General features: G+C 38.7%; 2 protein-coding genes across 3 annotated transcripts; one reads left to right on the top strand and one right to left on the bottom strand.

Moving 5' to 3' along the window:
- The first annotated feature begins 5,812 nt into the window (after positions 1-5,812).
- On the top strand, positions 5,813-8,244 carry LOC120539751 (nodal homolog 2-A-like). Its single transcript, XM_039770133.1, has 3 exons — positions 5,813-6,176; positions 6,749-7,551; positions 7,711-8,244. The coding sequence occupies exons 1-3, from the start codon at positions 5,906-5,908 to the stop codon at positions 7,861-7,863; spliced, it is 1,227 nt and encodes a 408-aa protein (XP_039626067.1). The 5' UTR covers positions 5,813-5,905; the 3' UTR covers positions 7,864-8,244.
- Positions 8,245-25,544: 17,300 nt separating this feature from the next.
- On the bottom strand, positions 25,545-37,906 carry LOC120538830 (eukaryotic translation initiation factor 4E-binding protein 1-like). Of its 2 annotated transcripts, XM_039768354.1 has the most exons (4): positions 37,843-37,906; positions 37,546-37,701; positions 26,926-27,096; positions 25,545-25,951 (listed from the first exon to the last, which is right to left on the bottom strand). In XM_039768354.1, exons 2-4 carry the CDS (start codon positions 37,676-37,678, stop codon positions 25,920-25,922), a joined length of 336 nt encoding a protein of 111 aa, XP_039624288.1. In that variant the 5' UTR covers positions 37,679-37,701; positions 37,843-37,906; the 3' UTR covers positions 25,545-25,919. The 2 variants fall into 2 exon arrangements, with proteins under 2 accessions (XP_039624288.1, XP_039624286.1); XM_039768352.1 differs by having other exon boundaries at positions 37,546-37,895.
- Between the last annotated feature and the right edge of the window lie 34,183 nt (positions 37,907-72,089).

Below are 72,089 nucleotides of genomic sequence, written 5' to 3'. Positions count from 1 at the left end.
GATTTGTATATTTTACACGATTATTTTTCATATTACTTTTGACAAACACACTAGCTTGCGCGCCCGTTTCTGCATGAACATTAATAATTTGTAAATGTGGAAGATAATAAGAACTAACAAACATTTACATTTAACTTTTGAAATAGATTTTCACAGAAGATTGAGTTTAGATTGGATTTTAGAACATTAAAACAGTTTTGCTCAGTGACTGATTATTCAAGAAAGGTTTCAATGTCTACTTTCATCTAAGCCCCTTATTAATGTGTTCCATGAACTTTATTTGCAGTTAATAAGTATTCGTGGAAAACCTTCCATCTGTGTCTCCGTTTTCATGTCTAAGAAATTTCTTATAAGTAACAGGTGGCAGCCACCTTATTAAGTCCCTTCATAATTTCTTAATTTCTGTTTATTCAAACTGAAAAAATGTAAGCTCTCCCGTTTTTCTTCCCAACGGCCCTGAAACCTGTCTAGCAGCTCTTCTATCTCCAGTTCTGATATTTCTTTCTTGAAATATGAAAATCAAAAACTGCGTGCAGTTCTCCAGATGTGTCTCTCTGGCCTCGCATCTCGCACATCCTGAACGGAACGCAGTAAGACCTCCAGTTATCTCAGTCTCTATAGTCGTATGCAAGGCTTTACATAGGTGCCTGGTAATACACTTTATTCAAAAAAAAAAAATAGCTCTTGTGTTATATAAATAATTTGCGTGATTTGTTTTAAAGCACAGGTTTGAGCACAGGTTTAATTGAAAATACTATTTTGACATAAACTAATTATAAATAACTTCTGTGTCCATTTGACATTACGTTTCGTAGACGAAGGGAATTTTAGTACTGGTCTGGTACAAACTATGCACGGTGGGGCATCATTATCTTTAAATTTCGGGTATCTGTCGCCCCTGTTTAACTCTGTACCCCCTTACATGAACCTGAACTACTTGAACCCGCACTCCTTCATCAAGTTCGTCTCATTCACCCCAAATCAGCAGACTTGGGAACGAGAACGCAGAGAACAAAGACGAGAGTCTCGCGCACCCACCGACACGGCTTCACTTTTGTACTGGAATCCTGTACAAATTTGACATTAGGACACAGCAATCGGGAAGATAGATATGAAAGGCACTAAATAGATAGATAGATAGATAGATAGATAGATAGATAGATAGATAGATAGATAGATAGATAGAAAATGCACTATATAGATAGATAGATAGATAGATAGATAGATAGATAGATAGATAGATAGATAGATAGATAGAAAATGCACTATATAGATAGATAGATAGATAGATAGATAGATAGATAGATAGATAGATAGATAGGAAAGGCACAATATAATAGATGGATCGATAGATAAGAAAGGCATTATATAATAGATAGATAGATAGATAGATAGATAGGAAAGGCACAATATAATAGATAGATCGATAGATAGGAAAGGCACTATATAATAGATAGATAGATAGATAGATAGATAGATAGATAGATAGATAGATAGATAGATATTAAATTGCACCAACGGGGAAACTTGACTTCTCACAGAAGCTGAAAAAGTAACTAAATTAATATATAAATACTATAAGAAAAAAAAATAGATAGATGAGGCACTGTATTTTAGATCGTGCTGTGCTCTGCGTTCTGTGAAGCTGACATGCGTCTGATTCCTTTTGTATTCTTGCATCGTCGAACTTTATTTCTGACTCGTCGGATCGAAAAGAGAAGCTGAAAAACGTCAATGCTCCGAAGACAGGTGTAGCACAGAAGTAGAGTAAATGTACTGGTACTTCGCGTCAGTAATGGCGAACTATTTTCCCTGCAAGATAAGCACGCTCCGTGACAGTAATAAAAACTGCAATCCAGATTAGGCTACTGTAGAATGAGCTGCTTTTTAAAGTTGTGAGGTTGAAGGTCCGTACATTTTGGGCATCATGCATGTGTTTCCAGTTATAAAATTTAATAGAGTTACACATTTTATTGGTCTTTGTCTGGTGTTTATACTGGAGCTGCGAGATTAGTTAGCAGAAGACGTTGGAGATGCTTTAGCAGACATTGCTTTTTCATTAAGGGTCGCGAAGTGCATGTTGTTTGCCGAATCTGTTGCAAGGCAGGGACCAACCCTGGAAGGAACTTCAGGCCCCCATTGGACACTTTAATGCACAAATCTACACCGCCCAGCTTAAAGCCACCAGTTAGCTTGAAACTGGAAAGAAACAGTGTAGCCGGATAGCGTTTACATTAATGAACTGATTAAGGTTGTATTTAAAAAGGTTTTATTAATTATAGAAAAAATAAAAGTAAAACTTCTCTGTTATATAGTAAAAATGTCCCAACTTCCATATCCGCTGTGTTTAAATGACTGCAGTGACGTGTCTTTCTGGTAAAACGATATATAAAAGTTATGTCTATAAAAAGATGTGTTTTGTTTTCAGACGCACATCTCACTTTATAAAGCAAGTAAGGTTTAATCTTTTGTGCAGTTCGTGTAACTTCCAAAATTTCCGCCTGTGTTCATAAGGAAGCAGTTAATTATTCTTTGTTAAATGATATTCTTTATAAATAATACATGTATGACTGTAATACATACTATTTAGCTTGTAAAGGAAGATTGCTATGCCATATCCACGAGTGCACGGTTAATGATCTTTTAACGGAAATCTACAAAGCACAGTGGAGAGTTATTTCCATCTAAATTTCCAACAATAAGAGAGCTGGAGGATTATATATTTCGAATTAGTTTCAGTCATTTAATGAGTAAATCAGATAACATCTGATCAACGTTATTTGAAGCCGATTTAATAATATAGATTTAGACCTGCTGTGATTTCAGAAAATGTGACTCGCAATTTAAAAGAAAAGACTTGTAAAAAATAATATTTCTTGGACAGAAATAATTGAAAAACAGACTTCCAAAATTTCGCAAAGCACGCCGCCTGCCGTTTGTCTATATTCGGTTCTAAATTATTAATCTCTAACTTAGGAGACACTCATGTTAACAGAGAAGGGGGAAAGGTAATAAAGTTGAGACCATATACAATTAAACCCCTCTTGCCTTTTTGCGATACAGTTGGTGAGTCTCTCTCTCTCTCTTTCTCTAAATATATATATATTTATGTGTGTATGCATATACATATACATACATATATATATACACATGCACATCATATACAGATATATATACACACGCACCCACAACAGCACACAAAGACACTCAAAAGAACTTCGATGAATTCTTCCATCAGCAGCAGGAGCAGTAGGCAATGGTGAAACGATTATACCACGTGGATTTTGATTAAAAGACGCAATTGTTTTAAAATCTTTTAACATTTTCAATAACTATCTTAGATTAAATACAAATTTGATTACAATTTATAAAATATGCTATACGTATTGTTCTTATGATAAATATGTGCCTATAGAAAGGTGTTCTGTTACCACAAGGGTTACTGCTGCAAGCTGGCATTGGACATTAATGTATAATATTAACATTACTTAAATAAAGTGTGAACTTATCAGGTGAGTTGCTTTCATACTACTGGATAACTAGTATCGGTAATGCAGAGTGAAAAAATAATAGATTTCAATGTGCATATAAGTGGCCACGAGGTGGCAGCAGATCTATTAAATTTTCTCCTTACATCTGCCAAACTTCACAGCCTCCACTCGTCACGTGGTTCGAATCCAAAGGAGGGCGGCGCTTTGTTGTGCCGTTTAATTCCGCGCTTCAAAGGGACGATCCACTTGATGTTCCGATGTACGCAATGGTCCAGACATCTTCAAGCAGGGACCAAAGGCGTTGTTTCGACTGATGTAACCACCTTCAAACATACTGTCTCCCTATGATGTGCAGTTATGTTCCGTTTAATGTCGCATACTCACACTATTGTCCATTAAGACGTTCTGTTTAACTGAAACAAATATGATAAAGATTCTAATTTAAATTATTGAAATAGGTCGGGTACTCTTTAACTTCTAACACAAACGTTCCGTCTAATTGCTTTAGCTTAATTAAATGTTGACAGATACATTAAGTAAGAACAGCACACAGTTTGATTAAACGCGATAAATATTATTATAAGGATACATAAAGATTAGTGTAAGAATATATTTAAATAAACATTGTGCAGAAAACGTTTATTTAATATTTCAAAAACAAACACAGCTTTTACATCCCTTATCATAAATTAATAGATAGATAGATACCCTTATCATAAATTAATAGATAGATAGATAGATAGATAGATAGATAGATAGATAGATAGATAGATAGATAGATAGATAGATAGATAGATAGATTATTAATCCCAAGGGGAAATTCACAACAATAACAGTTTGAGAGAGACAAGTTCATGTGATTAAAAGAAATACGCGTCACGCAAATGTTTACAATTTGCCGTTCTTCTCAAAGAAGATTCAAAACGATAATAAACAGAAACAAAAACATGAGACAATGTATGTTTGTGCCCAAATCACCATCTGCATTTAGGTATTAACTATTCATCCGTCAGTCACTCGCATTTCCAAATTCGCTTATTCCATTAAAGGTCGTCAAGTAACGTGAGCTGTGCTCGACATTATTAGGCAGCAGTCCTGAAGGAAATGTCCGTTCTTGGCATGGGACACTTTCAGAACTGTCACAGGTCATAATTTTGCAAGCATGTCGTGGGGATGTGGGAGCAGTAAGGCGAAAGCCACACGTGTACACCAAGAAAAGGCGCAGACTCCGGGGAGCTCTTAAAAATTCTTCAGGGTGATACCATAGGGAAACATTTCTGGTCCCCATAAGAACAATCCAGAAGATTGTTCCAGAAAGAACCTTTATTTATTTTGATCAGTAACAGGCTTCATACATAGCCATGGTTAGATGATAACAGATTTGTTAAATACCAGCGGGTTCCCGAATTGAAAAGGTTTCTCGCTGCACACAAGATCGGGCTTTCTTGATCTGTCAGTATCCTATAAGGTAGCCTCTACAAACGTTAAAGATTTCTGTTTTGTTCATCTTTAGGTATTTTCAAAGCTCGAAGAACCAATTTCATATGCAAACAACACTTCTCAGAATGAAACAGTTCTTTCTCAAGCAATTGGCCTATACGAGGACCCACACAAACCAGTAAAGTGCAATTAAAAAAAACGGCATTTCTAAGAGTGTATAGGTATTTTATTTCCCTTTTGTGTACTGAATTGTAAAAACAATCAATATTTTATTTAGCGATTTCGAGAAATAATCGTGACACAAGCAGTACTTTTTAAACAGGATATTTAAAATCCGTGAGTATATTTTCGTTTCGTTATGTATTTGCTTGTTTGTTTATTTAATATACACTACATTTTCTTGCCGTTCATTTTAAACATCTGCGCAATTCACAATAATGACCATTTAAATTTTATCCTGTATTTAATTTCTTTATGTGACAATTTTATTCCCGTTATTTATTTTGCAGTGCCTGAGTATAAATTGCAACCCAAGTTAAGCATAAAAACTGATAGGCAAAGCAAAGTACAAAACAGTGACGAGTTGTCCATGAAACTAAACGGAATTACAATTACAAATGACAGGCACAGCGTCCTACAGTGGGAACAATGACAAAAAGTCACCAATACAATCAGACAAACTCGAATCAGAGGCGAGCAGAAGAGAGCACTTGGAGAAGAAAGGGCAGCACTTTGCAGACAATGAACTTGGCAGCTCTGACCTTTGATGGGGAGAGGGTCACATCAAAGGCTTGTTTGACGGGGCGTTCATCAAAGCGCGCTCGCCTTCTATATAGAGCCCAGAGTGTCCTGTCAGAGCCAGAAGCCGAGTGCAAGCCGAGCAAGCAGGATCACAGAGCGTCTCTCTCACTCTCTCTTTCTCTGTCTCTGACTCCCTCCTTCAAAAACTCGTCTACGCAGAGAGGTCGGAGAAGATGCTGAGCAACCGCCCCAATGTGCGATGGATCCTGCTGGGTGCCTTGATCAGCATGTGCGGCGCGGAGCCGCTTCAGCTGCCTGGAGGGCATGCGACCGGGCTGAAGAGCGTCTTGGGATATAAGAGTGCGCATCACCTGCCCAGGTACCCGCTTTACATGATGCAGCTGTACCGCACCTTCAGACTGGGCGAGGACAACAGACCGAGAATCGCCGAGGAGAGTGCGGCGGTGCGGGAGGCGGACTCCGTGCTCAGCCTGCGGGCAAAAAGTAAGTGAGCTTTTACTGATGATTTGATCTGCATTATTATTATTATTATTATTATTATTATTATTATTATTATTATTATAGTACTTGAAGTGTTGCTATTGATATGCCCAGTAAGCCCACCGCTTAACCTCCTTGTCATTAGCCACCGTACCCAATAGGGTCTTATCAAATCTTTCCACAGCGGGACTGTGTCAGCAATGCGTATTGAACATTAAGGACCCATTTTGTGTATTGAAAGGCTAGACGTCTGTTATAAAAGTAGGCTGTGGGCGGCAGGGGGGGTTAGAGGTGAGGCTCTGGAGGGCAATACACATCCCATCGTTGTTTTGACACATGGCATGCTGACTGTCCCCTTTTCACTGCCTTGCTTTTTTTACCATCTGCTAGTGTTTAGAAGAATTCTAGCCTTCCTCTTGAGCTTTGTAACAACTGCAGATTACATCAGAACAGGCTCCCTTATTTCTTGCTTTTCATTAAATCTAATAATGTCTACTTATGTGTCTTCTGCTTGTGAGTTTCATTCCCTTTATTTTTGTTTCTAACATTTTTGTCTTCTGTTCTGCTTAATCCAGGTTGCTATCAGATTGGGGACAAATGGAGTTTTACTTTTGACATGTCGTCTATTTCACCTAATGAGATTGTCCAGATGTCTGAACTGAGGATCAGGATTCCCCAATTTTCCAACTCAAAGAATGCCACCATGGAGATTTTCCACTCTCAGGAACTTAGCTGCTCTGACTCAGGATGCAAAGACCGTCTTTTCCTGGGCAGCTTTTCCGCATCACCAAGTCCAATGGATTCTTCTTGGAAAGTGTTCAACATAACCTCGTTGCTGAAGTACTGGCTTCTGCAGAGTGCCAGCAATCCTGATAAGTTTCAAGTGCCTCCTCACAAAGACTCTTATGCAGAGGAATCCCAGCCGGATGATGGCTCAGCGAGGCTACAACTGCTGCAAAATGGAAAACACAAGGTGTACCACAACACTGAGGACCGGGTCATGATGGTCGTCTTCTCCAAACAATCCAAGTCCATGAACTCCAGAGGAGCGCCGACTCTCATCCAAACTGTGGAACACTCAAAATTTGTAATTCTGGACAAGGCTGCATCTGAAGAGCTTTCAGGTCGTCGGCACAAAAGAAACCGCAAACAAAGAGAGAGGGTGAAAGCAGCTGGAGCTGTGGCGGACACTCCACAATCGGAAGACACTGTCGCCAAACCGTTGTGCAGAAAGGTCGACATGTGGGTGGACTTTGAACAGATTGGCTGGAATGACTGGATTGTGTACCCCAAGAGATACAACGCCTTCAGGTGTGAGGGAGAATGCCCCAGTCCGGTGGATGAGTCCTTCAAGCCAACCAATCATGCCTACATGCAGGTGAGTCTATATTTCTGTATGTTCAGTGGGGTTAGCCTACAAATGATAAATACGTTTATAACTGTGGGAGAGTAGCAAGTCTCTGGTCTTGACTACTAAGATGTATTTTGCTTTTGCCAAACAACTACTAACTCTTGTCTTTCTTTTATTATTTTGCAGAGCTTGCTGAAGCTGTACCAGCCGAACCGAGTGCCATGCCCATCTTGCGTGCCCACTAAACTCAGCCCTCTCTCCATGTTGTACTACGAAAACGGAGAGGTGACTTTGCGGCATCACGAGGACATGATTGTGGAGGAGTGTGGATGTCAGTGAGAGAAGCAGAAGCAGGACAAAGGAAGGAAGGCCCCAAAAAAGAAAGCAACTCGCAACACTTGAGAACAAAGCACATAACATTTGGAGAGATTAACACAGGAACTGTGTGGTAGACAGCTGCACCTCGCGCTTTGGTCTGCTGCTGTGTTAATTCAGAACTTTTGTTTTTTTTATATATAAATATATATACTAGTTTTACTGTAAAGTGTCTTTTTATACTGAGTAATGATTTAAGTTTCATTGAGTATAATGATTTTGTAAAAATATATATTTTTGTAAATAAATCCATTTGTACATAAAATGTGAAGGGACAACCTATATAAATAATATAACGGACCCTAGTAGAATGTGAATGTGAATTGCAGTTGAATGTGTAAAATGAATAGCTTAGACAACATTGCCTGCAAATAAATTCTCTTTTTTTTTTTTGTAACAGTGTATTCTGCTTGTTTTAGTTTTTCTGGGGTGGATGGGCTGTATACTCTCCTGTATAATATCTAGAATGGCTGATTGTCATTTTTTAATTGGTATCTCCAGGAGATCTAACTAATAGTGAGATGATTCACCAATTCCTCTATGTGGTGCCCGATGGATGGTTCATGCCTGTTCTTCATAATCGCTTTAAGAGCAAAACAATGTGGCCTGTTACTGCTTGCTTTGCCATGCCTGCCTCTTTGTCACACTGACCTGAGTGTGGCAGTCAGCTGAGGGCAGGTCCTGGAACCTCAGCCTGGGGACCGAGGGGGAGTCCTGTTTATTTTGACACAAGTCTCTGTGGGGTGGCAGGAAGTGAAAGTGCAGCGGACAAAACTTGAAGAAGATTCTCTGACAGAGGCTGAGAGACCAGTGTGTGGCACTGAGCTCGAGCTGCCATGGTCCTGGGCTCCATTTAAGAAAAATAAAAATAAAAAAGCTTGGGAAGGGTAAACAATTACACTGAAAAGACAATAAATTACTAGAGTGTCCATTCATGCTACCCCATATTAGTCAATATGCAATCAAAATTGCTTCTTCTATGTAGTTGTTTTTAAGGCTGTCTATCTATCTATCTATCTATCTATCTATCTATCTATCTATCTGTTGCAACTTTTTCATTTTTTTGTAATGTATGCATTAACTCAATTGTCTAATACAGGGACACATATGCCTGGAGGTTTTTAACCACATCAAACATTAGAAGCGATCCATTCCTGAAGAAACATGCCAATCCATTTAACTGGAAATAGTATACATAAAAGATTTATGACTCAAACTAGGGATATCATATATCACCATCTTCATCATCATCTCATCATATCTCCTTTAAAAGAAGTAATGAAATGGGTAGTTCCAAAAGTAGCTTTCTCCATTTGTTGTTATCTGTTGTGCGTTGATCTTCATTCCCATCACTGTGACAGAAAACATTTGTAGTTGCCTATGGAAAGCAAGTAGATCAAATAAAGTATGGGTTCCAGTAATAATAATAATAATAATAATAATAATAATAATAATAATAATAATAATAATAATAATGCATTTTATTAATGTATATGGCACTTTTCCCATGCACAAAGCGCCTCACAGAAATTCAGAAATAACAATTGGGCACAAACATTGGATATAAATAATATCTGCATAAATACTAAATACATCCATCCATTATCCAACCCACTATATCCTAACTACAGGGTCACGGGGTCTGCTGGAGCCAATCCCAGCCAACACAGGGCGCAAGGCAGGAAATAAACCCCAGGCAGGGCGCCAGTCCACCACAGTACTAAATACAGAATATACAAAATATCGAAATAGAATAAGCTACAATAAAGCAGAATAAAAACACAAAAAATATGATTACTACAAGGAAGTTCCAAACAAATAACATAATTTGTGATACAAGTACAATTCTTCCTGGGCATCAGGACAGAGAGGGTAAATTGAAAGAAGGTCAGAATAGCAGAGTAAGTTAAATGCCTTCCTGAATAAATGTGTTTTATGTTGTTTTTTATATGAATGAATTGAGTCGGCTAATCTCATTAATTCAGGGAGGTCTGGGTGCTATTGAGCTGAATGCTCTGCCACCCATGGAGTGCAGGTTAGTTTGGAGCACAGCAAGATTTCCAGAATCAGTGGACTTTAGTGGGTGGACAGGAGCCTAGTATTGGAGGAGGTTATATTTATTGTAAACTCTAAATTGAAGAGAAATGTCCTCCTGCAAAGTCCATTAGTGATCCGTCATCAGCTCTCTTGAGTAACTCAAATCACAAATGGACAAAAGGGACTGACTAGCACTGTTATCAGCTGGACCCTGGCAGGCAGTGCTTGATAGTCAGGGACGGCAAACAGCCCAGTTAACTGTCCAGAAAATACAACCTGATCTTTCTAGGAAATGTCAATGCCTTGTATTGCCAGCCAGGGGAAGCAGCATTCTGTTTTCATTAATGGAAAATTATGCAGTATCATTGACAATTTTTGCCAAGCTGGATAACAGAGTTCATTAGTATAAATTAAATCTCACACATTAGACCATTAGAAAATATTTTGCGAGAACAGGCCATTCAGTCCAACAAAGCTTACCAATCCTATTTACCTAATTTATAGTTGCCTTACTGACCACTAGGCTACTTGGTAGCTTATTACATGTTCTGTGGTTCGCTTAATGAAAAAAAACTTCCTAAAGTTTGTGCAAAATCTTCTCTTAAGAAGTTTCCAACTGTGTCCCAATGTTCCTGTTAACTCATTTTAAAGTAAGAGCTTTGATCCACTGTACTAATTGCTTTAATAATTTAAAACACTTCATTCATGTCATCTTTCAGTCTCCTTTTGCTTTAAGAGTCAGAATCAAATATATTGACCAAGTATGCATGCATACAAGGAATTTGACTCCAGTTGTGGTGACCTGTAAAGGCTCAGCTCTTTTAATCTTTCCTCATAATTCATCCCCTGTAGCCCTGGAATCAGCCTAGTCGCTCTTCTCTGGACCTTTTCTGCTGCTATGTCCTTTTTGTAGCCCGGAGACCAAAACTGCACACAGTATTCCAGATGAGGCCTCACCAGTGTGTTATAAAGCTTTAGCAGAACCTCCTTGGACTTCAGGGCATTATACAATGAAACATTCTCTTAGCCTTCTTCATCACTTCTAAACACTGTCTATATGTAGCTAGTTACAGTGAATAACTCTTAGACCTCCTATTGTGTTTTCAAATGTAATATTTCTATTTCCTATATGCAATACCCTACACTTACTTACATTGAATATCATTTGCCATAAATCTGCTCGTGCCCGTGTTCCATCCAAGACACTCTGTGATGATTCAAATGATTACAAATTATCTGCCATCCTAGCAAGATTGGTATCATCTGCAAAATGAACCATTTTGTGTTTTCTCTTCATATCTAGGTCATTGATGTACAATATATTAAAAACAGCAGTGGCTCTATTTATGACCCCTGAGGAGCACCATTTTCAGCGTCATCTAAATCTGACAAGGTTTCTTGCACCATGACCCTTTACATGTTTAAGCCAATTTTGTTCCCATTTGCACACTATGATCTGAATTCACACTTCTTTTAGTTTGATGCCCAAACTCTCTTGTAGGATCTTATCAAATGCTTTTTGAAAACTACGTTAAGTAATATAAGTACCATTCTGATCATATACATTTGTTGCTTCTTCATAGAATTCCAGCATGTTAGTAAATTGTGACCTCGTCCATCTGAACCCATGCTGACTGTTTAGTAAAAGCCTTGTACATGCCCTGAGCTGCTCGATCTTTCCTTTAAAAATTCCTTCCATTACCTCTGATGCACCTTAGGCTTACTAGCTAACCATTACTTGCATCTTCCCAATCACCTTTTTTAATGTATATAATTGTATGATATTAGTCATTTTTCCATTCTTTTCAAGAATATCTTCAGTACACAGTGACTTTCTAAAATATACATCAATGGTTTACATATGCACTCGCTAACCTCGTTAAGCATCACGGATAAATATTATCTGGTCCTGGTGATTTGTTAGATTTTAGACTGTTTAATCTAAGCAGCAATTCTCCATCCACGATCACCAAATCACTCAGTACCTCCTAAGTGGTCCCTGTTACTGATGGGATGCTATCCATTTCTTCATATGTGAAAACCTCAGAAAATGCAAGTGCATAGGATCCATTTTGTCATTGTCTGTACATCTTATTTCTTTTGTAGTGTTTATGATAAGCATTCACATCTGTCTTGAATGTTCTTTTGCTACTAAAGAACTGAAACAATCTCTTTGGGTCTTACTTTATATTTTTTGAAATATTTCTCTCCCACTGCCTTTTAGCTTCCCTAATATCTTCTTTAATGGTTGCCCTTGTGCTCTCATACACTCCACAATGGAGTTATTAGTCTTACATGCCTTATACAGTTATTATTATTATTTTTTCCCTTGCTGCTTCTTTTTTATCTCCCTTTTTACCCATTGTGGAGTTTTCGTTAATTTCTTTCTAAATCCAAATTTGGAACAAACGTCCTGCATTATATGTAAAATATTTCAAAACCTGTTTAAATGCTTCTTGACTGTCTCCGCACATACAGTATCTCAGTTTACCTTTTATAGTCTTTACTGCATCTGATCAAAATTTGCCCTATTAAACATAAACTTAACAGCTTTAGTTTGTATATCTGTGCTCTGTCTAAACACTGTGAATTGTATTATATTACAGTCTAAATCAGTGTTTCCCAAACTCGGTCCTGAGGACCCACTGTGGCTGCAGGTTTTTGCTCCAACCAGCTTCTGTTCTTAATCGGACTCCTGGGCTAATTAAGTGAACTGTTATTTCCCAAGTTCTGTGTTTTGGGAACAATATAGAAATAGAAAACTAAGTTTCGTAAAAATATATATACAGTATATATTCAAATGAACCAAGCAGTTATATAGGAATAATGTATTTTTTTCTTTTTAACAATATTTTCATCTTGATTTTCATTCTGCTTTTCTAGGTGTTCTAATTTCTTAATTAATCCATTATTTACTAATTAGTAGGTCTGACGCTAAAGTAGTTGCAGCCTTTGATTATTCAGTGTTGTTTGCCAGCGTGTCTGTGCTGCTCATTTCTAATTGTCATTAATAAGATACAACGAAGGGGAAAAACTGCACAGAAAAAGGGCAAAATATAATGAAATCAACAAAAGAGAGTTAAGCATTTAAATCTATAGCAAAAGCAGAAATATGTCTATAATACTAGCTAATTAAATGAGATCAGTGCTATCTGGTGTTGTCACTGATTAGGAAGCTGGTTGGAACAAAAACTTGCAGCCACAGTGGGTCCCCTGGACTGAGGTTGGGAAACACTGATCTACGGGGTCAATCACCTGTGCGCCTACCAAGTTAGCCTAATTTCTATTTGACTAAGATGGAGGTCATCCAACACAGGACTGATTTTAGTTGCAGTTTGATCATCCAGGTGTCTTGCCCATAACTGGCTTCTCATTTGCCTTGATAGATAGATAGATAGATAGATAGATAGATAGATAGATAGATAGATAGTATTGTATTTAACCCAAGAAGGAAATTTAGCTTTTACTAGAAGCTCAATAATAAATAGAGTCAGTAATTTAGAGAGTTGTGCTCAATCCAAATAGGCTGCTGAAGGGTTTTTTCTGGGTGCTCCAGTTTCCTCCCATTGTCCAAAGCAGGTTCAGTGAGCTGGAGCACTAAATTGACCTTAGTGTGTTTGGTCTGTGTGTGTGTGTATGTGTGTCTGTGTGTGTGTTTGCACCACAATGGAGTGGCGCCCTGTTCACAGTTTGTTTCTGCTAGGTGAATTAGGCTTCAGCACCTTCTGTGACTCTAGTCTGAATTAAGCAGATTATATATTGACATGACATCCTTATATATAATTTGATGCTATCTGTATGTATGGTTGTTCACGTCAATACCCCGTATGTATGGTTGTTCACGTCAATACCCCGTATGTATGGTGTTTGCATTCAATACCCCGTATGTTTGGTGTTCACGTCAATACCTCGACTCAATACAAGTTAGATCCATGCAATGGGACTCTGCCTCTGTAGTTAGAACATAACGTGGCAAACGCGGACGCAGTATTGCATGATTGGCTAAGAATATCCAAATGCTTCAGTGACGCCACTGGACGGCCAAGTATAGTGAGTCGGTGTTGATTCGATCAGATAACAGTAAGTTTGGTTGGTTTTTGGAATGTTGGTTTGGTGGGGATTACTTTCCAGGATTAACATCGACAACTGACTTAAACCCTTCGACAGCTGCGGAACCGTAAGTAATTTAGAACGTATCGCCATTTGCTTGGTACGTCAAAATCTGTCTTTGGGCAGTTCAGTTTTGGCATCCGCTCTTCTGACATCTATTGCCAAACTGAGTAATGACGGCTGGGTATTAACAACGGTCATTGTTTAAATTGTAGCCGATCTCAGATCTAAAATGACCACGCCAACATAATTATTACTCTGACTCTGATTGGAGTCGTAAAATACGGTTTGTTTTGAAAATTGGTTTGCCGGAAAAAATCAAATGAGGTGCGCAGAAGAGCTGAGTTCACGTCTCGCAGCCCCGTTTAAACGGGAAGCTCTTCATTACATCAGCCGAAAAGGTCTATTTTAAGTACAAATCAGTGTCATGATAACAAAATCATTTCAAGTACTTAAAAAACAAATAATTCTTTGCAGAGAAAGTATGGATTTCACAAACGTAGAATTTGGAGCTGATTCAATGGGGCTCCCAGTCACTAGTATTATAATAAAAATACAAAAAAATTACTAAAAAATAAAGAAAACTAAAAAGAAAAACCATTTGATTTGGCTAAAGATAAAGAGGGGGGCAGTCACAGTCACCTTGAAGCATTATACAGGTGTATCGCTGTTGGAGCCCCGAGTCGTGTTTCTTGGCACACTTCTTCTAAAACATTAGTTGTCTGAAAGTCCTCAGTGACAGTGTGCCACAGAGAGGAAGGATGTGCAGCAGTGTTCATTGTTCTGCTAATTCCACTTGGTTTTCACTTCATTTTCTTCTCTGCTGATACCTCTGAAGGCCTGACCTTTTAATTAGCCTGTTGATTTGGTGGGTCACTCCTGAAGTGACGTTACCATCCCAGCTCACCACAGCATAGAAAATCACACTGGCCGTTACAGAGTTGTCTTTTCTATGCTGAGAGAAGAGGGTTCAGAAAATCAGTTGTAAAGTTGAGCTGGTTTTAATATGTCACATGTATTTCTCAGTTGCTTTAAATAAGAGCCTGTTTTCAACAGAGCCATCGACTAAAGAGCACAGTAATCTTGTTGGATTGTGCTCTACTGTCCAAACTACTCATCCACTGTTTTTGTGTCTGATCCTGTCCGCTGGCTCCAGTCCATAGTGGACACTATAATTGGATTAAATGGGTATGGAAAAAGAAGTGAATGATGGGTAACTTCAAATCTGGCATCCCATATGAAGCCCATATGCCTTTCACTAGAGTGCCACAACTGCATCGAACTTCTCATAAACCATGGCTGGACTTCAAAACTTCATTGGCGTTAAAAACAAAACAAAAAAAAATTGACAGGTGGTTGTACAGATGAACAAGCTTGACCTTTGTCCAGTGTGGGCTTCTGCTTTAATTGGCTCTGGTACCATATGAGTTGTTACCAGACTAAATTGGTTACAAAATCTGAAGAACAGATTGGTCAAGAAAATTAACAGATGGATGGATAAACTCAGCTATGCCATTTTATGTTGAGCCTGACCTGACTCTAGGACCTTAATAAAAAGAAATATTTAACTCCAATCCAATTACCTTCACTAAGAACAGAGTCCCCTGAAAATCCCTGTCAGGCTATGTGGAGCCCCCCAGTACTGACCAGCAAGTGAATATCCAAGAAGGTAACAGCACAAGGTAACAATCACAAACTGAAATGAGCAGCCAGCTGTAACTTGGCAATCCACAAAGTGAGACGTAACCCAGGCCGGAAAACACATTCAGGACAATAGAACAGAATTTGTGAAGGCATGCGGCACATCGTAATGTCACCACTTTAGATAAGAACCTCCTCATCCGTTGTGAAAGTCCTTGAGGCTTATCAGGAATTTCAAATGTGTTATATACTGTATATAAAGAAATAGAAAAGATAATCACATCTGCTCCAGACATAGTCTGCTTTCGGTGGGGTTTACGCCTCCATGACATATAAAATATGCTTAATGATTTTAGATGGGCTGGGATAGTGAAAGGAATGAAAAAAAATAACATTAAAATATTTAGTTGTTAGGATTTCTTTCAGCAAAGCACTAGACTGAAATTAAACTGCTGGGAATGTAACAAATGTGAGGGAAAAATATTTACATTTTAGGTTAGAAATTGGCCACTGGATCTTCACTACACTTTAAGCCACAATGCAGGCAGGCACTTTGGTGTGGGGGCTTGAAACCAAAAGGCTGCCTGCTTGTTCAAGACCCTCATCTGACATCCTGTGTGATCTGAGGGAGCCACTCCTGGTACCTGGGCTCTAAGTGCAAAAATGTCTGCACTGCCTACTGACCCTGTAAGAAAACACCTAAAATAAAAATCATATTCATAAAAACCATAACAACTATAATAATAATACTAATAATATTATTGTTTCAGTGATGACTTTAAATCCCGCTGTGATCCTGAACAAATCACTTTACTTACCTGGATTCCAATTGTAAAACAATGTCTGTATTGTAACTTGACCTGGTAAATGCCTTTGGATAACAACAACAAAAATAATAATAATAATAATAATAATAATAATAATAATAATAATAATAATAATAATGTTAAAATTCATGCCCGGTGTGACATCTTGAGTGACTCTAAACAAGTTAATTAACTCACTTAGGCAACAAATTGTAACAAATTGGTTATAAAGTATTGATTGAAATAATAATAATAATAATAATAATAATAATGTTATTTCAGTGTCAGCTGTGATTTGCTGTGTGACATTGTGACATATCTGTACTGTGTCCTGACAGGATGCTGCTAATAATAATAATAATGATGATGATGATGACAATTCAATGCCCAATGTGACACCCTGTGTGACCCTGAGTAAATTAATTAACAATCTTGGCCCGCAAATTGTAAAAAATAGAAGTAAATGGTTATGAAGTATTCTGGCCTTGTCAGTCTAATAATAATAAAAAATAAAATACTAACAATGTTACTATTTTAGTGACTTTTGTAACAAAATGTGTAACATTGTGACCTTGTAAGCAATTTTGGGTGAAGCCATCAGAAAATGTAATAATAATAATAATAATAATAATAATATTTCAGTGCCCACTGAGATTCATTGTATGACAACAAACAAGTCACATTACCCACGTGGGCTCCATTTGTAAAAATATCTGTATGGTGTCTTCACCCTGTACATCACCTTGAAAAAAGGCAACACTTGAACATTTAATAATAATGATAGCAAAACTGATGTTTCAATGCTGATACAGCACACAAGTCATATGGGCTTAAAAAAAGTGAAGTGTCAGGTTGTAAAAGAACAGATGTCATTAAAACGTCATTTAAAGTGGAATCCAGACATCAATGCAGTAAAAGGAGGCCTGACATCCATCTTCCATCCAACGCACTGCCTTTTTCTTCCCAGACACTGCAGGTCTCTTCAGCTTTGACATCCAGAGAGAGGTGGGAATGCAGCTGGCCCTCTTATGGCTGTCTAGAGGCACACATATAATTGAAGACCCTATGAACCCCAGAATAAAAGCCAACAACCAACATCTGTCAATGATGCGTAAAGCAGAGCAAAAGCAAGGAAACAGCTGTGGCACGTGCTGCATACCTGTGGCATTTGGCACATTTGTTAGTGTTCTGAGATGATACTGGGCAGGACCTCTTTTTGCTCACAAAACAGCCTCAGTTCTTCATGATATGGATTCCACAAGATGTCTGCTCCATGTTGACATGATCACATCACACAACTTTCTGTGACGCTCTTGTTCTACCACATCTCAAAGGTGTCTCATTGCATTCCCAAGGCCACTGAAGAACACTGAGCTCATTATCGTGTTCCATAAAACTAGTTTGAAACGACTTTTGCTTTATGATATGGTGCATTATCACACTGGAAGTAGCCATTAGAAGATGGGTATATGGTCACCATGAAGGGGTGCACATGGTCAGTGACAATAATCAAATAGGCTGTGGCATTCAAGCGATGATTGATTGGTATTAATGGGTCCAAAGTGTGCCAAGAAAACATTCCCCACAACATTACGCCACCACCAGCCTGGCAGCTTGGGTGCATGGATTCATGCCGTTGGCAGCACATTCTGACCTTACAAACTGTGTACTTCAGCAGAAGTTGTGATTCACCAGACTAGGTGACATTTCTCCAGTCCAGTTTTGAAGACTCTGTGCCCACTGCAGCCTCAGCTTTTTGTTCTTGGCCATCATAAGTGGAGTCTTCTGCTGTTGTGGCTTATCTGCCTTAAGGTACAACACGCTGTGCATTCTGAGGTGCTTTTCTGCTCACCACCCTTGTACTGAGTGGCTATCTGAGTCTGGAGTTCTGGATCCTTTTGGTCAGTTCAAACCAGTCTCCTCTGACTTCTCTCATTAACAACATGTTGTGTCCTCAGAACTGAGTAAACTTTAGAGACTGCTGTGCGTGAAACTCCCAGGTGACCAGCAGTTGTGGAAATACTCAAACCAGCCCATTTGGCACCAACGATCATGCAATGGTCAAAATCACTGAGTTCACATTTTTTCCCATTCTGGTGTCTGATGTGAACATCAACTGAAGTTCCTAACCTGTGTCTGCATGACTTTATACTTTGCACTGCTGCTGCATGATTGACTGATTAGATAATTGCATGGATAAGCAGGAGTACAGCTCAGTAAAGCTCAGTAAAATAAATAATTATAACTAACTTGTAATCAATGATACAAGCAATGAATATGAGAGCACTAAAGACGTAAAGTGCATACATGCCCAGAGGGGACTGGGCGGTCTCGTGGTCTGGAACCCCTACATATTTTATTTTTTCTCCAGCTTTTGGAGTTTTTTTTTGTTTTTTCTGTCCACCCTGGCCATCGGACCTTACTCTTATTCTATGTTAATTAATGTTGACTTATGTTTATCTTTTATTGTGTCTTCTATTACTCTATTCATTTTGTAAAGCACTTTGAGCTACATTTTTTTTGTATGAATATGTGCTATATAAATAAATGTTGATTGATTGATTGACATGGGAGTCCTGCAGCTACTCTTGTGTCTGACCAATCAGCAGCACAGACGATGCATAAGTGGCACATTATTAAAATAACGGATAAAACTCTTGGCACTGACACATACTGTACATCCTAAAGTCTACTCAGAGGGTGCAAGGATATAACAACTACATAAGATCACCTAGCTCTCTAAACTCTGCCAGCTTACAGATTAGCTTCAGCAACAGTAGGCTTAAGGCGCTAAATTATGTAAATTGATTCAAATTCAGTTCATCAATATTGATTTTATAGAACTCTTTTGTCTTTGTTGTACTATGTGAGGACAAAGGCTTAGCCTTCTAATGACAGGTACATACACAGCAATGAATACTGCAGAATGACAATTAATTCTGTTAACACCTTAGAGATGTGCTAGAGTGCAACAACACAGGAAGCCATTTTTTAATCGGATATTGTTTCTCATATTTCTAAGAATCCAAAACCGTAAAAGACAGGGCAGTGTGATAGTGTGTAAAATATCACTAGTATTGTGTGTTAACTGTGCAGTGTCCATATAATATAGTTTGGAAATAAACTAATATGTGCAACACAGACAGACAGACAGATAGAATTGAAAGGCATGATAGATAGATAGATAGATAGATAGATAGATAGATAGATAGATAGATAGATAGATAGATAGATAGATAGATAGATAGTATTGTATTGTATTGTATTGTATTAGTCCCAAGAAGGTAACTTTGCTCTTTGCCGAAGCTCAACAATAAATAGATATAAACAGAATCAGACACAAAAATGTCAGTCGGTTATTTAGAGAGTTGTGCTCAATCCAAATAGATTGCTGAAGGGTTTTCTCTGGGTGGTCCACTTTCCCTCCATTGTCCAAAGCAGGTTAGGGGAGCTGAAGACACCAAATTGGCCTTAGTGTGTTTGGTCTGCGTCTCTGCGTATGTGTGTGGGTTCACTTCACAATGGAGTGCCCTGTCCAGAGTTTCTTCCTGCTAGGTGGGACAGGCTTTGGCACCCTCCACAACTCTGGTCTGGATTAAGAAGGGTATACATTAACATAACATTTTATAATAAACAAATCCAAAATTTACAAAAAAAAAAAAAAAAAAAAGAAAACTAAAAAGAAAAGACATCTGATTTGACTAAAAATAAAAGAGCAGTCACAGTCATCTTGAGGAGTTATGCAGGTGTATTGCTGTTGGTGTAAAGGAGAGCCCAGTTGCGTTTCCTGACACATTTCTGCAGAATAATTCGCTGTCTGAAAGTCCACAGTGTTGATGTGTCAGAGAAAGGATGTGCAGCTTTGTTCATTATGGCACTCAGTTTTGTTTTAATTCTCTCCATTGCTAAGACCTCTGGGCATCCACAGTGAGTTCTATAATTAATCAATAATTAACTTCTTGATTTGTTGGGTCTCTATTGAAGTGATGTTACCAGCCCACCACACCAGAAGGCACTATATAATATCAAATACTTAAAGAACAAAGACTTTATTATTTTTAAAAACATGTATTTCAATAAAGAATTGTACTCTCCAAATCCCAGAACTATCCTTCACAAGTGTGGACACAGACCTGGATGACAACAGACCCCATTAAGACAGTGACTGCAATGAATGACTCTGAAAAAATTGTCACATTTAGTAAATAACAGTTTTTTGTAAGTTTCCAGTTACATGGTACTGCTTAACATTCACCAAATGCTTCTTCTCCTCCTCCTTCTAGAATAAGAGTGAAGTGAGCTTTATTGATAAGCTCATGGCCCAAAAAGGTCCTTGTCTTCTGTTTAGTTCTGCAATGTCCACCAGTACACTCGCTCTTATACTTACTGATTCTAAACAGGCACTTTACTGGGTTGGGTGGTTCCTTGTAGAATAATCACTTAATTTGTATAGCACAGACTTCATTTAGATTTTTGGGAAGGGATTTTGCATGTGAAGTTGGTTCTTTGGGCTTTGAAAAGGTTCCTAATATGTGGACAAAACAGAAATCTTAAGTCGTTTAGTTGGCAACCTGGCTGGAAAATTATAAGATCAAGAAAACCTGAACTTAGCCTGCATTAGCTGTATGCAGAAAGAGGCATTTAAAATCAGGAACTCATTGTTATTTCATAAATCTGTTATTGTCTATTTATGATTGTTTATGGAACTTGTAATGCATGTAAATAAATAAAGATTCTTTCTGGAACCTTCTTCAGACATTCCTATGGGATCACTGTGTTATTTCTGAGAATGTAGAGTGTCATCATGATGGCATCTCAGTATCCTAATTATTATATATGTACAGGATTCAGAAAGTATTCAGACCTCTTCACTTCCTGCATTTATTTGTGTGTGTGTGTGTTTTATATTACTTTTATTTTACTTTCAGAGACTGCAACATTACAGCACAGTGTTTGTTGGTGACAGCAGCATACTATGGGGCTGCTTCTCGGCAGCAGGGACAGGTAGACAGGTCAGAATTAAGGGAAAGTTGAATGCAGCCAAATCCAAATTTGGGACAAGTGTCTGATTGTCCTTGAGTGGCCCACCCAAAGCCCAGACTTGAACACTGTAAAAGATCTGTGAAGAGCCCTGAAGACGGCAGTTCTCAGACACTTCCCATCCAGTCTAAAGTAGCTTGAAAGGACCTGCCAGAAGGAATGGGATAAACTGCCCAAACCCAGGCATGCTGTTTTTAACCCTTTTTAAAACATGTTTTCACTTTGTCATTTTGAATTGTTGAGTGTACAGTAGCAAATGTGTCCATTTAACGTTAAAAACATAGTACATATGATGGATGCTTTATTCCTATACTTGCGTTATTGAAGCTTTCCTGAAAATACTAAAAATACTAAAAATGGGAAAAGGCTGAACTTTTAATGTGGTGACCTGCGTTTACAATAGTTGTCAATTAGGTAGTGGCTCTGGTCTTTTTATTGTTGAAAAAACCCTCACGAATACCGCAAAATTAATTGTCCAAAAACTATGTGATTTCATTTTTGGACGGTACTGCTCCTTCTGCAATGCCAAGACCTCAGACTAGACAGGTAGGTTCCAAGTCTTTGTCGGTGCACTGCTGGGCCTTCCAGTGAACCCCATTGTGACTTGTGATTGAAGCTTGGAGGTATTATATTTAAAAATAGAAAGTGCTCATTTTCCACAATCGCAAACTGCCGGAGGCTGGACGGTTTCGACGCTCAATTACTTCTCTGACACTAGTCGTTGTCATGGTCTGTGTGATAACGAGAAGCGTTAATTAAAGAGACAAACGATTACAAACTGTTTACCTGCGGAATTAAACAGCTGCTTTGTTAGGCAGGCATGTCCTAATGTGCAAATCGGGCATCGTGCGCTCAGTCGCCACAGGGTTCGCAGTAGGAAGGAGGCTGAATACAGTCCTAATGTGTCTTGATGAGCTGCTCACTTGATCTCCTCCAGCGGCTTGTGCTCCGAGACTGAGCCGAAACCCGCGCAGGGCGCAGCAGACTGGCCGAGGGGTTTCGCGGCGCACGCCAATACACAACCGTCAGGCCCGTCTGCTTCCAGCGCTCTGATCAAACGCACTCGCTCCCTCGCTCGCGCTCATGCAGGAAGACAGCCCAGTCATTAATTAACAAGTGATCATCGTCAGGCCCTTTTTGACACGCTTCGCAGAAGCGCAAGCACTTTGAGTATTTGTAGCCTTTAATAACTTCGAGGCTGGCAAAACTGAATAAGCATTTGTTTCAATAACTTTGGGTCCTGCATATCCCTCGTGCTCATCGAGCCCATGCCTAAACTGATGCCAAGAATGCACAAACTTAAAATTAAAACACTGCCTTCTTACCCTGCCTCTGGATATAGTAAGCAAGGCATTTAACATTCTGAAAGACTCTGGTGAGGCTGATTTGGAGTGAAACTTAAAATGCACATTACACTCAAACAATCCACGATTTGCCAAAAATGTACAGACCTTGGGACAGTCCAAATTTATGGAAACCTTGCATGTTATATAGCAGGAAAAACTCAAACTAGGATGTACGAAAAAAAAAGCACCTGGTTTGTTGCTGAACATTGTAATTTGTGTCAACCCATCATGGCTCAAGTAACATGGGGAGTACCTGGAGAAACAGGAAGGCGCATTCACATGGTTGAACATTTCTAGGTTTCAGCTCTTAATACTACATATTAAAAGGAGTTTCCAAACCACTTTCTCAACTAACAATATCATGGATGCACATGGTAGAATACAGCATGGATTGGATGGAGTGCCAGTTGATAAGGGAGCACACACATCCACACCAAGGCAATTTCAAATTGCCATTCAACAAATATGCAAGTCACTGGGATATTGGAGGAAAGTGACGGGCCAAAGGAAACTAAAGACAAAGAGAGCTTGTGCAAATTTCAGAAACTGACCAGGCCAAGGTTGATGAAAGGTAGCAGTGCTAACCATAACACTGGAGTGCAGACCATGTTAAAAAAATAAGCTGGTTCAAAAGTTTGGGTTAATTCAAACTCGCGGTTAGTGTTTGAGTGTTTATTAGAGGCTATACTGACAACACTTGCTGCAAGGCAAGCAACAGACCTGCTGAACCCATTACAAGGTCAAATTAAAATATAATAAGCCATTTATCTTACCACTTTTTGAAGGTATGTATTTAATAAAACTGAGCTCAAAGTAAGCATCACTCAACATATCCAAAAAATACTATCCTTTATGAAGAAAGCAAATCCACATTTGCTGCAATTGTATATTATGTCCTGTTCAAGTTGTAAAAGTAATACAATTATATATATATATATATATATAAAAACTCAAGTATTTGACCACCATTAAAAAACGTAACATTACAAATAATAAGGAAACAAAATTTATAATTTGTACATTCTAAACATGTGGCATTAGTCAAGGGCTGCATTAGCATGCGTCTGTAAAGGGAAAAAAAAAAAAAAGTTTAAATGTTATATTCATGCTGAAAATGAAAGCCAAAACACAGTGTCTCTTAACTGCCTTCCATTTCAATGTTGAAATAATTTTCACATACAAGAAAAAAAATCAATTCTATAAATGAACTTCTTTATATTTAAATTTCTTAGTCTATGTTAGACACACTGCACTTCTGCTCCCTGACGTTTTAAGTTGTAATAGTTGTGCACTCTTACTTTCTGAAGCCCTGACAGTATCCTACTGACTTAAAACAAGCAATGTAAAGTTATTGCTGCCATGTAACTTGCCAGCTTCCTGAACTGCAAGCATTGTCGGGTTATGACAATACCTACTGTGCCACTGGGCTGTTTTAAAACACGGCTTAAATGTAAATATGGAATAAAAATTAATGAAACAAGTTTGAACAAGTGCAAGATCAAGCAGTTCATGTCTCAATATTTGAGAAGCACCTGTCCTCACTGCAGCTCAACTAGCTAATCCCCAGATGAGCCTGTGTAGTTAGCGCTGCTCTGTAAACGTTGGTGTTAAGTGGATTACAAACCACCACAAATCACCCCTTTGTCCGGACATGTCCTAAACCAACATTTAAATATCAATATCACAGCACCTACTTGCTTTATTGGGGCTTACAATTAACAAAAACAACTCTTCGCAAATTGTTTTAAATGTTAAAGAGCGTGCTTTGTTTATGTTTTATTTAAGATTAAATTGGCCAGACAATGTTAATTAATGACTTAGCCGTTCTTCAAAGAGCTAAGGACAGAGTGCAGGAAATGAATGAATCAGTGTCTTGGGTAAAACCAACTTCTCTTATATACATCTAGTTTCTATCACTCTGATCATACAAAATAATTCAAAGCTTTTAAGAGTTACATGTAACAGCAACATCCTCACTTAACAAAAGCAAGGTAAAAATCACGATCCTGTATCATCCTTCTGAGAAGCTGCAGTAAATAAAAAGAAATTCTCTCCCGGTCTCTTAAAATACTGTGGTGGTGCCATATCAGGTGATCCAAAATTAACATCTGCAATAGAGCAAATTTAAATGATGGACAAACTCAGGGAGAAGATACTCTTCACAATACTGCTGCCATTGGTCATTACAGCTACTCAATAAATCAAACATCAAAGTCAAATTTAAAGCTCTGATTGACCAAAACAGAAAGTTGATTTTACTATATAAAGCTCATCAAATGAGTACTCTAGCAGACAGTAAATTTGACAAGAATGTGTAGCAACTCTTTTAGATTACAGATTTAAAATAATACTATGAACTAATGCAAAAAATAACAGTGGCCAATAAGAACAATTGAGACTTGTAATGACAGTTCCTTGCAAGCTCATTTTGCCTGCAAAATGTTAAAAGTTGCAGGCAATGTAACTAGACAGGTATCGAACACTACAGGACTACAGTAATTAATAATGAAAATACGGTGTAATGGAAATGAGCGTGTTACCTCTCCTCAACATTACTGTACAGGTTTGTCAAAACACAAACTGTTTGTGTACAGAGTTAGAGGTTGAAAGTCAGGAGAGTTTGACACCATACTGAAATAAGAAAATAAAATATTGAATCAACTCATAATGCTCTTCAATACTTTATTAATCACCTCCCCACTCCAAAACTGCAGTTTGGAGACCCCTCCAGCTTAATTATTACTTAACAGTGTCCCTTTAACTCAAAGCCAGGTGCTGCTTAATCAATTTCTTTTTTTTCATTTCTTTATCAGAAAAAAAGCCCCTTCAAAGTCCCATCTTTTTGTGTTTTGTATTATGTATGAACACATGTGGACAGCCAAATCCATCTAGAGAGCACTGGCAGGAAGATCAGCTTGTACTCCATTTTTTGCTGTCCCAGAGGAAGCAGGGTGCACGCATGTTAACTTAGATAATGAAATATCAGCTTGTCAACAAGACAGTTTGGATTCTTTTATCTGTGGCTGTAACATGTTGCATCCTAAATGTCCATTTCAAATTGTGATTCATCACCTGTGAACAGAAAAAAAAAACATTAGTATCTTGGCTGTTGTGTGGGATGTATTTCATCAAACCTGAATTCAAGTCGCAAAACTTGATTACATGTGTATGTTTCCACAGTTTAAAGAAAACAAAGAGACACGCTATTTGTGTAGCTTCAGATGTAGATAAAATAAACTACTTAAGTTCTATTTAGTTACAGCTTGCAATTCTTTGACTGTCACACTGTCCTTGCCCTCCTTTACACTCTTATTTTTCTATATGAAAGGCCACAAAACACACATTGTTCTTTTTGTACTGGCACCTCTTCGCATATACAGTATCTCTAATAAAATTAACTACTGAACTTAACAGGACAGAGTGTTTCAAGTCTCCCTTCAGAGTGCTTCACTAAAGGTTGCCACTATTTTTTTTTTCTGTCTTGGGTATTTTTCCAATCAGGTTCTACTAGTGTCTGATGGATTATCATGGAAGTCTCACAACAGAAGAAAAGAATGCTTTGCATTATTAAAACAAATACTCCCATGGATACTAGAGTATCCCTCGTACAACTGTTCTCACCACCTTTTACTCCAATCTCTTACTTGCACGGTTATGTTTTATTACATTCAAATCATTTATACAAAGATGCAGTACTTTAGCTTCCCTGTGGAAAGCACATTCAGTTAATAACAAACACAGTCAAAATATTCAACTTACATTTGAACTTTGATACTCAAGAGGCACTCAAATATTAGGTTTACAGGTAGTAAAGTAACACAGAGCCTTCACCACAAAATCCATCCAAGACAAAACTATATGATTCGGACACAGACACAGAACTATATTACTTCTAAAAGGTGAGAATATGAGATACTCTAAAATACTGCAGTATATTTGGTAAACTGGCTCCAAAAGACTTAAAACTGCCAAAACAGAAGAACCTTCAAGCTTAAACTGAAGCGTAGTCTCAAATCATTCCCAATAAAGGCACATGCAGAACTTACCTCCTGCTTGCTTGTCAACATGAGCTGAGACATGATCAGCTTCAAGTTTGATCTCATCCGTATTTGGGCTGGTGACTCCAGGAATGTTAGGAAGATATCGAGGGGGAGTCCTAGCAACAGGAGAGTCTCGACAATTCATCAAAAACTTGCGGTCATAAATAATTCTTGTACCTACACATGACAGAAAGCAGTAATAAGCCAAAGTAAAAATTTGCTCCAAAGAAATGACCATTAAAGAGGAACAGTCCAAAACAATACAGATAACCAACACACCTTTAAGTTAATGAAGTTTTAAACAATGAAAGAATCGACAAGTACACTGCATACAATTAACTTCCGCCAAAGGTATTTTATAATATCACAGAACAGAACATTTAACTGCATGTTTCAAATTCTCTAATTACTAAAATGTGAATGTCTGATTCTCAGGATATAGCACAACCTATGAACTATATCTAAGACAGGAATGGGGAGGGGAAAAAAATACTGGCACCCAAAAAGCTTTTCTTCTTAATATACATTATGTATCACCCAAACAGGACTAGGAAAATACAGGAACCAACCTTGGAAGGGATGTCATTCCAAAACAAGGTACTTCCATGTGTAACCCTACACAGACAATGGGATGGGGTTAAGGGGCATACATTAACTACTATGCCTTTCTTTGTAATCTTTTGATAACTAATTTGTATACACAAACAGAAAAAGTCTATCCTGAATAACTGAGGTGAATTTTCAAGTATTTTCTAAAGACGTTTTGCAATTAATATTCAATCTCCAAAAGTGTATTTGATAGGGATGCTCCAATCGGGTTATTTTTAAGGCCAATACTGATCACCAATTTCATGTTACTTGAGGCACCAATTCCGATTTTTTTCCCATTGTCCCTTTAAAAAACTTTCTGCACTAAGCTACTGCTTAATCAGATGCATAAAAGTGTTAACTTTGGTATTTTTATAATTAAGCATTAGACCACAGGTGTTAACTGTTCTTTTTATTAACAAAATTAAATTCTGTAGGGCTTATTGTTCAGTGACCATCAAAATACAATAGACAAAATTTCCTTACAATATATACTTATATAAAATATATACAAAAATCTTTTTTTCCTGCTGTTCCCATTAAAGATCGTCACTGTAAATCATCCATTTCCATATCTTTCTGTCCTCTACATCTTGCTTTGTCACACCCACTACCTGCATGTCCTCTCTCACCACATCAATAAACCTTCTCTAAGGCCTTCGTCTTTTCCTGTTGTCTGGCAGCTCCACCCTTAGCATCATTTTCCCAATATACCCAGTATCTCTCCACTGCACATGTCCAAACCAAACCAATCTCGCCTCTTTGACTTTGTCTCTGAACCGTCCAACCTAAGCTGACAATCTAATGTACTCATTTCTAATCATGTACATTCCTGTCATACCCAATGCAAATCTTAACATTTTTTAGTTTGCCACTTTCGGCTCTGACTCCTGTTTTTTTTTTGGTCAGTGCTGCTACTGTCTTGTAAGACCTTTCCTTTCACTTCTGCTGGTACCGATCTGTCACAAATCACTCCTGACACTCTTCTCCACCCTGCCTGCACTCTTTTCTTCACCCCTCCTCCACACTCTCTGTTACTCTGTAATGTTGATTAAAAAAAATATATATATATATAATATATATAAAATATATATATATACTGCTCAAAAAAATTAAAGGAACACTTTTTAATCAGAGTATAGCAAAAAGTCAATGAAACTTATGGGATATTAATCTGGTCACTTAAGTAGCAGAGGGGGTTGTTAATCAGTTTCAGCTGCTGTGGTGTTAATGAAATTAACAACAGATGCACTAGAGGGGCAACAATGAGATGACCCCCAAAACAGGAATGGTTTAACAGGTGGAGGCCACTGACATTTTTCCCTCCTCATCTTTTCTGACTGTTTCTTCACTAGTTTTGCATTTGGCTACAGTCAGTGTCACTACTGGTAGCACGAGGTGATACATGGACCCTACAGAGGTTGCACAGGTAGTCCAATTTCTCCAGGATGGCACATCAATACGTGTCATTGCCAGAAGGTTTGCTGTGTCTCCCTGCACAGTCTCAAGGGCATGGAGGAGATTCTAGGAGACAAGCAGTTACTCTAGGAGAGCTGGAGAGGGCCATAGAAGGTCCATAACCCATCAGCAGGACCAGTATCTGCTCCTTTGGGCAAGGAGGAACAGGATGAGCACTGCCAGAGCCCTACAAAATGACCTCCAGTAGGCCACTGGTGTGAATGTCTCTGACCAAACAATCAGAAACAGACTTCATGAGGGTTGCCTAAGGCAGTGTTTCCCAACCTTTTTTGAGCCATGGAACATATTTTACATTAGAAAAATCCCACGGCACACCACCAAACAAAAATGTCACAGCCGAAGCATCACTAATTCTACCGTTTGAATGGCAACAGGTAGATACACAGATTAAGAGTATTTAATTGTTCTGCCTATCACTGTCCCATAGACGAACAAAGACAAATTATTTGCAGTAAATAAATAATCATTTTCATACCAATTAAGTGAAATTGAATAATTTTCCACGGTACACTTGACGATCTCTCACGGCACACTAATGTGCCGCGGCACAGTGGTTGGGAATCACTGGCCTAAGGGCCCAAATGTCTACTGCGCCCTGTGCTCACTGCACAGCACCGAGGAGCTCAATTGGCATTTGCCATAGAATACCAGAATTGGCAGGTCCACCACTGGTGTCCTGTGCTTTTCACAGATGAGAGCAGGTTCACCCTGAGTATATGTGAAAGGGTCAGGAGAAGCCGTGGAGAATATTATGCTGCCTGTAACATAGCATGACTGGTTTGGTGGTGGGTCAGTGATGACCTTGGAGGCATATCCATGGAGCGACTCACAGACCTCTACAGGCTAGACAACGGAATCTTGACTGCCATTAGGTATCAGGATGAAATCCTTGGACCCATTGTCAGACCCTACGCTGGTGCAGTAGGTCCTGGTTTCCTCCTAATGCACGACAATGCCCGGCCTCATGTGGCAAGAGTATGCAGGCAGTACCTGGAGGATGATGGAATTGAAACAATTGAATGGCCTTCACAATCCCCTGACTTAAACCCAATAGAACATCTGTGGGACATGTTTCGGTCCATTAGGCGCCGCCAGGTTGCTCCTCAGACTGTACAACAGCTCAGGGATGCCCTAATACAGATCTGGGAGGAAATGCCACAAGACACCACCCGTCGTCTCATTAGGAGCATGCCCCGATGTTGTCAAGCATGCATACAAGCTCGTGGAGGCCACACAAGATACTGAAAAGCATTTTGAGTAGCAGAAATTAAGTTTTTGAAAAAATGGACTAGCCTGCCACATCTTCATTTCACTCTGATTTTAGGGTGTCTACACAATTGAGCCCTCTGTAGGCAGAAAACTTATTTCCATTAAAAGACTTGGCATCCTTTTGTTCTTAAGACATTGCCCTGTCGTTATTTGTATAGATATCCAACTTTATATTGAGATCTGATGTATCTAATGTGTTTCTTTAAAGTGTTCCTTTAATTTTTGTGAGTAGTGTATATATATATATATATATATATATATATATATATATATATATACACACACACAGTAATCCCTCGCTATATCGCGCTTTGACTTTCGCGGCTTCTATATGAAAGCATAACTAAAAATATAACGCAGATTTTTCGCTGCTTCGCGGGTTCTGCCGACAATGTGTCTTTTAACTTCCTGTACATGCTTCCTCAGTTGGTTTGCCCAGTTGATTTCGTACAAGGGACGCTATTGGCGGATGACTGAGAAGCTAACCAATCAGACCACGCAGTTAAGTTCCTGCGTGCTGAATGCAGTGTTAACCAGGAAGCCTCGTCTCGCTCATTCAGCATCAACGTGTTTCACTGTGTAAAGAGTTGTGCTCTTTTGTGTTTATCTTTGTGCATAGTCAAGCCCTTCATTATGGCTAAAAACGATCTGCTACTGCTTCAGGAGCCGTGCCCAAGCGCAAACGGAAGATGTTAACGATTGCCGAAAAGGTAAACGTTTTGGATTTGTTGAAGGCTACGATTCTTTTTATTTAAAAAGTAGGAAAGGAATATAAGATCTACGGCCGCAGTGTCCTTTTAACCAGGGTGCAAAACGAGTTGTAAGTGGATGTAATAAGGCAGTAGTCTGAATGGAATCTGCTTTAGGGATTTGGATTGAAGACTGCCAGAAGAAGAACAATGGCAGTGCTTCACATTTGCCTGAAGAGGCTCCTTTGGAAGAGCTGTAACGCTCTCCTTTGTTGTGCAGTAAAATTAAACTCATTGTTAACGGACAAGTCATCGTGTCATTGTTGGTGAGTAACCATAATTAATTTTCTACTTACAGTACATAGTACATGTACGTACGTTTAGTGTCACTGTACACACATTTACTGTATACTATTTTTCTTGCATTGTACGTATTTATTGCTGGTGGCCTGTCTATCGTAATGGCTGTAACATATGTGAAATCGGAGACACTTAATATCTTTAAAATAATATTTAGGTTTTACTGTATATAAACAGTGTGTTTATATACATAATTTCAATGAATCTTACCTAATATCTAAGAGAATACAAAGGGATTATGCTGTATAACTCTGCGGGGAATATTTATAAACAGTGTGGGAGAGTTTATAAGGGCTTAAAATATATAAAAATAACCATACAAACATATGGTTTCTACTTCGCGGATTTTCACCTATCGCGGGGGGGTCTGGAACACAACCCTCGCGATCGAGGAGGGATTACTGTATGTGTATATATATATATATATATATATATATATATATATATATATATATATAACCATACTGCATATGGCATAATTACAAGCTGTCAAATTGTTTTAAGTTGTAATGTACCTGAGAGAGAGTTCAATTTAAAAAGTGACTTTCACCATTTCCCTAATAAAACAAAACATGGTTAGTACTTAGTAAGATGCCCTTTGACAAGTATCACAGCTTCTAAGTGCACTTTGTACCAAGCGAAGAGTCTTTCAATTCTTACTTGCAAGCTTCTTGGGGTGTCTTGCATGCACTACTCTTTTGAGATCTATCCACAGATTTTCAATGATGTTTAGGTTGACGGACAGTGGCAGAACCATCAGCCTGCACCTCTTGAGGTATTCCATTGTAGATTTTGAGATGTGTTTCAGATCATGGTCTTGTTGTAGGACACATCCTCTTTATAACTTCAACTTTTTTTTTTTTTTTACAGATGGTGGTGTGTTTGCTTCCAGACTTTGCTGGTATTTATTTTAATCCATTCTTCCTTCTACCAATGACATGTTTCCTGTGCCACTGGGTGCAATACAAGGCCAAGGAATGATTGATCCACACCCACGCTTAACAGTTGGGAAACGTGTTCTTTTTCTGAAATTCGGCACCCTTTTTTCTCCAAACATACCTCTGCACATTGTGGTCAAAATGTTCTATTTTGACCATCAGTCCACAGGACTTGTTTCCAAAATGCATTAGGCATGCTTAGATGTTGATTAGCAAACTTCAGGTACTGAATTTTGTGGCTAAGACACAGGAAAGGTAATCTTCTCATGACTCTATCATGAAGGTCATATATGTTCAGGTGACGCTGCACAGTAGACCAGTGCACCACCACTCCAGAGTCTTCTAAATTTTCCAGAATGTCTTTTGCAGTGAAACGGGGGTTTTGATTTGCCTTTCTAGCAATCCAAAAAGCAGTTATTTCAGAAAGGTTAACTTGGTTTTCCAGATGTCAACTTGATCTCCACTGTTCCTGTTCACTGCTATTTCTTAATAACATTATGAACCGAGGAAACAGATATCCGAATATGCTTTTCTACCTTCTTGTAGCATTCTCCTGCTTTGTGAGCATGAATTATTTTATTTTTCAGAGTGCTAGGCAACTGCAGAGGAGCCCATGGCTGCAGATGGCTGGGACAAGGTTTGAGGTGTAACAGAATTTATACAGCTTTGCAATTTGCATCACCTGGGGTTTCCCAATGATGACTGTGAAGAAGCCATAGTCTGAGACCTTGGTAAAAGTTACCCGAGTCCTCATATATTTTGGGGTGCCCAAAATTCTGTATGATGCTCCTTTTCTTTTTTCACTGAACAATTATGCAAAACAAAAACAATACACTAATCTTGCATAAAATGCTGACAAGAAATGTGTCACCTTTAACTTTGTCTTTTAGTGATAAGTTCCTCTTCTGCTCACTTAACTGTTCACAATAACAGACATTTTAAGCAAGTGTGTCCTAACTTTTGAAGTTTGTCATAAAAAGATGTTCTGTAAAATAAAGTTTTGTTGCAAGTATGAGACATTGTAGCTAAGGAAGTGGACTTTAAACCACAGAATTGCTAATTAATTTCCTACCTCTAACAAACTGAAATACTGATCAAGTCACTTAACTATCCTGTGATCCAGCTGTACAGAATAGCATGTGAAAAGTTGTCCTGTGTGATAAGTGTTAGGATTGTGATTTCTATATCTTTGCTTATAAACACTTTGGCCCATTAGTTGCAAGAACAACAGGGCATCCCTTTAACTATAGCAAATGTAGAAATGTCAAGGTCAGTCATGGAGAGCCTCAAATGCAGCTTATCCACTGGTAGGCTAAAATGGGGCAATATATTTAGTGTAAGTAAATGAATACTAAGATCAGTCAGTCATTTTCCAACCCGAACTGAAAAATGACTAGCCAAAACACTAAAACCTATCCTACTGAAGCATTCTGGTTGTAAGAGCAGGTTGCATTTCCAGTTTCATTAAAAAGGTGTGATATTACCTACTGAAAGTAGAATAACAGAAATCACAGTAACAGCACGGTACAGAATGGATGTAGTATCTTTGAACTGTAAAGATTATTAATAAAAGTACACCATAAGAATAATGCATTTTTTTTATCCAAACTGAGGATAAATCTCCTTCTGCCTAGGTCCATTACTTTCTTGACACTATAGCACAAAAGAACATATAACTTTAAAAACAAGCTATATTCATTCTGTATTATTAAAAATTGTATATTTTTTTTTTAAAACACTATAGCTTATGAGAATTTTTACACATTAAGTTGAAGATAGCTAACCAAAACCTGGTTTGTTCAAGACTTCATAAAATGTCAAAACTTAGGCACATGTTAATAAAGAAATTATTGTTTAGCTCAAATTTATTACTTCTGATAGAGGGTCACTTCAATCACTGAAACAAATATTTTAAGAATTATGACACAAGGCTGCACAGTGAATGGCACACTAAGTAGTGCTGGTGCTCCATGGAGCCATTTTCTCCGATTTTGAATCTCATGCAGTGACACTCTCAATGTGCAGTTTACAAGAGTTTTCCTTCCACAATCTCAAGAGATTGCAAGTTAGGTGTATTGGCAAATCCCAACTGACCCAGTGTGCGTGTGCGTGCATGTGTGTGTACGCAAGACCTAAGATGGACCAATTGCCTTGTCAAGGGCTGTTTTCTGCCTAGTACTGCCAGGAAAGGTTTCGCCCTTCACCACACTGAATAGATTAAGCTGGTTTAAGAATTTTATGTCAGTTTTATATAAGCAAAATGTAACAAATTAAGTGGAATTTGAATGTTTCCCTAAAGACACTGGTTACACAGTTAACAGGTGTTTTGATAGGGGACTTTATAATACTTAGTTGAACATGTATGAAAGGCAAGAAAGTGTACCCTAAGAGGTTTCTTGTCAGGTTTGTTAGTGGTGACATGGAATCAACAAATTAACAGATCTATGGGTATTATTGAATTATGTAACCAATAAAGAACCATGGTTGCTTCCTTAACTTGTGTGCCAAGCAAATAAAAGGTAAAAAAATTGCTACTTTTAAGATGGCATAAGACTTTGTCTTGTCATTTTTTCCTTACAAATTTTAAAATAAGAACAAAGCAAGGAAGGGTTCAACTATGAACTATAAAAAAATTTCACTAAAACGATTCCGCGCCCCCCCCCCCCTTTTTAAATTAAAAAAATTAGCTTGATGGACTATGTGGGTACAGAAATGTGCTCTTTAAGCACAATATGACATACCCAAGATGACAAAGTAGATAGAATAAGCTACAGCACAAGACTGCAACAGATATGCTTGCCTGTTAAGAACAGTTTCCGTGGGAGTATATTTAGATAGATTTAGATATACAAGCAACAAAGAACTAATTCATAAAACTTTGTATGGATTAAAGTGTTAAACTATGTATATGCCAAAAAGACAGGAAAATGCATAAGCCAAAAAAAAATCAGATTTAAAAACTGCACACAATTCTACACAATTTATCCCTTAACTATAAATCACAATTATCTTGTAAATGTGCATACAAGAACACACCTCAAACCCCACCCAGTTGCCACCCTGAAACAACCGTATATAGACAGAGCTAATCAACCTCATACATATGCAAACACAATGCTGTAGAGTTTCTTACACTATGTGTTGCAAGTCACTGTTGTATGTAATGGGAATGGGTTGTGGCAGGTTGATTAAGAAATCAACTTTGCTAGGATGATCTTACTTGATGTATCAGCTTTGATGATCAGCGATGATTCTCAAAGTGGAACACTCTGCCTCCCTGTGGATAGAGGGGGATTCTCTAAGAGGGACCCCCAGTGTTAAGACAATTGTGAATGAATAAGTCTCAAAGACACTACGAACAGCAAGATGGGACTGTGACCAAAAAAAAAAAAAAAGTTTATAAAAAATTATTAAAAAACCCTGCTGTAGACCTTCATTGGCTGGTAGAGCAGCCATCCACCTGACACATCCAGACACTGCCACCTGCATTTGAGAAGTCTTATGGTGCACTACACAACTGAGTATGCCATGAACATACACAGAATTGTAGCACCTCTTTTCTGCACTCAGGGGGTCAGGGAAAGACACAAGGTGCAAGCATCTCAAGTGGGAAACCACTATCTCCTGGCACATAAAATGACATGATTGCTGTTACAATGAATAGTACAAGCTATATGAAAAACTGAGGGTTCAGCCGGTTAACTTACTAACAAGTTAGCCATCATGTACAGCGCCATCAACAAGTCTTCTACCAATCCCACTCTGCCTCAAAATAAATGAATCATGTGTTGATCCAGGTTACCTAGTCACGACATTTGTCAGTTTAAACCTGGCTTCATACAGCGCTCTTAAACTGATGGAATGTCACTGCTTACATTTAACAAAAGCAGCTTTATTATCACTAGAGGCCCTGAATGCAATGAGTGCAGGAAAACAGGACACTGCTGCAACTTGCCTTTTTATGTTGGTAAAAATATGTTACGTTTTATTCATGTACTCCCATATCATACAGAAACTGAATGTAACATCTTGTCAGTCTGTTAATGGCTTCCAGCGCAGTAGGAATAATGGAGATGAAGCTTGGCTGAAATATTCCTGACCTGTCAACCAGCTCCATGATAAGTTTATAAAAACTGACAAAAAACCAAAACAGTTCAGTACAAATATGCAGCACTGGCTCTTTAAAAATAAACTAAAATAGGGTCTGTACATCATATGTATCACTTCTGATTTTTAATGTTTGTCAAGTTAATACACATTACAACATGAGCTGCACTTCCCTAGGGTGTCATCCTTTCCCATGCTCTCCAAATCACTTCATATGCATGGGTCTCAGTTGCCATAAATATACACCAGTTCTCCCATCAAGTTTTCTTTTTTAAACTATGAATTTTGCATGGAAATATATCTATGCAAATTGCGGGCCTCACGTTGTGTATACACAAGTTTTATCAATCTTCACCCAGGTCTGGTCTGAATCAAACTGTGGCCCTCCAGGTCACCTGTAGACCCGACATAACCGGAGGAACTCAAGATTATCTTCTATGGTCCAAGAAGCAAACAGTTATCCTTGCAGGGAAGCTGCCATCACTATCAACATGTGAACCAATGTTACACAGTACTGATATGTAAAACTTGAGATGTCAAAAGCTAACGTCAGTCCGGTGTGAAGTAAAAGAACTTTAGTTAGTTAGACTTTGCTGACCTTCTAAATGTTTGTAATTAACAGCTTGCCATATTATGGCGCAACTAATATGGGAACGCCTTCACAATGAGACATACGTGAAGGAGGAAGTGAAAGGTGCCCGACACCATGGGGATACGTAAAGAAATATAATAAACAAGACTGGGACCAAAAACATCCTGGCAAGTGGTCGCACGAGTGTATAGCAATGGCGCTCATACATCATCTTCCGCATATCTGCACTTTTAGGACATTCCAGTTATACCCAGTAAACAATAATTTTATGCTACGTTTTGGTACTTGGGAGGTACATAGAAGAGGTTTACGTCAATATTCCTGTAATATGCTGGAATTCACCAGTAATCTATTTGATAAAACACATTTTTTAAAAATCCGTTTAAGATTCCACGATTGTTTGTAGACATTATAAGTCATCTTAAGTAATTAGTAAAAAAAAATAGTAAAAGTTTGACAGCTCAAGTCGAATAAAATGACGAGACAGGAACAGACTTAACAAGCAACCGCATGGCAACAATGGCAACGTGCACACTACCGTCCATTCGATGCTGTGGGCCCTAGAACACTGGGCATGCATCTCGCCGCCGATTTCGCGGCTTACCTCCTGGAGTGGTGCTAAACAGGGTTCCTCCTGGGGTGGTGGAGTAATCGTGAGGCAGCTGTGCGGCGTCATTGACCGTCACTCGGCGAGTGGGGATGGCCTGACTCACGGTCTTCTGACAGCCCGAGGACATGACTGCTGCTAGGCCTCTTCACGCTTTGGTCAAAATAATACAGTTTTAAAAATAAAAAAAAATAATGTAAATCCCACCGTCAAAAGCTATCACACCAAACCAAATACACCTTTAATGAAGATTTACAAAAGGCAACCAAAACCCTCCCCAAAACACACACTCACACGCACAACTCGCACGCAGTCGATCACAATCACAGGCAGGAAGGAAATGGGGGCGGGTAAACCGTCGAAAGAAAAAAACATCTTCTTGCTGATTGGTCAGAAATATTGATGTTTTTGAGGGCTCATGGGAGATGTTGTTTCTTTGTCTGTCAATCATTTGACTATGTTGCGATACGGACTACAAAATGAGCAAAGGCTGACTCCGTCGATTGTTGGGATTTTAGATGTTGTAGTTTTGTTTTGGTTTTTTTTTCAGCCGCCCCTTATATACTACACCTGTAAAGAACAAAAAAATTTTCCAGTACTGACACATTCAGTCTGAGAGAAGATAAAGTGTTAATATCATTAACTTTAGTTCAAATGACAATAACAATAACTGCTTCTGTTCTTTTACTGTCCGATCAATCTGTCAATCTTTATTTTCATTTCGTATTTTAGAAGCTAGGTTCGACATTATGGTGCAGTGGTTAGCATTGCTCCCGCTGTTCTGTAAAGTCCTTGGCTCGAAAACAATCAACTGCCTTTAGGAGATTGACATGCACTAAACATACGTATGGGCTTTTCTTAGCATTTTCTCACATATGTCAAAGCCGTGCGAATTAATTAATACGATACTCCAAACTGGCCATGTGTGTAACTGTACCTTGTGGTGAGATGAAAATGGTTGGTCTAGAGTTGGTGCCCGCTTAGCACTTTGGACTGTTGGGACAGGAAGCAAGCAACCCTGAACTGGGTTAAAAGATTAAAATAAATGGATGGATTATACATACTTTATATTAAATGTACTCATATGCACATTTATGTATTGAAAACTACTGTTTATTATTTCAAAAATATTCTTAGTCATTTACAATATACATTGTATAAACTTTTTTTTTAAATATAATGCATAATTTAAGTGTAATCTGCAATACAGCTGTGCCACATTCAGAGCACAGGGTAGGCAGTTGATGGATTATACTGTGTTACACTTTTCGACAGCAGTTTCTAACAGGCATAAATATATAGATTGAGATGTACTGCTGTGTGAGGCTTGCCAGTGTATGTACATATAAATCAATTTATTTTTATCATTGAATGCATAATTTAAGTGTAATCTGCAATACAGCTGTGCCATATTCAGAGAACAGGGCAGGCAGTTAATGGATTATACTGCATTAGACTCAACTGACATAGATATATAGGTTGAGATATATTGCTGTGTGCGGCTTGCCAGTGCTGACTAAATTGATTCATTGTCTTTCACTTAACTTGCTGTTGTTAGAGACTTGTTTAGCTACACTAGAGTGGAAATCAAGTGACTGTAGTACGTTTGTCTTTTTTAAGGGTGCCCTGCAGCAGGCACTGAAGCTCCTCATTTGAATATGGAGTCTAAGCTCAAACTGCTGCCAATTCAATGCTGGTGTCATCCCTAGGCTGATGCAAGGATCAGCCAATAGATAGACAGATAGATAGATAGATAGATAGATAGATAGATAGATAGATAGATAGATAGATAGATAGATAGATAGATAGATAGATAGATAGATAGATAGATAGATAGGTGAGGGCTGAGTGAGAGAGAGCTCAGCTGATATCACCAGGAAGAACTCCACTTGTACTGCTTAAAGCCAATCCATAAGAATTGTGATTGGTGTTTATTAATTTTTTCTTCATTTTCCTGAGGAATTTTTTACAACTCCTTGGAAGCTATGATGGAGTTTCTAAGGTTGAGGAATATAAATCAAACATTTATTTTGTCCTATTTTGGTTACTAAGGTGAAATTTTTTAACATCTTATCACAGTGCCATATTGATGAGTAGCACAATTTTGGTGTTTTTTGCACCCACCATTACCGAGTCAACCTCTCAGAAGTTCCTAGGAGTGTGCTTGTGTGACATCATCACACAAGGGTCATATTATGTGCCATTTTGATATCAGTGTTTGAATTAAACTAAAGACTTAATATACCCTTCTCTGTATTTTCATCCTCAGTGTTCTGACTTAGTCCCTCTGTTGTGTTTGTGGCTTGGCAAAAGATCATTTTGTGTCATTGGATTTAATCCTGCTGTGTGCTCAATATTGTTCCCATTTCATCTTCTGATCTCAAAAAAAAAATAATTTTTCAACACTGTGCATACTAGCATAGGAGATCTTTTATTATTCACGGCATAAAGGAGCTCCTAAGGCCCTTTGTAATCTAGATGCCACAGGGTTCACAGGGTTATTACAGTGGGCATCTCTGAATTTGGACAGATCGAGGTGTGATTCCTCAACAATATATTTTGAGTAGTCAGCAGGATTTGCACTGTGGATAGGTAGAATGTAATGGTGATGCTACCCAAGAGATGGGGGCTGAGTGAAAGAGAGAGCTCAGCTGACATTACCAGGAAGCACTTTGCTTGTAAATCTTAGAGGCAGTCCCCTGTGCACATTGGCATAGGAGTTGAACATGAAAATATGCACTCGCATAAAACAGGAATATGCACAAGAAAAAAAACAGGTTTATTAAACCTGGTGTATGCATGTTTTTACACAATTCATCTTTATAAATCACAATCATCCTGTAAATGTGCATACATGAGTGCACCTCAAATTTTGTCTGGTTGTCACCATGAAACAACCATAAATGGAGCGTGCTGATCAACTTCATATGTATGCATTCATAATGCTGCAGAACTTCATAGGCCGGTAGAGCAGCCTTCCACCTGGCCTATCAAAACATTTCCACCTACATTCAATAATATCTGGCTGCGCTCCACAACTGTAAGCACAAAAGTATACCTACCGTTACAGCACCTCTCCTCTGGAGTCATGGAAAGTTGTATGGAGCCAGAGTCTGAGCAGGAAGTCACTATCAGCTGACACATATAGAGACATGATTGCTATTATAATGAATAGTACAGGACATATGAAATAATGAGGGTTCAGCCACTTATCTTACCAACAAACAGCCAACTTGTACAGCACCATCTCATCTGTCAAAGCTACTTTGCCTCAAAATAAATTAATCATGGGTTGACCCAGGCCACTGAACCACAATGATTGTCAGCCATATCTTGGGATCACAGTTGACTTGAGCATTAATGGAATGTAACTATTGACATTTAACAAAGCAGCTTTATTCTCACTAGATGCCCTTCAGTAAAGCACTCCAGTAACATTAGGAGGACTAGACACTGTTGCAAATTGCCTTTTTATGTTGGCAAAAACATGTTATGTTTAATGTATTGTGGCGGACAGCTGGGGGTGGTACCCAGCCAGGGAGTCCAGGAGGACCGGAGGAGGGCTTGTGCCTCCTCCAGACAACGAGGGGGTGCCTGAAGAACCCTGGACCTCAGCACTTCCACCACACCAGGAAGTGCTGGGGGGAAGAAGACTGGGGACACCCAGAGGGCTTCCGGGTGCGCAGCCGGCACTTCCGCCACACAGGGGAGTGTCCGCGGAGGAGTGTCGGGGAGCAGCTGGAGCCCATCCGGGCTGCTATAAAAGGGGCCGACTCCCTTCATTCAGAGTCAAGAGTCGGGTGGAAGTGGACGAGAGACTGGAGAGAGAGGAGTGGAGGTGGCCAGAAGGAAGGCACTGGGAAGAGAGGGCTGAACTTTGGGGGATTGGTGCAGGAGGCAGTAGACACTGGAAGGACAGATGGATAGATTAATTAGACATGTACTACGAAGATATTTCAATGTTCCTTAAAAGTTTTGAACAATTGGCATTCTAAGCTTACAGATGGCTTAACATCAATTACAGAGCTGATTGTGTGGTGACTGGTTACTTGGAGAAAAAAAAGGAAGGACAGGAATTGGAGGTTAGTATGTTTGAAAGAGACAGTACTGCTGCAGTAAATTATTTCATCGAAGGTCACACATGGCACAGCAAGCATCTTGCGGGAGGCAGGAACAATCTCTGGATGGGACGTCAGTTCGCCACTATCACTGCACCACCGTGTTCCCATGTTTAATAACATGCTTTACCTCCTATCATCATGAAAATGATATCAAGTATACATCTCAGTATTTTAATTATTCAGAGAGCTGAAATATCACAAATGCAATGGATTCTGTGTCCTGTAGGAAGAAGAGAAAGCCCATTTAAGAAGCACGTAGTGATTCACACACATAGAGCACATAGAAGAACACATACAAAACAAAGCATTTAACGTGCTACTTTAGCTATAATGGTATTTGAGAAGCTAGTAAACTAAACTATTTAAAGATGAAGTTTATGATGTTCTCCCGTAATGACAAAATAAACTAATGGATTAAAGTGGAAATTTCAAGATTAAAGTTGACATTTTGATCTTTTTTCTCACTGTCTCCCTGTTTTATTTCTTTTCTCTGTATCTTAATAAGTTTTCATATGACACTCAGACAGTGGGCTATGACTTTCATTTTCATGGCGAATTTGATATCTGACAATTTCTTTTCTATTTTGTGCACTGTGCGACTTTATGAACTTGAGCTTTCGAGTTTCTCTGACACTCTATGTCACTCGATCATCTTCCTTTTGTTGTTTACACCACTGTTTAATCCAACAAATAGTATGTTTTTCCTTGGCTCCACTTGGCATTCACTGAAATTCTTCTATTCCCAGTGCTTTTGTCATTGCCTTTTTACAGAACACTGAGCTTAAGGGCTATTTATATTGATTTGCATATTCAAAGAGGCGTAATTCTGGGAGGAGATGGGGAGTGGCAGCAGGCGTGTGCACGTGCGTTACTTTTCACGCTGACCAGGATTTATGTAGTGGAAGAATGTGGAAGTTCACGAACACACAGATTTATGAATCTGGATTTTTTTGTGCGTATGCACATTTCCTCTTTTGTCCGTACACCATGTTTTAGTGTGAATTCTGTGCACGGCATTATGCATGAGGCCTCAGGACTTGAGTTTGACACCCGTGTATTAGATAAATTGAAGATAAGGGGGATCACAGAGAGAGGCACTGCACGTCACAACAGAAGATGATCAGGACACTGGAAGAATGAGCGTGACCTTAGAAACAGTGAAAGAATAGCTGTGGTTAGTAGGGTGGTGGTGAAGCTGGGTCCTATCCCAGCAAGCACTGGGCACAAAGCAGGAATTAGAAGTGTAAAAGAGACCTTCTCCATTTATGCAGTAGTTCCTCAGCTATAGATCCTCAGAAAATATAACACAATGCTTTTAAAGGGTAAGGTTGTATAAAGTGGGGTAGTTATGGATTTATAGAGGAGGAAAAAGTCTGTAAATCATCATTTAATTTTCCACCATCTGTTATTAACAGGTAGTCTGTCTTTTTTGACACCTTGTTTAAAGTAAGGTTCAAGCGAAAATCTCTTTAATATAAGTAAATAGTTATCATTAAGAAGGTTTAGCACAACATCTGTGAAAAGCACGGATATCTCCTTCAGCACTGAATTAAACATTTTCTTCAGGAGTGCTGTGGAGTCTGTCCTTACATTATGTATTGCATCTTGGTTCGGCAGGACTGTAAACCTCTAAAATGTTTGGGGAGAACAGCACAGCAAATTACTAACATGCAGTTCCCTGAAATTCTGAATATTTATACTACATTCTGCCTCAGAAAGGGCTAGTGTATCATAAAGGACTCCATTCTTCTTACAGTGGACCTTTTCCCTTTCTTTCCATCTGGAAAAAAGCTCAAGACCATCCATATATACACAGCAAGATTTAGACTCAGTGTTTATCCCCAGGCAATAAGAATGCTGAACAAGCATTGATTGGCAGTATTGACATTATTAGCCAACGATGTGCATTTACAAATAGTAGATTTACTTCTTTTGCGCCAATTATCTGCCTTTAGTGATCTGTGTGTTCATTTCATATTATTATTTACTGTCATGTTGTCAGAATTTGTTATTTATTTCTTATCCTGTGATTCCTATTCTGTATTTTGCACTACAGTACATTATCTTGCAATGTCACTTGGTGTACATCCAATTCCAGGAATGGTCAATAATCTGTAAAATGTTTACTGTATGCACTGTTTTAGTTTATCTGTTCTGCACTTTTATTATTATTACTGAATCTCATACCTGCCACTTAATGCTTAATTCCTAAGCTGCTAACTACAGTGATTACAACTCCTCATTTAACAACACTGGTTACTTTATCCTACTACATTATTCTTCCTTTTTAACTACTCCAGGCTGTATGTGGTTAGCTATTGCACAGTTTTTATTGTTCCGTATTGTATTATTGTGCTTTTTATTGTACCATGAATGAGTTAGTTGATAGTTGTATTCTGCAAGGTAGACACTGAAATAAGAATTTCATTATATTTGTACACTGTACTCTGTATATATGATAATAAAGTTTTTGGTTGATTGATTGATTAGTTGACAGACAGCTTCAGCATTTTGTTTTTACCCAGGTGGGGAACATACCACAACCTAGTGTGAGAAACGTCTGTCATTACAAGAGGCTAATTGACTGTTGAGAGTGCTGTCTTCTACATGAAAGCAGAGGCGGGCACCTCCTGTTTCTTTTTGGTCTTCATACTTGTATTCAAAATCATGGTCAGAGTAACAGTTAGACAACTGCAATAACAGCCCAGAATATGTAAAGGGTGACAGGATGGTGTTAAAGTGCAGCATGTCCAGCTGTCTCCAGGCTCCTCTCTGTCTATATTCAAAGCAGCTGCTGTTAAAGCATTCCAGCTTCCAGAGAGGCTGCTGTTCTTGTCTTTTGTAAAAGTACAGTACACATTTATTTTAAATAACAGAACATTCTGTACTGTGTATCTGCTAGATCATCATGCATGATGAATATTTCAACAATCAAAGCTCAGGCAGGTTAACCGACTCACTCAGGGCCACCAAGAAGGCTGACCATGGTCTATGACTTTGAGTGTTTGAAGTTCTCCTTTCAAGCCAGGCCTTGATTGTCTCACCAAAGTGAAAGTCATTTACTCTGCTGACATAAGTTTGGTTGAAAAGATATTAATGGCCACAGAAACTCTATAAACAAAGCTAAACAATGACCCCACCATAACGGCACAACCATAGCTGGCCATGAAGGACATAATGTATTTAATATCACTCTACCAGAAAATTCACTTTCATTTTGATGGAAAATACTACAGACAGAAAGACTCTTAGCTGAACTGGTACTGCAGCGATTCAAGAGCATGACTCTTACTCTGTTCACACCTAAACTTTGGATATGCTACATTGACGACACATTCATCATATTAAAAAGTGACCAGCTGAATAATGTCCAAAATCACATCATCACAATATTCCCTGCAATCCAGTTCACTATTGAAAGAGAAATAAACTAACACATCAATTTTCTGGACATCTCCATTTAAAGAGGTAACGACACCACCCTGATTACAGGTGTTTATCGCAAGGAATGTTATGCAGACAAAATATTACACTTTGTTAGCAATCACCTATCATTGCATAAATGGAGAGTTCGCACCCATTTTAATACCAAACAGATTATAAAGAATGAAAGACGCTATCTTTTCCAACTGTTCACATCAAATGGCTGCCCAAAGACATTCATCAAACGACGCTTTTCTATGAAATGCCAGAAACCCCTGCAAACAATTGCCTCTAACCTGACCCTCCATCCCACCTAGCATGCACTTCCTTATCATCCAATGAAAACGCCACTAACAGACATTAGGATATGAACCCATCATATGCAGGCTTGAAAATAAGAACATCTTCATATTAAATAAGACTTTACGACCAACAGACTCTGAACCCCACCTCATTAATCCCTGTCCACCTCTCTTCCCCTCTTTATTTGCTATATATTGCCTTGGAATTCTGTATGCTTCATCATTTTCCTCTGCTGATGACTTCTGATAGGAGTTGAAAGTTCAAGACAAAAGAATAATGGATGAGCTGGAGGATTCTGAACAATTTATCTCCCAATATGAGAGGAGGAAGTACGTCTCTGGTTTGGCCCCAGTCTGGACACCTGCAGGTTTGCTGAGGACTTGTAATTTTGCAGGGTAGCACTGTCCTGCTTGGCTGCCACTATGGGGTGCTGTTGGAAATGCACCTCCCTCCTCCCTGGCTTGGGAGGCTTCCATATGACACAAAAGTGCTTCTGTTATGTGAGGCCATAGCTGTAGAAGTACTCCTATCATAAATCAGAGTCAGGAGGCAGAGGGTAAAAGTCAGAAAGACATATTGTTACTCAGTTTTATTTTCAAAATCAATGGAAACACCCTAAATTTAGTCTGTTCAGGATAAAACTTTGTGACTTTTCCTAAATATACCCCAATTAATGAACAGTAACAAAATGTAAACATCCCATAAATTGTGCAGTTTCTAATAAATTATGTCCTTGCCGTGTCTCTTAGGTCATTTTTGACTCACCATTAACTTATCCACCCATAAAAACATCCTACTGTAAATGTCTCATGGTCAATTCAGAAATGTGTAGGTATTTAATAAAGTGTCCTAGCTTTCTTTGGTCTCTTAACCAGGTGAGGATGTGGGAGTGCTTTCCCAGTTCTCTCCACACTTGGCGGTTATGTGCCAGCATTTGGGTTACAGTAAAAAGCATCTGTGACTTCTTTGTGATTTCTTTGTCTGCCTCTTCTCCTTTTTCCATGACCTATTCCTTGCAAGATTGTCTTGGAGACGCTCTCAGGACTTGTGGCATGATAATAACACTTCTGCTTCCTCCTCTTTAGTACCATAAGGCAGTCTTCATATTTTTCTGATTGATGTTTGATGATGGTGACTCAGTTGAAGTATGAAATCCTCAGAACAGTTCTGTAGCACCTCATCTCCACTGCATGGATTTTTTGCAGCAGTTGTGCTGTCAAAGTCTTGGGTTAATATACATGTAAAAAGACTGAAATGACAAGGACACACAGTAATCTCAATTTGGCCTTAAGACAATTCATTTATCTCTCTAAACTTGCTTCAATTTGGCCAGCTCTGCTATTGTCTACAAGGTCCTTGATATGACTTCGTTAATGATAGAACCCAGGTACTTAAACTTGCTTACATTTTTCAACTCATTCCCATGAGGTGTGACCTTCTTTGTGACTGTTTTTCCACTGTTCATCATCAACTTAGTCTTTTCAGCATTAATCTCTATGCCAAATTTCGAGGCTACTTCCTCCAGTCTCTTCATCCTGGCTGGTGGGTGTTCTCATTTTCACTTCCTGTGAGCCCATCAATGTCATCTGCAACTCAAAGGTTTGTGATGGTGAGCCCTCCTATACTCATATTACCCAGGTGATCTTCTAGGGCATCAGACATGATACTCTCAAAAAAGATGTTAAAGAGCTTAGGTGATAGAATATAGCCTTGATGGACTCCAACTTTGTCTGTCCACCTGAGCCCTACATCAAAAAAGTTTCCAAAGCCATCTTCCTGTAGAGCTGCTACCTTTTTTAAGCACTGCCTTCTCCTTTTGGGTTAATTTTGACCCTCCATATAATGAACTGGATTATTCTCTCCATTTAGGGTGCTTTGTTTTTTCACAACCATACGGTTAGGAGTGAAAATTCAGCTGACTAGGGCACCAATAAAGGGGAAGTCTTAGAATCAGGATTACAAAAGAACCTTAAGGCACATCATTGAGTCAGCATATGTAGATATTGTGAAGGTTACATCTTTTTTATTCAATTTCAATACCACTAAAGCCATCTCAAGATCAGTGTGCACTGTGATGGAACAGCAGATTATCCACAGCTGGCACCATTCTTGTGCCCAGTGAGGTTGGAGTAGTTACCAGCACCTCCAATAAATTGGAACGGATGGGTTTGACCACAGATGGTTGGATGGATGGTAAGTCCAATGTGCCTGCATTCTTATTTGAATGAGCTGCTGCTTTTAGCTAATTTTCCTGATATACTCTTGATGTGTTGATGCTCTTGATTGGACATAACAGTGTAAGAAAAAAATCAGAGAGCAGTGACTAGGCTGAGACTTTTAAGCAAAAGGAGATTAAGAAGTGCCATGATTGAAGTGTTTAAAATTATGAAGGGAATTAGTACAGTGGATCGAGACTGTTAGTTTAAAATTAATTCATCAAGAACATGGAGACAGAGTTGGAAACCTGTTAAGGGTAAATTTCACACAAACATTAGGAAGTTTTTATTTACACATAGAACCACAAACATGTGGAATAAGCTACCAAGCAGTGTTTTAGACAATTGGACTTTAGGGACTTTCAAAACTCAACTTGATGTAATATTTTAGAAGAATTAAGTGGACAAGAATGTTGAGCTTTGTTGGGATGAATGACCCATTCTCATCTAGATTGTTCTTATGTTCTAATCTCTTGAACAACCACAACATTTCAACATCCAGCTTTCTTTTAATAAAATAATACAGCACAAATGAACTAATCTGGGTGTAATCAATGTGGTAATGTGGCAGAAGAAAGTAAGAGGTAAAGACAAAATCCTAACAGGGGATTGTGTGAATGTTTGTCATGATCCTCTAATAAGTAAGCACACACTGAACCTCATTCATTTTATGAATGCACTTTTTCTGACACAAGGCAGAAAAAAACAAGATGCTCTCCCAGCAGCAGGAACGATTATACATGCAGCAGCATTTGCTTTGTTATGGCAGTAAAAAACAGTTAAGGCCAAATTGCAAAAAGGAAGGGGAAACAAAAGAAATATTCATTTTAGAGAAACACCCACATACTTCAACTATGTTGAGTTAGAATGTGTTGTATATTCTTTAGACTCAACCTTTCCTATTTTATAATTAACTAATGACGTGACCATGTAATACAATAATCAGTTTCTTATTCTTTAGTTTAGTACACTTTAATATAACATAATTATATTATTATTATTATTATTATTATTATTATTATTATTATTATTATTATTATTATTATTATAGTGAGACAGCACAAGGTTAGCTTTGGCTACTTGAAACGTTATTATCAGGAAAGACATAATTTAAGCCAGAGTACTAAAGCTCCCCCTCATCCTTCCAGAGGTGGTCCTGACCATACAGCTTGCCAGACTTTCTATATCCCTTGTTCATAATACTGCAAATTTTGCTTAAGTACTCCCTCTGCAAGATGCACAGTTTAAAGTCCTGACATACTATCATCACCATTTAACGGTAGACAGTGTGAGAAATTGTGTTCTGAGATTTTTCAAGTAAGGAAGGCAGACATTTTAAAGTAAAGTTGTCATAGTTGCTAATAATGGTGCCAGAGAGTGACAACGTGTTACATATTGACCATCACTTGCAGGTAAGAATTTCTCTGTATTCTGTACATATGACAATAATGATCCTAGAAACCTATGAACATACACTACCCATGACCTCTTAGCCACTTGCATGCCTCATGCCATGGTTAGGTTTATAATATGCAATTTCATAAGTTATAAAATGTCTGTGTATATCACTATCAAGAGCTTTAAAGTTTATAGTGTATACTTCAGAATGCAAAGGTAAGGCCAGGGAATGGCAAGAGGTTACAAATTTCAAAAAGTCTTAAATGTTGTACTCTATAATGCTAGACAAATAGTTAAATCCTCAAAGTAGAATTAATCCAAAATCTGCAATATTCAAAAATCCCAACTTTACACCAGAATCGTAAAGAACTTCACAGAGACTGTACAACACTGATGGGGTACTTTTCAATAATTACCTTACTGCTCTAATCATAGGACTGACACATTATAACAAGAAATATACCAAACAAGGCAGGGGCGAAAACTGTCAGGATTTGTGAAGAGGGCATGAAAGCATTTGACACACTTCACTTTTACTCTATGCAGCTTTATTAACCACTCTCTACTTGTCAGGCTTATAAGTTCACCTAGAACTTCACTCATTCACTTCTTTCTCATTCCAAAATGAAGACCACATTAAAAAAGTCTTACATAGTTCCTGAAATCCATCTTCTTGCTATTCTAGAATCTCAACTTATGTTCATTATTGTAGAACAAGACATTTATGTGTATTTTTGTAATGCTTTGTTCTCTACACATTTAGATCCATACAAGTGTCATGCAAAGCAATCAATCAACATTCTTGACTACACTTTATCTTTACTTACAGTTGAGTCTTGTTGATTTGTTAGTTTTATTTGGTGGATTGAAGGATTGATGGATTGATTGATTGATTGATTGAGTGATTGATTGATCAGCTGATAGAAGGCATAAGCAGGGCAGACACTCTCTATAATTAACTCAAAACCTACACAGTCTGTGCGTAACTGTACATTCAATCTAATTTTCAGCCTATAATACACACCCGCAGTCAATGTGACACATGGCCGGAAGACACTTCGATGTGCATAGTTCAGGAAGCGGAGATCCCCAAATGAGTTCACCAGGTAATCAGGTGTTAATATCACCTGCCCCCTTCCACAATTTGTTGTCACCAATCAGATTCGTTTTGGAATTATGCACTTTTAGTTTTATATGTGACTAGCAAAATACCCGCGCTTCGCAGCGGAGAAGTAGTGTGTTAAAGAAGCAATGAAAAAGAAAAGGAAACATTTTGAAAATAACGTAACATGATTGTCAATGTAATTGTTTTGTCACTGTTGTGAGTGATGAGTGTTGTTGTCATATATATATATATTTACACACACACACATAAACATATATATATATACATATCTATACATATACACATATATATATACATATATATATCTACATATACACACACACACATATATAAACATATATATACATATACATACATATCTACATATATACACACACAGCTATTTCGTATCAGTGCAATACGCTGCTTGTTAAAACGGATAACTCCCGCTCTTACGTGCAAGTTAGAAATAAAGTAAACGTTAAAAGAACAAACATTCACATTTCTTTACTCTTATGTAATTTTATATAAAAATAAACTTAGATTTTAAATATCCCAAAAGATTTTGCTCTCCATAAAAATATATCCTGTCAAAATTATACAAATTCAAATATGAACATGCTGCATAACAAAACCTAGAAATATAAATGAAATGTGTTCTTTTCAGCAATAACAAATCAAATCATTCAGTTGTCTTTGCTCATATGTCATTTTAGAGCTGGACGCCTGGCATCTTTTTGGCCACAGGTTCGTTTCTGTTTGGTGTGAGGTTCTGTGTTGTGGAGATTCTCAGGATGGATTGCAGGTGCTCATCAGTGAGGCGACTCCTGTGTGCTGTTTTGTTAGTCTTTATCACTGAGAAGAGCTTCTCACACAGATATGTGCTACCAAACATGCACAAGGTTCGAGCCGCATGTAGACGGACTTTTTTTGTTCTTCGAAGTCACCAAAGCGCCGTGCAAACTCAGTGCGCTCAGTTTATCAGCAAAGTGCGTATTTGGGAACACCGTAGTGACGACTTGGTTTAACATTACTTGGCAACAGGGAAAGTGGGGCAAGTTGCACTGGTGCATTTGTGTCTCCCATAAAAGCAGCTTCACTTGAAATCACTTTGTGATTGTGCACGGGTTAAAACGTCCGCTGAAGTGTCAGATTCTTATTTAATTATGCTGCTTTCTGTATCTTCTGCATTGCATTCAGGTTAACCTGATGTTTTGTCTCATAGTGCCGTCTTAGATTAAATTCTGTAATTACAGCCACATTAGCTCCACAAATGAGACACACGGGTTTAGTAAACATATACTCAGCCTCCCATCGGTTTTTAAAGGCTCTATTTTCAGAATCAACTTTTCTCTTCAGCATCGTGTGAGCTAGCTTCGCAATAACTTGATTAACTCGGTAAGTGTTCGGAAAGGCAGCTGAAGCGCTGCATTATGGGATCTGTAGTTTATTGTGTTACCAGCGCTTCATATACCCGGACTTTAATAACAATAATACAGTATATAAAATGATCTCGCGGGCCGATATAATTACACCGGGTCGGATGTGGCCCGCCCTTGAGTTTGACACATATGGACTAAATAGAACTTGAAAAGATATATTTTTTCAAATGTGATCGCGCAATTCAGATAGAGTTGACGCGCACTACAGCCTGCATCCTCAATAAGTCATCCTCCCCTCGCTCTTACTTTTTTACCGTTCATCTAATGAATACACTGAGTATGGCTTTACCAAAACAATCATTGATGGCGAATAAAGTATCCATTATTCGAGTATGTAGATCGGGTTATATATATATATATATATATATATATATATATATATATATATATATATATATATATATATATATATATATATATATATATATATACCCGTATCGCAGCGAGAAGTAGTGTGTTAAAAAGCTATGAAAAGAAAAGGGAACATTTAAAAATAACGTAACATGACTGTCAATATACAGTATTTGTTTTGTGAGTGTTACTGAGTGTTGCTGTCATCAAGGATTTGATTATCATTATTTCTTTCAAACAGGTTCGTATTTGTAGGATGTGTTGTATTCAAGTTACATTCCGTGTTTGTCAATCGTTGTAAAGATGACAGGTTTCATTCATCGATTCGTTTCTTACTGCATCAATAAACAGCTCGTCTTCTTCTTTATCTGAGACCTGACACACTGCATGCACGGTTTTTTTACACTGTCTTCCTTTAGCGGGACATTGACTTTTTCCAACGTGTGCTTTGTTTTGGATTTATGAATATGCTTGTATGTATCAAGCGCTTCATATTTTTTGCTGCCTTTTCAATTGTGTAATTCGGTTGTTGTTCAGCGCTCTTTGGAACTGTTGCTTTTATCTGTGCACTCGCGTCAGTTCACGTGAGCGCTCGGTGTACATGCATCGAAGTTTCCCAGCTGTGCTGGTGCCATCTCGTGCTATGTCCATGGCTGTATTTAATGTTACCTTAGTCCTGGCACTTAAAACTTTCTCTCGCAGTTTCGCTGAGTTTGTGTCAAACACCACCCTGACCATCTCATCTTCCTCTGCATAAGCACAGTCCTTAACCCGTGAATATTTAGTGGGAGTTTGCTATTGGATTGCCGCTGACGGACGGCCTTCTATGGGCTGGCACTAAATTACAAACGCCAGCGGCAGCCTGTCTATGAACTTAATTTAAAGTGTAGGTTTACATCGTGCTTTGTTTCGAGTAGCAGAAGTCATGAATATGGTTGTATATGTCACTCGCTCGCTTCTTATTGTTTTGCTGCCTTCTCAATTATATAATGCATGTTTTCTTCAGCGCTTTTTTAGGTCTTCCTGGTTTTCTATGTACTGCGTGATTACGTGGGAGGCGTGATGATGTCACACGAAACTCCGCCCCACGCGTTGAAGCTCATCTCCATTACAGTAAATGGAGAAAAACTGCTTCCAGTTATGACCATTACGCGTAGAATTTCGATATAAAACCTGCCCAACTTTTGTAAGGAAGCTGTAAGGAATGAACCTGCCAAATTTCAGCCTTCCACCCACACGGGAAGTTGGAGAATTAGTGATGAGTGAGTGAGTGAGTGAGTCAGTGAGTGAGTGAGTGAGTGAGTGAGGGCTTTGCCTTTTATTAGTATAGATATATTTGCTCTTTGTGGAGGATTTCTTCTCTGTTCCTGGCAGAATTCATTTAGAAATGAAGTTTTGTTTTAGACTTGTACACATTCAGATGCAGTCATCAGAGTTCAGGTTCCATATTGTCAAAATTAATTTCAGACCCTGATATTAATTGTGGTATTTTTCAGCTCAAAATGGGCTTCAATTTATTAAGCATCAACAGCTATAATGTAAAGTATACACTGCAAGATCTCAACCGTTTCCAATATTTACATGGATGAATGTAAATGTGTATAAAGCCCAGGTAAGTAGAAACCTATATATTTTAGTTTATCTTTGGAAAAGCGATTTACCAATTATTTTTAATATTATTGTTATTATTATTATTATTATCCTGTTTTCCCGTTTTCTAACTTACATATCCAGTTCATAATAATAATAATAATAATAATAATAATAATAATTACCATCTTTGCAATCAGAACAATTCAAAAATAATTATGCATTAATAGATCATTTTTAACAATTGTTACTATTAGGCATAGATAGATAGATAGATAGATAGATAGATAGATAGCCAGAGAGGTGTTTGGAGGTGGCAAGTGGGGGCGATTGCCCCAGGCCCCGCACCAAAGGAGGTCCCGCTTTTGAGGTCTGTGTGCCCTTTTTGAGCGGATTTGTCAAGTTATATTCTCCAGTGTGTATGTATATATGTACAGTATATCTATACTAATAAAAGGCAAAGCCCTCACTGACTCACTGACTCACTGACTCACTCACTCACTCACTCACTCACTCATCACTACCAACTTCCCGTGTAGGTAGAAGGCTGAAATTTGGCAGGCTCATTCCTTACAGCTTACTTACAAAAGTCAGGCAGGTTTCATTTCGAAATTCTACACGTAACGGTCATAACGGACGATAACGGTTGAACTTTCTTATTTATGGCCCCATCTTCACGAAATTTGGTAGGTGGCTTCCCTGCGCTATCCAAAACCTATGTACGTACTTATTTCCGTGGTATGACGCCACTGTCAGCCGCCATATTGAACTTTCCAACGTCACTAATTCTCTAACTTCCCTTGTAGGTAGAAGGCTGAAATTTGGCAGACTCATTCCTTACAGCTTACTTACAAAAGTTAAGCAGGTTTCATTTCAAAATTCTACGTAGTGGTCATAACAGTCAACAAGCGTCTGCCATGTTGAAATTTCTTATTCATGGCCCCGTCTTCACGAAATTTGGTGCGTACTTATTTCGGTGGTATGACGCCACTGTCAGCCGCCATATTGAACTTTCCAACGTCACTAATTCTCTAACTTCCCTTGTAGGTAGAAGGCTGAAATTTGGCAGACTCATTCCTTACAGCTTACTTACAAAAGTTAAGCAGGTTTCATTTCAAAATTCAACGCGTAACGGTCATAACGGTTGACAATATTCACCATGTTGAACTTTTTTATTTATGGCCCCATCTTCACGAAATTTGGTAGGTGGCTTCCCTGCGCTAACCAAAACTGATATACGTACTTATTTCAGTGGTATGATGCCACTGTCGGTCGCCATATTGAAGTTTCCAATGTCACTAATTCTCCAACTTCCCGTGTAGGTAGAAGGCTGAAATTTGGTACTTATTTCGGTGGTATGATGCCACTGTCAGCCGCCATATTGAACTTTTCAATGGTCTTTGTTACTTATGGGCCCATCTTCAAGAAATTTGGTACGCGGGTTCCCAACGCTAGCTGAATCCTTCTTACGTACATATATACGTCTATAGCCTGCAGCTCGGTCACCGTATGAGGTGGCGTTGGGTCCCCCATCCCAACGCCTCCCACGTTGTTCGCTGCCTGCCTATATAAGGCCGTCCATCGCTCCAGTCTGTACATTCCCTAACTTGCTACGCCACGAGATTCACGTCTCCCTGCTGATAACTACAGCCTTTTTATTTAATCCACAGCTTGTTCATTTATTACGATTATACAGTAGTTATTGTGTAGGTATTTTAGACTTACTTTACATTGTTCAGGTACCCATTTCCTTTATCATTCCAAACGTACCCCTATTAACATGTCTATCGAGGTGATCACCATCGATCAAAGAACTGTTACTTACCGAGTGGTTTCCATGCCCGGAGATGGCACCTACCTTTTCCATTCTCTTTGTTACATATTGCACGGCCATATCAGGCTCACTCTTGATATCCGGAGGAACATTGTGTCTTATGTATTGAATGACTGGGACAGGTTCAAGGTGTGGACTGATGACGGTACAGGAGATAATTATTCTGTACAGGAGCACTATAAGAGTGAAATGCTTAAGCCCTTCACCTATGCATCTGCATGTGAATTGATGGCTGCCGCTGAATTGTTCGGTTGTCGCTTTCAAGTGTACCGAAATGGCCAGATATTTCACACCTTTTGACAACTGCCAATGCCTTTTAAACATCTTAGATTGACAGGTGACAATTTCAGTAGTGGACACTTTGATGTTTATGAATCTTTAAACTCTCAAAAGCTGGATGTGAAGTTATCGATGAAACTGGTTGTATACTTACAACGCTTGACAGATGCCAAATGTCTCTTCAACACAAGTCCTACAAATACTGTCGTAAGTGAAACAAACCATGAAACTCAAACCGATTATGACAGCAGCAATCCAAGCTGTGAGATTTGAAACAAGATTACTGTTCACATGACCAACTGTACGTTGCATGCTCAAGAGTAAGCTCAGCGCACAGCTTGGTCATATTACAACCAGAGGGCCGAACTCACAATGTGGTACACAAAGAGATCCTTAACAAATAATTATTGGTATATTTTCCCTCAGTTTGAAAAGGTTTAATTTTCTTCTTAATAAAAATTTTAAGGCAGTACTTCGCCGCTGCGAAGCGTAGGTATTTTGCTCGTTTATACAGTATATATATATATATATATATATATATATATATAAATATATTTGAGATCCTTCTAAGAGGAACCCTTTTAAAATCCTTCTTCAAGGTCAAATTCCATACATTGATGTCTTTGAAAACATTCCATAGTCCACCTTCATCACCCGAAAAGGGTCGCCAGTATGATCCCTTCCATTAGTCACTGGGTTGACTTCTGTTTTGACTTGGAAACAACTGATGGCTTGTCGCTTATGACTCATTCAGTTAGGTCTTGTTGAAACAGTGCGGGAAGTGTTTGGTAGTGGAAAGCACAGCAACGTTTTATTACTGGTTTAGCCATATCGCTGTTGATGCCATGTGTGGAAGAGATTGTGGCACACTTTTTTAATAGATTATATTGTTATATTTTGATAAAGTCTGCGTGTTATCTCACAGAAATTTAGCTGAATCTTTGGACTGTGGGAGGAAACCTACACAGACACGGGGAGAACATGCAGGGAGGACCCGGGAAGCAAACTCAGATCTCCTAACTGTGAGGCAGCAGTGCTACCCACTGCGCCACCATGCCGCTCAAATGTTAACATTATTTTAATTAAATTAGTTATCAAGTTTATACAGTCCACACATATAGCCCTAGGTTCTGCATACCCCAAAGGCCTCCTTTTTCTCCTCCTCCTCCTCTGATAGATAGATAGATAGATAGATAGATAGATAGATAGATAGATAGATAGATAGATAGATAGATAGATATCAGTTTCAAATTTAAAATTAACTAAATCCTCCATCTTGCTCAATGAAGCTCTTTCTCTGAAGCACTGTTTTCATTTCATTAAACAAAGCAACTATACAATTATTTTATGTATTGACAGAATTCATAACAAAATGCACCAGGTCCAAATTCTTTCTAATTTCTGTGGTCATTTGTTTGATGGACTCTAACTGCCCAGACAGCAGACGGTCAGCAGTGAGTTAAGTGCTTTTCCAGGTACCATAGAAACCTCTTGAGCGGATCTGCTCTCCTGGTGTTGTGCTCCCCCTCTCAGATCCTGCGGTGCACCATATTTAGATATGCATTTGTGCCATCAAAGGTAATTTGTTAATGCAATGAAGCTCAGCAGGGCTCCTGCCACATTACAGGACTCCCTGCTGACCCTGTGGGAATCAGCTGCATAATTATCATGTGACAAAGGACAAAGCTCCATCCCAGCTTTCAGAGCTCTGCTGTGTGACAGCTCCTGCTACTGTTGGCCCAGGCTATGGCAATGTAAACACACAAGTTCCTGGGCTCTAGAGAGGAGGGATGACTTCTGTAAAACAGTCAGCTTGAGTCCATATTGAAGTAAATGGTAGTAGGGGTCTTTAAGGTCCTTGAGCAAATCTCACCTGCAATAAGAATGAGAGAAAGGTGGCGGTGCAGACAAAAAATACAACCACTATGAGCCTCTGCTGCTTATATTTTACATATGCCAGCCAAACACACATGTAGATCTGATTTTGAAAAGGCATAGGATAATGAGAGATACTGTGCAAATTGTGTGTAGCTCAAGTAATCCTCTCATAAATGTCTACCGATGGGACAGAGAGTGGCTCCTGCAGGAAGGATACAGAATCCTTAGCAGAAACGGTGAAAGGCAGCTGTAGAGGAATGGCACTGATAGGATTTCTTAAAGGTTTATAATTACTGAGTTCAAACCTACTGGTAAGTCTGAGCCATCTATAGATGAAAACACCAAGCATGGCTTTAAGGTTACTGATTTAATTAAAAATCTCTAGTCTATTCTTCTTCTTTAATGTGGGCAAAGAGAAGCCACTCAGCCTATTCATTCACTGAATTCACTTTGGCAAATTTCAATCTCATAAAACTGGCAGAAAATAACTAAGCATAGATTTGACACGATTGTGGAGAGGAGGGATGTACCTACTGACACAACATGTACTTATTGGCCAAGCGCAGCAGCACAAATTAACACTGACTTTGAACGTGGAGATTCTGGGCCTGCAAAAAAAGGCAGCTCCTTACAGCTCCATATTGTCAAAGATCCTGGTACTACTACTGTATACTGGGTCTGTGGACACCCGACTATCATACCTCACTGAGCTTGTTGGTCATTCCATTCCAAAACCATGGGCATTAATATAACATTGTTTATAACATTCTCTACTCTTCTGGGAAGGCTTTCCATGTGTTTTTGGAGTGTGTCCGTTAAAGTTAGTATTCATTCAGTCAGAAGAGCATTTGTGAAGTGAAGAACTGATTTTTGACAAGAAAACTTGGCTCACAATTGGCGTTCCAATTCATTCCAAAGGTAATCAATAGGGTTGCAGGATGGTCAAGTTCCTCCATGTCTTTATGAACCTGGCTTTGTGTGCAGGGGCGCAGTCATACTGGAACAGAAAAGGGCATTTCCAAACTGTTGCCACAGATTTGGAAGTGTATCACTTTCTAAAATGTCTTATTATGCTGTGGCATTAAAAGTTAACTTCTGAATAATAATCTGAATAAAAGTGTACTCTTTCCAGTGAATTCTCAAGCATATAATATTAGATTAGATACCCTACTTTTTATCATTGCAGAACAGTTTAAATACCTAGGGGTATACACAAGTAAACATAAAGCTCTATATCAGCAAAATTTCACCGTCTGCATGGAAAAAATTAAACAAGACTTGCATAGATGGTCAACTCTTCATCTCACACTAGCTGGAAGAATTAACACTGTTAAGATGAATATTCTTCCTAAGATCCTTTTTTATTTCAAAACATCCCAATATACATTAATAAATCATTCTTTAAGCAATTAGATTCAACAATAACCTCATTTATTTGGAATTCAAAACATCCACGCATCAAAAGAGCGACCCTACAAAGACAAAAGGCAGAAGGCGGCATGGCTCTGCCTAACTTCCAGTTTTATTACTGGGCAGCAAATATACAGGCGATAAGAACCTGGACACAAATAGAAGAACATACACAGGCATGGACCGCAATAGAAGTAAAATCTTGCAGTACTTCTTTGTATCCCCTGCTCTGCGCTCCAATAAACACACGTTATCAGCAATACACTAATAACCCAATTGTGCTCCACTCACTTAAAATCTGGAACCAATGTAGAAAGCATTTTAAGACGGAGAAGCTTCTATCTGTGGCACCTCTGCAAGAGAACCACCTCTTTCAACCTTCACAAACATATGCAGTTTTTAATATCTGGAAAAATTTGGAATTAACTTGCTTAGAGATCTTTATATAGACAACGTCTTTGCATCCTATGAACAATTACTTTCCAAATTTAACATTCCAACTAAACATTTCACTATCTTCAAATCAGGAACTTTGTTAAACAGAACCTTCCAGATTTTCCTCATCTTGCACCCTCATCCACGCTGGAAAAATTATTGCTCAATTTCAAGGAGTTAGACTCCATCTCTACAATATATAAAATCATTTTACAATCCCTCCCTTTCAAAGATCCAAGAGTACACTGGGAAAAAGATCTCTCAATTAATATATCAGAAAAGGAGTGGAAAGTAGCAATGCAGAGAATTCACTCAAGCTCCATATGCAAAGCATACAATTATACAACTCAAAATTATATATCGAGCACATCTGTCTCGACTAAAACTCTCAAAATGTTTCCAGGGCATGATCCAACCATAAGCGTTGCAACCAAGCCCCAGCCTCACTGGGTCACATGTTCTGGGCCTGCACCAAATTAACATCATTCTGGACAAAAATTTTTAATTACCTTTCAGACAGCCTTGGACTCACAATCCCTCCTAACCCATTAACAGCTGTGTTTGGGGTTCCTCCAGAGGGGCTTAAAGTGGAGAAAGACAAACAAATTGTGATTGCATTCACTACACTCTTGGCACGCAGACTTATTCTGATAAACTGGAAGAACCCAAACTCTCCTCTTTTAAGTCAGTGGGAAACCGATGTGTTATATTATTTGAAATTGGAAAAAATCAAATACTCCGTTAGAGGATCTGTACAGACTTTTTTCAAAACATGGCAGGATCTAATCAGTAATATTTTAAAATAAGTTAATAAAGCACAGAGAATTTATTAATTTAGGTATGTTTACAAGCCTTAAATTTTACGCTTTTATGCTTTTGCTCTCTCTCTCAGGGGTGGAGATTGATCTGTTCTTAACTCAATTCTTCTTTTTGTAAAAACTTGATTGCTTTGTATAGATTGTAATAAAATTAATAAAAAAAAAAAAAAAGTTAACTTCACCAGCCCAGCCTCTGAAAAATAGCCCCAGGCCATTAACCCTCCTCCACCAAACTTTACAATAGGCACTATGCAGTCCACAAGGTAGTGTTCCCCTCGCATCCCATAATGCCAGATTCATGCATCAACCTGCCAGATAGTGATGCATGATTCATCTTTCCAGAGAACACAATTCTACTGCATCAGAATTCAACTCAGGTTTGTTTTAAACCAATCCAGTCAACCTTGGGCATTGCACAGCATGACATTAGATTTGTGTGCCGCTGCTCGGGCATGGAAACCCATTTTGTGAAGCTACCAACTCTCAGTTCTTGTGCTGATGTTGCTTTCAGAGACAGTAGAACTCTTTTGTGAGTAATGACACACAGGAGAGATTTTTGCACACTACACAATTTGGTGATACCCCACTCTGAGTTTGCATCGTCTACCACTTTGTGCCTGACATGTTGTTGCTCCTTCGCTTCCACTTTACAATATTAGCACTTACAGATTATCTGGAAAGATCTAGTACAGAAGAAATTTCACATACTGTATTGTGGCAAAGGTGCCATCCTGTGACATTGCCACATTTAAAGTCCCTGAGCTCTTCAGTACGACCCATCCTACTGTCAATGTTTGTCAATGGCGATTACATGGCTCTGTGCTAACTTTGTGTACCTGTTAACAATGAAACACCTAAAGTTAATGATTTGGATGGGTGTCAATATAGCATAAATGGCTTACATTGCTTACACCAAAATACAGAAGAAGGAGAGGAACTGAACACAGACTGGCAAAGACAGACACTGGTCAGAAAGCTACAACTGAAACAGGTCCGGGCATCACTTACAGTATATACAGTACTTATATATACGCTCTTATAGTAAAGAATGGCAATGTTGAGGCAGCAGGTGTTGACAGTAGCTCTGGCCTGGGTCTTCTAAGAATGATACTTGGTATGGATTGGCACAGCACAGGCAGTTCATACTGTTTTACCTTGTATGGCTGCAGTAGTCAATATCGGTAAGGAGATGGGTAATTGACAGGAAGATGGTACTGGCAAGCTGCAGTGAAATATGTAGTAAAAAATGTCAATGTTCAAGCAGCAATTGCTCAAATGTAAAAATGAAAATCGGCAATGATCAAATATAAAATGATAAAATGTGGCACTGCTAAGAAAAAGAAGAATGCATGGCATAGATTGGCATCACTGAGGCAGACAGTACCAGAACAAACTGCCACTGTTCATGACACTACAGGCAAATAATGGCATTGATTAAAATAAAGCTTAACGGCAGAGACTAGCACTGCTCAGAATACGTGATAGCAAATGGTGTCTTGCTGCAGTATGGTAAGCTGGTAAAGATTTGGGCATTGGCTGATACAATGATAGTTTCAAAATGAGACACTGCTTGGCACTAAATACATGGCAAAGAATGACACCATTCAAAGACTAATATAGGCTAAGACTAGCATTTAAAAGAAGGATAAATGGGGTGGGCTTTCAGGCCCATCGGGTGACAGTAACGTTATGAAATCTGTCACTGTCGCAATAGTGAACTTTGGAAAATATTTTGTCAATGCTTGGAAAATTGGCACATGCAAAAATTGGTACTGCTTAGATGGAAGGTGTTTCACAAATGTGGACACTGTTCAAGAAGCTGATACTGGGAAAGAGTGGAACAGTTTAGAAGGAAAATATTTATTAACATTTTTAAATACCAATGCAATGATGAAAATGGAGAAACATAAAAGTTGAGAAATTGCTTCATCCAAGCATAGAAATCCCCTGTGCAAGCCTATGTCACGGTTAAGGCCAACCAACCAGACACAATTTATACAAACTTCTCCTCCAATAAAACTTATCTAACAGATATCTCAGTGTCCATCAGACTATAATATCAGTCCAAAAGAAGAGCATAAATTACAGCAATACCATCAGCTCTGGAAAACAGATACTGGAGTAATCCCCATCATCATACTGGGATTATGGCTAAATTCATCAAGTGATATACTGAAAAGCTTTCTCTCAATATTAACATCTCTATGCTACAAAAAAATGGCAATACACACACCATCTATTGTTAACAGAGTCCTTGGCATGGTTAGCAGTAATTAAATATTAATTTTCCATTGAGCTGGCATTGACCAGTCACCCCTAACCTTGAACTGACCACAATCGTGAAGATTACTCCTACTCAAGACCTTCAGCTATGTTCTCTCTCGCTCTCCAAAGGTTTACTGAGCGGGAACAGGTTTGATACTATGTGAAAATCTATGAAATCCAAAGAACCGGAAATAGCAACAATAATAATCACCATCATCACCCTTATTAATTTATAATAAAAGTATATTGATGGATAATTTCCAGCAGTTGTTTCTAACAGGCAACTACATAGGCAAAGAGTGGCATTGTGCAAGAAGCTTCATATTAAAAATAATTGGCACTACATAAAGGGGGGATCCTTCAAAAAAGACTGGAATTGCTCAGATTTCTAACATGGACACTTCTGGTCCTGCTGCAATAAGTGAACAATGGCAAAGGTGTATGATAGTTTTTTAATACAAATAAATGATTTGGATAGGGATATAAATAACAAACTGGTTAAGTTTGTAAATGATACCATGGTTGACTGGCAGATAATCTTGAATCCACCGAACCATTACAGAGGAACCTGGATAGCAGACAAGCTTGGCCAGATTTGTGGCAGATGAAATTTAATGTAAGTAAATATTTAGAATTAGAACTTTATTAGAATTAGAATTAGAACAATCTAGACGAGAACAGGCCATTCAGCCCAACAAAGCTCGCCAGTCCTATCCACTTGCTTCCTCCAAGAAAACATCAAGTCGAGTTTTGAAAGTCCCTAACGTCTTACTGTCTACCACACTACTTGGTAACTTATTCCAAGTGTCTATCGTTCTTTGTGTAAAGAAAAACTTCCTAATGTTTGTGCGAAATTTACCCTTAACAAGTTTCCAACTGTGTCCCCGTGTTCTTGATGAACTCATTTTAAAATACAAGTCTCGATCCACTGTACTAATTCCCTTCATAATTTTAAACACTTCAATCATGTCACCTCTTAATCTTCTTTTGCTTAAACTGTAAAGGCTCAGCTCTTTTAATCTTTCCTCATAATTCAACCCCTGTAGACCTGGAATCAGCCTAGTCGCTCTTCTCTGGACCTTTTCTAGTGCTGCTATGTCCTTTTGTTAGCCTGGAGACCAAAACTGCACACAGTACTCAAGATGAGGCCTCACCAGTGCATTATAAAGGTTGAGCATAACCTCCTTGGACTTGTACTCCACAGATCGTGCTATATAACCTAACATTCTGTTAGCCTTCTTAATGGCTTCTGAACACTGTTTGGAAGTTGATAGCTTGGAGTCCACTATGACTCCTAAATCCTTCTCATAAGGTGTACTCTCGATTTTCCGACCGCCCATTGTGTATTCAAACCTAATATTTTTACTTCCTATGTGTAATACTTTACATTTACTGACATTAAATTTCATCTGCCACAAATCTGCCCAAGCCTGTATGCTATCCAAGTCCTTCTGTAATGATATAACGGATTCCAAATTATCTGCTAATCCACCTATCTTGGTATCATCTGCAAACTTAACCAGCTTGTTACTTATATTCCTATCTAAATCATTTATATATATTAAAAATAGCAGCGGCCCTAGCACTGACCCCTGTGGAACACCACTCTTAACATCGGCAGTTCTGATGAGGTTCCTCGCACCATCACCCTCTGCTTCCTGTGTCTGAGCCAATTCTGCACCCATCTAAAAACATCACCCTGAATTCCCACTTCTTTTAACTTGATGCCCAACCTCTCATGTGGCACCTTATCAAATGCTTTCTGAAAGTCCAGATAAATAATATCATAAGCTCCACTTTGATCGTATCCTTTTGTTGCCTCCTCATAGAATTCCAACATGTTAGTAAAACACGACCTCCCCCTTCTGAACCCATGCTGACTGTTCAGAATAACTCCTGTCCTTGTCATGTGTTGCTCAATCTTATCCTTAATAATTCCTTCCATTAATTTTCCTGTGATGCTTGTTAAGCTTACTGGCCTATAGTTGCTTGGATCTGCCCTGTCACCCTTTTTATATAATGGGATGATATTTGCCATTTTCCAGTCCTTTGGAATCTCTCCAGTGCACAGTGACTTCCTAAAAATATGTGTCAAGGGTTTATATATGTACTCACTAGCCTCCTTAAGAACACGAGGATAAATATTATCTGGGCCTGGTGATTTGTTTGATTTCATCTTATTTAATCTGAGCAGCACTTCTCCCTCTACAATTTCCAAATCCCTCAGTACCTCCTTAGTAGTTGTGTTTACCTCTGGCAGGTTATCCACTTGCTCACTTGTAAACACCTCAGAAAAATGTAAGTTTAGGGCATCTGCTATTTCATTGTCTGTATCTTTTAATTCCCTTTACTATTCCTGATGAACTTGACCTCCTCCTTAACTGTTCTTTTACTACTAAAATACTGAAAGAATCTCTTGGGGTCTTCTTTCGCCTTATCTGCTATATTCCTCTCCAACTGTCTTTTAGCCTCTCTGATATCCTTCTTAATGGTTGCCCTCATTTTCTCATACGCTACGGTTCTCTTTGCAGTCATTAGTCTTATATGCCTTATACAGCAGTTTTTTCCTTTGCAACTTCTTTTTTAAAATCTTTATTAATCCATCGTGGAGTTTTTTAGTTTCCTATTACTTCCAAATTTAGGTATGTATCTGTCCTGCATTACATGTAAAACATTTTAAACCTGTTCCACTGCTCCTCGACTGTCTCCACATTTAAAAGCTTATCCCAGTCTATCCTACTTAGACTTTGTGCATCTGCTCAAAATTAGCCCTACTAAAGTTCAACTTAACAATTTTAGTCTTTGCATCTGTACTCTTACAAAATACTGAGAATTGTATTACATTATGGTCACTTGACCCTAGTGGTTCAATCACCTCTACACCCTCAATTCTATCCTGATTATTACAGAATACTAAATCCAGATAGGCTTCACCCCTTGTTGGTGCTTTAACATGCTGTGTTAAAAACAGTCACTGATTACTTCTAAAACTCCTGCTCTTGTGCTCCTCCATCTGTAAGGTTATCCCAGTTAATATTTGGATAATTAAAGTCTCCCATGACTATAATATCCCCCTGTAAACTTGCCTTTTGATATTACTAAAAGATGTGTGTTGAAATTACTGTCTGAATTGGGTGGTCTATAACACACTCCTAAAATGAGACCTTTTCCCTAATATTTTCCAGGCGAAGCCACATGTCCTCACTAAGATGGGGCTCATCATCCAACTGAAGATGACTTACATTTAATTCCTGTTTGGCATAAACAGCAACCCCACCTCCTTTTCTGTTCTGTCTATCCTTCCTAAAAATGTGTATCCCTCTATGTTACACTCATCCCCATCTTTGTTATTTAGCCAGGTTTCCGTTATTGCTATAATATCATAATTGTGCTCTGCTACATACAACTCCAACTCACTTACCTTATTTTTGATACTTCTAGCATTAAGGCAAGCTATTTTTAATGTGTTAATCCTTCTATCTTTACGTGTTTGCTTAAAATTTACATTACTATGCATTTTTATTTCTACACCATTGTTTGTTCTTCCATGTATAGATCTAAATCTGGCCTGTCCTAAACTCCCTGCCCCCCCATCCCCTAGTTTAAACAATCCTCGACTAGCCTACACATACGCCTCCCCAATACATTGGTGCCCCTCCGGTTCAGATGTAACCCGTCACAGGCGAACAGGTCCCATCTGTTCCAAAAGGAGTCCCAATGCCCCATAAACCTATACCCTTCTACCCTGCACCAAGATTTGAGCCACGCGTTAAGCCTTCTAATCTCCTCAATCTTACCTGGACTGGCGCGTGGCACAGGCAGAACTTCGGAGAAGACTACCTTGTCAGTTCTGCTCCTCAGCTTGGTACCTAACTCTTTGAATTTGGATCGCAGAACTGACAGACTACCCTTATGTATGTCATTTGTTCCAACGTGGACAATGACAACTGGATCCACCCCCGCTCTGGCCAAGAGCCTATCCACCCTTCCAGGGAGGTCTCCCACCTGTGCTCCCGGAAGGCAACACACCGTACGAGACTCTCTCTCTCTGGAGCACACCTGCGCTTCAATCCCCTAATGATTGAGTCCCCAACTATCACTACCTCTCTCTTTTTGGGAACTGGTTTTGAGGTGGCCCGTTGGGGCTCCTCAACCCTGCCTACCACCTCAGAATTATCAGAGTCACCGTCCAGCTCCGCCAGGACATGATAACGGTTAGACACTTCTAATTCTGGGGTTGATGCCCCCGGACAGTGTGCACCCTTTACCTTACGCCTTTCGACCATGACCCACCTATTCCTACCTGTCTGGTCTGGAATCTCCTCCCGCGCCACCTTAGGGGTGCACACTATCTCTCTAAAGGACACCTGGGCCAAGTCCGCCAATTCTCTATTACAACGCAGGTCAGCCAACTCCTCCTCCAGTTCAGCGACCCTGAGCTCGAGGTGCTGGATCAGCTGGCATCTCTTGCAGATGTAGCCCTCATAGACAACTGGCTCTTCCAAACCATCATCTAAAAAGTCCAACATCCAACAGGACTTGCATTGCACTGGCCTCATTATTAAAATTTGATTTATTAATTTTGAAATATAAAGTAATACACATAGGAGTTACAAATTTGACATCTGAACACACAATGGGAGGTCTGAAAATCGAGAGTACACCTTATGAGAAGGAGTTTGGAGTCGCAGTGGACTTGACACCATCAACTGTCAGACAGTGTTCAGAAGCCATTAAGAAGGCTAACAGAATGTCAGGTTATATGTGAGGAGAATAAGTCGCAGGAGGTTCTGCTCAGGCTTTATAACACACTGGTGAGGCCTCATCTGGAGTACTGTGTGCAGTTTTGGTCTCCAGGCCACAAAAGGACATAGCAGTGCTAGAAAAAGTCCAGAGAAGAGCAACTAGGCTGATTCTAGGGCTACACAGGATAATTATGAGGAAAAAATAAAAGAGCTAAGCCTTTTCAGTTTAAGCAAAAGAAGATTAAGAGGAGACAAGATTGAAGTGTTTAAAATTATGAAGAGAATTAAAAAAGAAATAGTATAGTGGAACGAGACTGATATTTTAAAATGAGTTCCTCAAAAACACTGTGACCCAGTTGCAAACTTGAGAAGGGTAAGTTTCACACAAACGCAACCACAGACACTTGGAATAAGTCACTAAGTAGTGTGGTGGACAGTAGGACTTGAGGGACCTTCAAAGATAGATTTTATGTTAATTTGGAAAAAATAAGTGGAATGCTTTGTTGGGCTGAATGTCCTATCCTCACCCTGATTGTTCTAATTTTCTAATAAGTACGCCCAGTGGGTAAGGAGGTGTTGAACAGGAAGAGATGGAATGGAACAAGAGCATGGCCTAGCAGCACCATAAAAGGGAGGAAAACTCACTGCAACAATGGGAATGTCATGCATCATGCCTGTGCAAAAGGAAGAGTTGGGGTACTGGTGAACGAGAGAGATTCAGGCTGGGAGGAAAAATGAAAAGTTCTACTGGGAGTCTGGAGAGCATGTAAATCAGGATGTGCCAGGGCTAACGGGCTGTCTATAGTATATGAAACTATGGAAGGCTGGCAGAAGGTCATAATGCTTCCTAGTTGATATAGGGAACAGCATGGTCCCATCCTAGTAGTGGAGATATTCTGTACTTTTAAAAATGGGAACTGGAAAGTCAGTCATTACTCCTCTGCATATTAGGTGACAGAACATAGTTCCACAATGGATGAAAGAGAACAACGTAACTCTTTTAAATGAGAATGCCTGGAATCTGCCTATGAGACTTGACCCCTATTGGCAAATCAAGGCTCAGGAGTGCGGTGCTCTCATAGGTCACTAGAAGGTACTGTGGATCTAATACTTTATAGACCCATTCCTGATCCTAATAGGGATTCCCAGAACATACAAATGTGACCCTGAATTGGTGTTTTGACTAGTGTCAGAGTCAGAAAATCCCTGAAACTACAGTTGGGAGTTCATCTGGGGCAAGGGCTGAAGACTGTCATGAAGAAGAGAGAGACTATAGGTAAAGGAGAAAACAGTGGTTGGTAAAGGAGTGATTGAGACCAGCACCCATATTTATCAGTTGTCTCAGAATTACTCCAAGGAATTGCACTAAAAATCTAATTAGGATAAGAATTTGTCCTACCTTAGAGTCGGACATGAGAAGCAGTTATGAAGTGTTCTAATTCCATCCCAAGAGAGAAGTAGGAGGCCATGTTTGAGAATAAATGATGTCACAGTTTTAGGGCAGCACACGCTGAAAATGACATTCGTGAATGTGTTTTGTACTTTTCTGATACTAATGCTAAGGTTTCACCACAAAGATAATAATAATAATAATAATAATAATAATAATAATAATAATAATAATAATAATAACATGTAAGAAAATACACAAACAATGTGAAAGAGTTGGGGATCCACCCCATATTCTTGAAATGAGGTTTTGAAAATACATTTTACAGACAGGAGTCCAAACCAGAACTAAAGAAATAAATAAAATGGCTATCATATCTCTCTATTATATGAAAAATGTCCTGGGACGAGACGTGACTTTTTCAGAGACTTAATTTCAAGTCCAGTGAGACAAGATTTTGTGGCAGGAGATTTAACCATGCCCACGGTCCACTCACCTCTCATTCGTGTGAATGCTATTGTCAGGCACAGTTCCTTTGCTCTCAGCTCTTATAAATGTTTACGTTTCCCTCATTTTAATAAAAGACATACAATCTATTCATTTCCTTCAATGTAGTCCTTTTCTGGACAATAATTTTATATGTTCTAGATGAAACGTCAACTACCAAGAAGAAAGGGCAGCACGTTGAAAAGAAGCAAAAAGTGTTGGAGAGAAAGGAACTCAAAAAGGAACAATAATAGTCTAAGTGTAAATTCGGAAAATAAGGAAAGTTATAATCAGCCCAGTAAAGATCACATTAGCGCTAACAAACATCCAGTGTGCCAATCTTCAGGGTAATATACTGGCTACTAAAATACAGTTTGGATCCACGACCAACCATGTGTTGATACTGTGATATTGCTTCTGATTCACATATGTGTACTGAATTCATTTGGGCAACTTGCTTTAATATTACCTCACGTGGAGTAGTGGGGGAAAGGATTTAATGTATGTATTACATGACGCATTGTAGGAGGGTGCAAAGTTTGGGGTAAAATCTGAGAAATGGCTGGTTGAGACAAATCTAAATTATAGTTGTATAGCAAAATACCCGCGCTTCGCAGCGGAGAAGTAGTGTGTTAAAGAAGCAATGAAAAGAAAAGGAAACATTTTGAAAATAACGTAACCTGATTGTCAATGTAATTGTTTTGTCACTGTTGTGAGTGATGAGTGTTGTTGTCATATATATATATATATATATATATATATATATATATATATATATTTACACACACACACACATATATACACACATATACATACATACACACACATATATACACACAAATACATATATATATATACATACATACACACACACATATATAAACATATATATACATATACATACATATCTACATATATACACACACAGCTATTTCGTATCAGTGCAATACGCTGTTTGTTAAAACGTTGACTCCGCTCTTACGTGCAATAACAAATCAAATCATTCAGTTGTCTTTGCTCATATGTCATTTTAGAGCTGGACGCCTGGCATCTTTTTTGGCCACAAGTTCGTTTCTGTTTGCTGTGAGGTTCTGTGTTGTGGAGATTCTCAGGATGGATTGCAGGTGCTCATCAGTGAGGCTTACTCCTGTGTGCTGTTTTGTTAGTCTTTATCACTGAGAAGAGCTTCTCACACAGATATGTGCTACCAAACATGCACAAGGTTCGAGCCGCATGTAGACGGACTTTTTTTGTTCTTCAAAGTCACCAAACCGCCGTGCAAACTCAGTGCGCAATAACTGTAGTAAGTGGAAAGTGTTCGGCAAGGCAGCTGAAGCGCTGCATTATGGGATCTGTAGTTTATTGTGTTACCAGCGCTTCATATACCCGGGCTTTAATAACAATAATACAGTATATAAAATGATCTCAGGGCGGATATAATTACACACGGGCGGATGTGGCCCGTGGCCCTTGAGTTTGACACATATGGACTAAATAGAACTTGAAAAGATATATTTTTTCAAATGTGATCGCAATTCAGATAGAGTTGACGCTGACTACAGCCTGCATGCCTCAATAAGTCATCCTCCCTCTCTCTTACTTTTTTTACCGTTCATCTAATGAATACACTGAGTATGGCTTTACCAAAACAATCATTGATGGCGAATAAAGTATCCATTATTCGAGTATGTAGAGCGGGATATATATATATATATACATATATATATACCGCGTGTCGCAGCGGAGAAGTAGTGTGTTAAAAAAGGTAGAAAAAGAAAAGGGAACATTTAAAAAATAACGTAACATGACTGTCAATATACAGTATTTGTTTTGTGAGTGTTACTGAGTGTTGCTGTCATCAAGGATTTGATTATCATTATTTCTTTCAATCAGGCTCGTATTTGTAGGATGTGTTTTGTCAATCGCTGTAAAGATGACAGGTTTCATTCATTGATTCGTTTCTTACTGCATCAATAAACAGCTCGTCTTCTTCTTTATCTGAGACCTGACACACTGCATGCACGGGTTTTTTTACACTGTCTTCCTTTAGCGGGACATTGACTTTTTCCACCGTGTGCTTTGTTTCCACAGTAGCTGCATTTATGAATATGCTTATCAGACGCCTTCATATTTTTTGCTGCCTTTTCAATTGTGTAATTCGGTTTTTGTTCAGCGCTCTTTGAAACTGTTGCCTTTTATCTGTGCACTGCGTCAGTTCACGTGAGCCACTTGGTGTACTTGCATCGAAGTTTCCCAGCTGTGCTGGTGCCATCTCGTGCTATGTCCATGGCTGTATTTAATGTTACCTTAGTCCTGGCACTTAAAACTTTCTCTAGCAGTTTCGCTGAGTTTGTGTCAAACACCACCCTGACCATCTCATCTTCCTCTCCATAAGCACAGTCCTTCACCCGTGAATATTTACCCATGGCAGTTTGCTATTGGATTGCCGCTGACGGACGGCCTTATATGGGCAGGCACTAAATTACAAACGCCAGCGGCAGCCTGTCTATGAACTTAATTTAAAGTGTAGGTTTACATCGTGCTTTGTTTCGAAGTAGCAGAAGTCATGAATATGGTTGTATATGTCACTCGCCGCTTCTTATTGTTTCGCTGCCTTCTCAATTATATAATGCATGTTTTCTTGAGCGCTTTTTTGAGGTCTTCCTGGTTTTCTATGTACTGCGTGATTACGTGGGAGGCGTGATGATGTCACACGAAACTCCGCCCCACGGCGTTGAAGCTCATCTCCATTACAGTAAATGGAAAAACTGCTTCCAGTTATGACCATTATGCGTAGAATTTCGATATAAAACCTGCCCAACTTTTGTAAGGAAGCTGTAAGGAATGAACCTGCCAAATTTCAGCCTTCCACCCACGGGAAGTTGGAGAATTAGTGATGAGTCAGTGAGTGAGTGAGTGAGTGAGTGAGTGAGTGAGTGAGGGCTTTATGCGTTTTATTAGTATAGATTTTCCTTGTAGCTGAAAAAGTAACATTACCAACATTTTAGTTTCAACTGACAGCGCATGGTTTCTCTACATAAATGGAGCAATC

Source organism: Polypterus senegalus, chromosome 11, assembly GCF_016835505.1.
Source record: "Polypterus senegalus isolate Bchr_013 chromosome 11, ASM1683550v1, whole genome shotgun sequence".
Lineage (NCBI taxonomy): Eukaryota > Metazoa > Chordata > Cladistia > Polypteriformes > Polypteridae > Polypterus > Polypterus senegalus.
The sequence above is the reverse complement of the archived record's forward strand: the minus strand, read 5'-3'. Positions and strand labels throughout refer to the sequence as shown.

Excerpts from the sequence above, each read along its gene's own strand:
- LOC120539751 (XM_039770133.1), top strand. The coding sequence starts at position 5,906 with ATGCTGAGCAACCGCCCCAATGTGCGATGGATCCTGCTGGGTGCCTTG. Across the intron at positions 6,177-6,748 it reads GCTCAGCCTGCGGGCAAAAA|GTTGCTATCAGATTGGGGAC; the intron begins GTAAGTGAGCTT and ends TGCTTAATCCAG. Across the intron at positions 7,552-7,710 it reads CCAATCATGCCTACATGCAG|AGCTTGCTGAAGCTGTACCA; the intron begins GTGAGTCTATAT and ends ATTATTTTGCAG.
- LOC120538830 (XM_039768354.1), bottom strand. The coding sequence starts at position 37,678 with ATGTCCTCGGGCTGTCAGAAGACCGTGAGTCAGGCCATCCCCACTCGC. Across the intron at positions 27,097-37,545 it reads GTTTAGCACCACTCCAGGAG|GTACAAGAATTATTTATGAC; the intron begins GTAAGCCGCGAA and ends TGTCATGTGTAG. Across the intron at positions 25,952-26,925 it reads TGTTGACAAGCAAGCAGGAG|GTGATGAATCACAATTTGAA; the intron begins GTAAGTTCTGCA and ends TTCTGTTCACAG.